The sequence below is a fragment of the Nannobrachium achirus genome (assembly GCF_963921795.1).
Source record: "Nannobrachium achirus genome assembly, chromosome: 13".
Taxonomy (NCBI): Eukaryota; Metazoa; Chordata; class Actinopteri; order Myctophiformes; family Myctophidae; genus Nannobrachium; species Nannobrachium achirus.
In genome coordinates this window covers 46932054-47004142 of record NC_137833.1, presented here as the reverse complement: position 1 = coordinate 47004142, position 72089 = coordinate 46932054, and the positions used below count along the sequence as shown (strand labels likewise).

Below are 72089 nucleotides of genomic sequence, written 5' to 3'. Positions count from 1 at the left end.
TTGGGCACAAAAGATTTTGTGATGGGGGTCTGTGGCCAAATACAGATTCATTTGGGGCGTCCTTGACATCAAAAAGGTTTGAGAACCATTGCCATAACACTTCAAGCACCTTGAAAAAACATTTCTTTGCTCCACACATTAATTCTTAAATTCTCATTTGCAACTATAGGTTAATCCACACAGTTTACAGTATAATATATATATATTTTATATAGATTTGTTAAATAATACAAAACGATCATTTCAGTCAGTAAATGGCCTGTACGGGAGAACCCCCGACAATACAGCTCTAAAATATCACACTTTAAGGAGTAAAAATAATTAGGGTCTTTTTGTATTCATGTAACAAACAACTTAAGAAAAATAGATTTACTTGTATCGTGACCCATAAAAATTGGTCCGCGACCCACAAATGGGTCCCGACCTGGTGTTTGGGTCGGGAGTAAGTGGTTCATAATCATAAAAAACTCATAAAATAATCATGGAAAAGTAGGTTGTGTTCTTCAGTGGAATTCGTGAGACCACGGGCCAACTCGGGTATATGTCTCCTGGCCAGGGCCTTTGGTTGGTACAGTAGTTGGCAAGCCATAGTGAGCACATGTGTGGGTGTGCTGCACAGGTGCGTCACAAGGGGGGGAAAAGTGGGACTGAGTTACCAGGGCCCAAGGTGGAGGGGCCATAATTATTTAGCTATTGAAAAATAGCAGATATACAAGCTCACAGCGTGGCACCGAGTGCCGCACTGCGAGCTTGTAGATCTGCTAATTTTGAAAAGTCGTGAAAATGTGTGCAAATCTTTGAATATATGTATTTTTTAAGCAAACATGTTGCTTCTGGGGGGTCCCTGGAACTACATATTTTGAGATGGGAATGAAACATAGGTTTTTAAAAAAAAAACCTTAGAAGGATTTGAAATATTCAAAGACTTGCACACATTTTCACGACTTTTCAAAAATATATCTGTTATTCTTCAATAGTTAAAGCACATAATAATGCGTTATAATGTGAACTTCCCAGTCTAAATGGGTTAAACCCCCTCGCCCTATGAAGAACAATCATGGGGGGGGCCCGCAGTGAATCCTTGTGCCCGGGGCCCAGAATTTGGTGCGACACCCCTGTGTGCTGCGTCTCCCTGCTGGGGCCCATGTGTGTGTGTCCGTCAAGCAGCCATGCTGCCAGGGCCAGGCCAGGCCTGCACCCAACACACCCAGGGAACAAAGTGTCTGCTGCAGCAATCTCCATTTATAGCAGTGGGATGTGGGAAGGAGGTGGAGGAACTCCTCCCCTTCCTCTATACCTCATGGCCTTTTCTGCACACAGTTGTATACTGTAAAGCAAGGGTCTTCAGCAGGGGGTCCGGGACCCCTAGGGGGTCCTCAGAGTTACTATAGGGGGTCCTCCAAATCTTTGTGTGATAGAAACCATATTATATTAACCACTTGAATCCTAGTGTCCTTATTCTGAGAACTTTAGCCAAAAATAGCAGATCTACAAGCGCAAGGCGTTGTGAGCTTGTAGATCGGCTATATTCGGCAAAGAGGTTTGGTGTAGAGGGGGAAAAGAGCAGACTAAGTACAGAGTAAAAGGTCAAGTATTGACGGTTCAAGTGGTTAAATATCTGAAAACACAAATTGACACGAATCCAAAATACACTAATGATTGTGCTGTCAAACGATGAAACTATATGGAACAACCTTTTCATAGATATAATCTATGAAAAGGTTGTGGGGGTCCCTGCTTCATCTCTCTCTCAACTAAGGGGTCCTTGGCCTGAAAACATTGAAGACCCCTGCTGTAAAGCATTGGTTCCCAAACACTGGGTTGGGACCCATTTGTGGTCCACCGACACATTTTTTTGCCTTTATGCCTACATTTAGTTTTTAATTATTATTTAAAAACTTTAAAAAAAAAAACATTCACAAATTAAAAAACAAATTCAATGTTTTTTTCCCCAGTCATTTCATGAAGACATACATGAAAAATCTAAGAAATTCCATAAATTAGAAAACAAATGTTTAAGAAGTAGTGAAACTAGCCGATCTACAAGCTCAGAACGTGGCACGAAGCAACCCGTTGCGTTCTTGTAGATCGTCTATTTTCACTAGTTTGGATCGCGGACAAAACGTCTGATCTCTCTTTTGGGTCTCGACCTGACAAGTTTGGGAACCACTGAAGTAAAGTAACCATGGGGAGATAGTCAGACTTCTAATCTAGTGGTGGCTTCACACCTTCACCAGCCACAGTGAAAAGCATTGAAAAGAGACCCACAGGCAGTGTTGGTCCAGGGTTTTTTTTTTGTTGTTGTTTTCTTTGGGGGTTTGGGGGAGCAAGAGTTGTCACCAATAGACATATATTTAGATCCATGAAAATGTAGCACACAATTCTAAAATGTGTCACAATATTAAAAAAGGTAGCATTTTCACAAAGGGCATTAAAATGATAAGTATTACACTATATTGAAGTAAATATCTGGGAGGACTGAAACATATTGTACATCATTATGCTTATGTGTAGGCCTACTGTATTAGCCCCCCCCCACCAAACATAAAATAAAAATATACCTATCATCTTAGAGGGAGGGGGCCCTGTCCTGAACCAATCGCGTGGCATGGGTGGCCCTGGCCTAAACAAAATGTTAACTTTGGGTCGGGCCAGCCTTGCGTCCATGGTGTCCCAGGCCAGGACCCAGAGTATACCGTACGTCTGGGAATCAGAAGGTCCCCGGTTCACCCCCCATGCAGTTCGCCCAGCGCTGAGGTGTCCTTGAGAAAAGAAGACACTTATTGCTCCCTGCGGTGCTGTATTAATAGCGCCCACTGCTCCTAATAGTTAGGAAGGGGTAAATGCAGTGGATACACATTTCATGTACAGTCGCGACCTCCTAAAATGAGTCATATTTGAACTGGGGACCCCCTCCAGCCTGACAAGCATTTAGAATTGTAGTTGAGGCATGCAATTTTGTCTGTGGAACTCGGGATACATATTAGAAAATAGTCGATTTTCAAGCTCACAATGCCTAGCAACGCGAGGCGCTGAGAGCTTGCAGATCTATAGTCTATTTTCCTTAAATTGTCAATTAAATATCATCTGCCCAATCATGTGGGGACCCCCCTGGGGGTCCCGACCCGCAGGTTGAGAACCACTGCAGTAGGTGCCAAGTGTACAGTGACAAAAGAAACACCCCAAAGGAGTATAATGGACTCAATTACATTTGGTATCTGGTGCGGTACATTATGAAAATGAATGACACAGTGGTCTATAAGTGCTCAAATGCTGTCCATCTTGCGTCATCTTAAGATGAGTCCAGATGGGCCTTAATTATGACTTAAGAGCCACTTGTTAACGCTCCGTGTTAGCCTACTTGTCAGATCTGTTAAATGAGGAGGTGTCTGTTCAGCGTGAGGCAACGGGGCTATTTATGTCTCCTTGACAGCTCTGCCTCATTCTAAAACCCCCACACCCACTATAAACCCGGCCCTGAGAAAATACATCTTTTCTCTCAGGAGGAAATCATCTAACTTCCTCAGATAGATTCACACTATCTCCACCAGTTGCTGGCAGTCAAACTGTAGCTTTAGCTGCTAATGGTCAACCATGTTAGCTGTCCGGATTTATAAATAGTGGAGAGAGAGGGCTGTTTGTTTCATCTGCCTGACATTCGACACCGAGGGATCTGTCAGACCCTGCGTGTAGGGCTCTGAGGCTTCATACTGGCCCCAGTGGTGGATACTTTCTCTGGGACAACTCCTCTATTCCTGTCCGGTCTCCAGCCCCGCGTCCCCTTCGGACCATAGGCTATGACCTCAGAGGCCTGTGCGTGTGGACATACCGTGCTTTTGCTTTTGATTCTTCACGGCGACAGGAGGGAGGCAGGACCGGTACCAGGCCGGGCAGAGACCTCATAAGACTTTATCTTATCTCTACACACTACAGCGTTTTGTGTTCACCAAGCTGCCTCTTGGCACCGTAGGGGTGGGGGGCAGTGGCGGGGGAGGGGGGATGGACCCTTTGTGAGGATTTACAACAAAAAAAAACACTACGTAATATGGACTATAAGACTGAAAGGTAAGGCAAACTCTAAACAAGATAAACCTACACTCTCTAGTAGAATGTTATAGGCTAAACAATGGGCATGCATGTTTATATCTACCTTTCTGTGCTTTACCTGTATATGGTGCAATCCTGTTTGCTTTAGCACAATCTTAATGTAATATTAATAAATCACTTTTTTTTACAGATATTGTTGTGGTATTAAGTTCCATTAACCAATAAATACGAGTTATTAGTGACAAGTAAATATTTTCTCTGCATACAAAGATTTTAATATCCTTCCTGCTGTTAGAATTAATGGCTTAGTCACTGTACTCTACAGTACCTTTGGACCTACTGCACCTTAACTACAAGTGTAGCTGGTATTTTGACCACTTTAGACCTTTTCTCCCCCCTTCTCTTTGCACCTTGGAAGTAGGTGAGGTGAAGTTGTGCCACAAACCCCATACTCTGACCTTAGGCCCCTTGAAACGAAGTCCCCTTGGTGTCAGGTTTTGGAAGTTGGAAGTCCTTCATTGGACAAAAATAAACCTGCCACATGCACGGATGAACGCTATGACATATCATTGTTGGAACAGAAAACGGACTCAAGACTATGGACAATGACTGTCCGTGCATGTTGAGGGCAGCATGCAGACTTCAGTGTTTTGGAGGTAGATTATTATGTCACGTTTGACAATATTTATCTTTCGGAGATAGTATGCATTCTGCATTTTATTTAAATAAAAATGTTAAGGTTTTAATATGATGATGGCTTTTCATGCCACTTAAACCCTATTTACTGTAGCTATTTGATCAGCTGTATCCTTGCCCCCCTCTTTTTCACACCTCTACACCGAATCTCTTTGCCAAAATAGTTGCTATTATGACAGGGATGAGGTCAAGTGGTGGACAAGCAAAGTCTCAATATATAGGGTTCAAAAATTGTGAAAAAGTGGATTTATTTTTAAAATATAACATCAATATCAGTATTACAGTAGTTTGCTCTAAAGTTGAGCTAGCCTGTGTGGTGTGTAGTTGTGTAGATAGATGTCTAGGGCATGGATGGCTCTCAGGTCAGTAGGTATTAATGGACCACTAGATATTCTGGGCATGGAGAGAAGGCTGCCTGGCAGCTGCAGTAAATTTAACTAGCACTGTAGCACCGTTACTCTCACTTACTGTATGCTAGCTCGCTATCAGAGTGCAAACTTTGATTTGAAACAACACCTATGTTAGTATAGCGGCAAATACATATTACATACTATGTGCAACGGCAGGTGGGTCAGTATAATGTATATAATATATATACAAGACACAGACACTCAAAACTTTTTTGGTTGTTTTTTTTATTGGTTTCCAAAACATCACTGTAGCCATCACAGTAACCTTATCTTGCAATCATACTGTCACTGTTAATATGACTCTATATTGAATCTGGAAGTATTTCAAAAGATCATGCACCCTTTTATTATACTGTAGTTATTAACACTTATATAGTACATCATATCGTCACTGTCCAGCAGAAACCTTGTATCTCCAAGTTTCAAATGTGTACGTTTCTTTGTAAAGTAAAGCCCTGCTTCATCATACAAGACTGTCGCACAAAACTAGTGAAAATAGCAGATCTAGATTGGCTATTTTCACTATTTTAGATCATTTTTAAAATGATAAAAACAAAACAAACTGTTTTGGACATTCAAGGTTTCCACCCGACAACAACGATATAATGTAGGCCTGCTGCGTCGTATGACAAACAGTGAAAACGGCCAATCTACAAGCTCACAACACTCCGCAATGAACTTGTACTGTTAGATCTGCAATTTTCACGATTTGACCATTTATGACACAGTTTGTAGTCACAGTTTTTGACATTATAATGACACACCCAAAATAGAGACACCGGGTTGAATATGGTAAACACTGCTGTAAGTCATATTCTTGGGCTAAAACAAAAGCTTGTTAATCAGTTAAAGCTAATGTTCTGATACTGTTCTGTAACAGGGGTCTCTTTCCAGCTCTTTAGTAAACAGAAAAATACATTCTCACACTTTTCTCAGGTTGGGATACCAATTTGATCCAATTGGGAGAGATCATGCTTCCAGTTCCAATTTTGTCTGCTCCTTTATTTGTGTAATCGCTTCCACTTTCACTTGTTGATCCTGTATCACGTATGAGTATCAAGTAATCGCTCAAGATTGAATGAAAATGGTATTCCGACCGGAAAATGTATTTTCGGGAGCGCTGGAGAGACTGGTAGACCCCTGTAACTGAACAAACACTGTCTAGCAATGATTACTATACCGGAATATAACTGTAGATCAATTTAACACTTATTTAAACAAAAGAATATCACTTTAACTAATGATGATCTGCCAATTTGAGACAATAATGAATCACAGTTATGTGTGTCCGTGTGATCACCAGAGTTTGCATGGGAACTTGTCTTCCTCTCCTAAAAATAACTCACGTGAGACTGAGGCCTGTCTGCTGTGCATAGCAACAGGATAGCTCAGTTCACCACATGTCTCCGAAGGTCAGTGCAATTCACGGCGAGGATTTACAAGGCTGTTTTCAGCCGCACATACGTAGCGTGGCTGCTTAATTCACAGAAAGTAGATTCCTATAAAGGCCAGAGGCAGGCTATCATCTCTAAAGTTAAAAACAGAAGCTGTCACCTGATATACAGCGTCGATTTGGACGAGACCCAGCATAATGAGATTCGGTTGTAAAGGCTTTATATAACTCGATTCAATTCGACTCCACTCAATTCTCCCTCTAGATACACCAAATCTCTTCGCATCAATTATATTCTTTGATTTTGGTTCCTCAACAATGTTGCCGCATTAACATTAACGATAAAAGCATCAAATAAATAATTAAGAATAGCAACAGTAAGTAGAAGGTAAAGTAAAATAGTATGTTACATACATTGGTCATAACACACTCCTACTTAGACATATTATCCATAGTTGTATGTGTGTGTGTGTGTGTGTGTGTGTGTGTGTGTGTGTGTGTGTGTGTGTGTGTGTGTGCTCAGTATGTAATATGAAGCGAGTGTGTGTGTGTGTGTGTGTGTGTGTGTGTGTGTGTGTGTGTGTGTGTGTGTGTGTGTGTGTGCGCGCGTGCGTCAATTCACATACAGTAAAATGTGTACATTTATGTGTGCATACTATTTGTGCGTGCATGTCTAATTCACAACGTGTCACAGTGTTTGGACTAATTCTCTGGTCTCTTCTGCAGGGAAGCAAGGAACTCCAGGAATTATTTGGACACAGAACAACTGAAAAGCGACGACTGCTGTCTTAGGAGTTCTGTGTGCGTGAGCCGACATCATGACGTCAGTGGAGAAGCGCCACTCCGGGCACCGCAAGCACCGCAAGCACAGCGACGGCGCGCACAGCGACACTTCCAGCGGCGGCGGCTCCTTCCTGGACGAGACGGACCGCGAGGTCAGCAGCCTGACCGACCGGGCCTTCAGGAGCCTCTGCATCGGAGACGAGGCAGTTTATAATGACTCAGACCTCGGCGGCGGCGCCGAGGCCTTCGGCCAGAGCGGCCACGGCTGGGACACGGAGGCCCTCAAGAGGGCCGCCCACGAGCGCCTCAGCCTCAGGGTGCAGCAGTACGGAGAGGAGCCGACGCAGGGAGCACCGTATGGCGCGCAGACCCTGCAGGGGGACCCCCGCTGGGAGGGCAACGGCGAGAGGACAGAGAGGGGGGTTTCTGCCACATTCCAGCGCTCCTTTGTGGACATGTCTCGGCAGGAGGAGCCTCAGGGGGACGAACAGCTGGCCCTCCTCAACGGGCCCATGGAGCTGGGGTCGCAGAACCGCAGGAGCCGCTCCAGGCAGTCCAGGGTCTCGTCTCTTGTCAAGGCGTTTAGCTCCGACGGGTACAGAGACACTAATCTCAGGGAGTGGAGTACTAATGAGGCGAGCTGGGACAAATCGGCTCTCATGAGCATCCAGAGGGAGCTGTACGAGTTCTCGGACGCCTGCCACCAGAACTTCAATAGCGGTCCTTTCTCGCCGCCCGGCCCTTTTTCCTCCCGAGACAACAACTTCTACTCCTCTGAGATGGCCACCGCGGTGGCCCACATGGACTCGACCTCCTCCTTCGCGAGGACGTCCCACAGCGCGCACAGCGCGTTCAACAACGCCAACTCCAGCTTCTTCATACACAGCGAGTTTAGCCCGTTCAAGCTGTGGAGGGATCACAACAGGTTCCCCTTTCAGCAGGGAGAAGTCACAGGATTTATGCCCCGCTCAGAGTTCCCTAGATGGTATGAGACGCCTATGTACAAGGAGCTCTCCCTGGGGGCTCAGCCGCCAGGCCCTGGCACGTATACAGAGAGAGGGGCCAGGCCTCAGAGAAAGCCTGTGGCTCCTCCGCCTCCCCCTCGCTCCACCTCCACCTCCTCTGTGCTGCAGAAAGCCTCCGCCCTGGAGAAGCGCTCTGAGTCGGAGTTGGCGGGCCAGTATCCTCCCTGGAAGCAGACGCAGGGCGGCCAGGCGGCGAACAGGCTCCCGTCCCAGCGCCCGTCGACGGTCTCGCCGACCGGAGACTTGTCCCGCCACGTCCGAGACACTCTCAGCTCCGTGAGCAGGCTCCAGCAGAAGATCACGATGATGACATCGGAGCAAAGCTCCGTCGCGGTGGAGATGGCGGCTAAGCAGCAGGGATTGTTCAACAGTTATGACAATTTAATCCCATTTAGCAACGCCAGCGCTGTCACAGTCGAGCAAAACGTGGCCGGTAACACGGCCAGCAGCACAACTCCCTTCAATATAAGCCAGCTGCTGACACCGGTGATACCCCCTGCGTATCAGGACACAGAGACATTGGATGCCATGCCACCTCCCGGGGTGGAGCATCCCGCGGTGCGGGCCGAGAGCAGGGGAGCCACTCCCGACGTCAGGTCCAGTTACAAATCCAGAGGCGCGAGCCTCCTCTTCAACCTCAAAGACAACCGGAAAAGAGTGAAGAGCACATACAGCCCACCCAAATTCAAAGGCCCAGAGAGGGCCGACAGAAGCAAACAGCAGATCAGCCAAAACGCCAATGAGCCCAGAGACACGATAATAGACATGCCTGATTTCCCCGATCCTTATGTCCAAATCCCCCAGGTGTTTGTACAGGAGGAATCCGGTATGACGGATGCTGCGTTGCATCAAGCTTTACAAGAGCAATGCAGCCGCGTACAGCCACCTGCAGCTTACACCTCCCTACCATATTCAGGCCTAAACGCAGAGTACAATGCACGTGAATATTTGGTTGCTCAGATGAAAGGTGATATGGTTCCCCATGGTGGTGTCAGTGGATTCCCACAGGGAAACTGCAATAGCAACCAGCTTAATGGACTGAATCGCCAAGAAGACCTATCGCCATTTTCTCCCTTTAAGATGGGCCAGATTGATAAGAGAGAACCCCGGGCAGGCGATGTATATGGGCAAGCGAGTTCTGAAAGACTAGGCGTTTATAACACACTGCCCATAGCTACTTCACCTCTCACTAAACATAATATAAGCCCTAAGCCATTCTATTCTACCACAGACACAGCCAGATCCAATATTGATTCTAACAGTCAAAACAGAGGATATCTAATAGCCAAAACAAGTACTGAGCAAAACGCTAGTAAATCAATACCGGTATTCACAAATGTAGATGGATATGAGCAAGTGAAAGAAAACAGATATGGTTACAATGCTGTATCCTACCAGGACAGCAGCAGACAACAGGCCTATGGCAGTACAGCAAGCGGCCAATCGGCAGAGAAGCTGGGTGTGGAAGACAAACCACGGCCTGCATGGAAGGGAGAGATAGCAGCGTATATGTCCGAGAAGGACAAACAAGCTCAGTCCTCCCAGAGTGCACAGGAGCAGAGCTGGAACGATGGAACCTCATATCATCCGCACAAGGCTACGTTCCATGCTCCTTATCAACCGTTGGCCAGTAATAACATTTCAAACCAACTGAAGCAATATGCTAACGAGCCTGTACCCAAAGACCAGTCTGAACCCTATTCAAATCAGGATCCTGGGACGGCAAAGGCCAAATATGAACCTCATCGTGCAGAACAAAACGAGGTACATGAAACCAAAGACAATTATCCCACACAGAATTATTATCCATATGGAAAGATGGAGCAGGAGTACAGAAAACAACAGATGTTTTACTCCGAAGACACAAAAAACACGGTGCTGCAGGAGACTGCACAGACAAAACGACACGTGCCAAAACTTGAGGAGAATGAAGCTCCGAGATTACAACAAAATGACTTTAAACAACAGGGCAACGAGCGTGACAAACAGAGACAGTTGCCTTCTAGTGCTGAAGGTAAACAGCGCAGTGAAATTGTCCTCACAAACCAGATCACAGCTGAAAACCCCAAAGCAGAACAGATCCAAGTGGATCATGTCGAAACTGAGCCACCTAAAACCCCGCAGGCAGAGGGCACAGGAGGGGTTCAGGTGGGACAACCCAGCGCAGGGTTGTCTGGAGCGGAGCTAATTATAGAAGCACAGCCCGGCGGAGAACGCCACAAGGCTGAGGATATGAAAGCAGAGCGGGCCATGGGAGGACCAGCACAGCAGGTCAAAGCACAGGACTATAATTTAGAACATGTTGCAGAAAAGCAGGCCGAAGAGGGGGCCAGCGAGGGACAGACTGAGCATGTTAAAGACAAACTGGGAAAAGCAGCACCAGATGAGACAGAGAACAATAAGCAAGAACAGGCTGAAGCAGACAACGGAGCGATACAACAGCAGACACAGCAGTCTGGAGTGAAACAAGTTGAAGACAGACAGTCTGATAGGGAGTGGAGAGTAGCGGAAAACAGCTATGAAGTAAAGGAAATAAAGAAAAGTGAGGCAGAACAGGTCGAAATAAGTCAAGTTACAGTAGAACAGGCCAAAGTGGAACAGAAAAAGGAAGAATTGCGTGGAAAGATCAAAACAGAACATGTGGAGCAAGCTAAAGAAGACAAAACAAGGGGTGAGCTAATTGAGGCAGGAGAGCTCACCACTAATACAGAACAAACTCAAACGGAACAAGCCAAAGCGCAGCTAGCTAGAGCAGAGCAGGCCAAAGCAGAGCTTTCCAAAATAGAGAAAATGAAATCAGAGTCTGCTAAATCCAAAGCAAAACAAGCAGACACAGAGCAGGTCAAGCTCGAGCCTTCTAAAGTGGAGCTCGCTAAAACAGAGTTAGCCAAAGCCAGAGCCGAGTTGGCCAAAATAAAGATGAGAGGAGAGCAGAAGGGTCAAGTTGGTAGTGTTTCCATTGAAGAGGGCAACGTAGTAAATAAAAGCAATCCAGAGAAGTTAGAAGCGGCAGAAAATCTAAAATATCAACACAATGAAGACGTCATTGTCAGTCGTTCTGATCCAGTTAAAGCAGACCGAGGCGGAGATGATTATGAGCACATCAGGGAGAAATATGGTTTGAACAATACAGATGAAAGTCAAAAAACACCATTAGTTGATGATAAGGTTGTAGAGGCAATGAACAACAAGGAATCAAAAGATGAAACCAACCCTGAAAGAATCCCCATGGATGAAATAGGACAGGAGCAAAGCCTGCGTTCTACTGAATATGGGGAGGTTAGAGAAAACCAATATGTTTATAGTGAGTCATCCAAAGAATTTAAATTATCCAGTGCAAATGATTTACTCACTGATGGGAATAGAAGAAGCAACAATGATACATTTAATGATAAAGCAAAGGATGACCAGGCAACGAATGACAATTCAGAAAAACGTGAGCATCCTGATCATAACATTTCACTGTCAAGAAAACCAGATTCTGCTAAACCTCTGGAAAGAAAGCCCAAAGACACACATTCAACACCTTACAAAGCACTGTCTTATAAAGAGAGAGCACAAGCCCGGCAGGAGATACTGACATCCAAAATAAAAGCTCATGCCGAAAAGGAAATTTCAGCGATTAAAGAAAAGGGTCTTTCCAAAAATCCCCCGAAGCATTTAGTGAGTGGCCAGGGTAGTCACGTGCGCCAGAAGCCACCACCACTGGAAACCGCCAAAGCCCATGACTCTACAGACTCAAATAACATTGCACCCAAGCAACAGACAGGGGCTTCAGAGACAAGAACAGTGCCCCTGAAGAGCGAAGACACTGTGGTAATGAGGGAAGAAGGCTGCATACTTGAAACTCAAACTACGAACAAATCAGAGTGTGAAAGTGAAGCAATACCGGAAGATTCAGCCCCTTCGCTAAAATTGGTCTTAGGGCAGAGCGAGATCACAACAGCTGGTGACGACTTGCAGATCATGGGCATAAGGGTAACTGTAAGAGAGAGAAAACCCTCTGTAAGCGATGACCAGGTGGATGAAGATGCTGATGAAGCTGCTAAAAGTAAGATTTCGCCTGAAACTCAACCCCTCCTCTTTAAACAGGAGATAATAACAAGGAAGGCTATAGACTACACCAATAAAAACCCAAGCGAGAGCTCAGCAAAAAGCTATGTTCAAGACGCAAAAGAGTCACAACAACTCACCATTGAAAGGACATCAGTGAACCAAGATGAGGCAAAATCTGACATGACATCATCCAAATGTGAACAAATGGATCTTGATGGCACATCCCTGCCGGTGGAAACAAGACAAGACTCTGCACCATCTGAGGAGACCCTTCACGATGAAAACAACAGTATGTTGTTTATATCGATGGGGAAGCAGGACACAAGGACACATAGTGGAGAGCAGAGCCAAGGTGACGAAGAACTGCACATAGACGGCATTGCCATCCGAGTTGTGCCAAGGGTAATTGAGAAAGAGAGACAGGAAATGACAGAAAATCATCCTGCCATTAAAATTCCTCCTAGCAGCGTGGGTGCAGTAAACGAAAATAAACCGGCTACATTGCCAAGCCCTGGTACAAAAACGAACACATCAAAAGATGAGGACCGAGCTAAAATCTTCACACCAGGAAGCAATGAGTTAAAACCAATTAAAGCCCGTTTGGAAGCACGGCACACATCACCCAGTGAGAGACAGGAGACTCATTCATTGAGATTCGGTGATGAACACAACGCTGAGGAGAATAAGCAAGTCAAAAGTGGAACGTCTGAAAAACCCATGACAGTTGAAGCCACAACACATGCAAGGATGGATGAGGATTATTTTCAGTTTCAAGGGGCAACAGAAACAAACCAAAAAGAAGCTCATCTCGGTTCGAATGTTGGAAACATGTCAAATGCAGTTCCACAGAGAAACGAAGAACCAGGAGCAAAGGGAAGTGGGGAAATTGCCAGCTTACATCCAGAAAACAAACACAGAGCCTACACACCTACACAGAGAAAAAGCAAGTTCAGTGCAAGGACAAAGACAGATGAAGATGTTCATGCCAGGAAACATGACACGGAGAGTCAGCCCTCTTCATCGGCAACAGAAAGACAGCCTGCAAATAGCATCCATTCCACGAGGGATGATAGCAAGCAGGAAAATGTCAATTACAAACAGAAAGCTACACCTGACATATCAGCCATTGCAGACTACGCCAGATTAAAAGTGATCGCTGCAGAGGGTAGTCCAGACACAAAGCAGGACTTCCATCCCGGCAAGAAGGAAGGATTTTTCCCACTAATTCAGACTCGTCCTAGTAGACGGCCAGTGTTCACTAGTGAGTCCCCTCTCTCTGCAAAAGAAAATGCTTTGCCCAAAGAGCCAGAGGTCAGCGCCAAAGTGAGCAAGGAGCCCAAAGCTGTGGTATTTTCTACCATGGAACAAGAACACAAAAGAACAGGTATGTTCAGGCTGGGAGACAAAGAGAATACTCAAGGAGGGCAAAGCATTCAGCAGTCACACAGTCATCCCATGCCGGCGTCGACCTCGGCTTCTCATCCACGTCCCACTCAAGAGCAAACACACAACTTTGGGTCGAGTGGCGGAGCTCAAAGAGACGAGACCAGAATTAAGCAGAAAGAGGAGGAACGCGCCGCCAAGGCGGAGGAGAGGAGGAGAGAAGCACTGAGACAAGAAAGACTGGCAGTGCAGCGTGAGGAGGAGATGAAAGAAGCCAAGCAGCGAGAGGCCGTGAGGAAAGCAGAGGAGGAGAGAGCAGCAAAGCAGAGAGAGGAGGATCTGAGGATGAAACGGATGATGGAGGAGAAGAAAGCTGCCGAGGTTGAGGAGGCGAGGAAAGCTGCTCAGAGGGAGGAGGAGAGAAGAGCAAAGGAGAGACAGGCCATCACTGCAAGGCTTGAAGAGGAGAGGAGAGCTAAACAGAGAGAGATGGAGAGAAAGGCGGAGGAGGAGAGGAGAGCGAAACAGAGAGAGATGGAGAGAAAGGCGGAAGAGGAGAGAAAAGCAAAACAAAAGGAGATGGAGAGAAAGGTGGAGGAGGAGAGAAAACAAAAACAAAAAGAGATGGAGAGAAAGGTGGAGGAGGAGAGAAAACAAAAACAAAAAGAGATGGAGAGAAAGGTGGAGGAGGAGAGAAAACAAAAACAAAAAGAGATGGAGAGAAAGGTGGAGGAGGAGAGAAAACAAAAACAAAAAGAGATGGAGAGAAAGGTGGAGGAGGAGAGAAAACAAAAACAAAAAGAGATGGAGAGAAAGGCGGAGGAGGAGAAGAGAGCGAAACAGAGAGAGATGGAGAGAAAGGCGGAAGAGGAGAGAAAAGCAAAACAAAAGGAGATGGAGAGAAAGGTGGAGGAGGAGAGAAAAGCTAAACAGAGAGAGATGGAGAGAAAGGCGGAGGAGGAGAGAAAACAAAAACAAAAAGAGATGGAGAGAAAAGCAGAGGAGGAGAGGAGAGCAAAGCAAAGAGAGATGGAGAGAAAGGCAGAGGAGGAGAGGAAAGCAAAACAGAGAGAGATGGAAAGAAAGGCGGAAGAGGAGAGAAAAGCAAAACAAAAAGAGATAGAGAGAAAGGTGGAGGAGGAGAGAAAACAAAAACAAAAAGAGATGGAGAGAAAGGCGGAGGAGGAGAGAAAAGCAAAACAAAAAGAGATAGAGAGAAAGGCGGAAGAGGAGAGAAAAGCAAAACAAAAAGAGATGGAGAGAAAGGCGGAGGAGGAGAGAAAAGCAAAACAAAAAGAGATGGAGAGAAAGGTGGAGGAGGAGAGAAAAGCTAAACAAAAAGAGATGGAAATAAGGGCGGAAGAGGAGAGAAAAGCAAAACAAAAAGAGATGGAGAGAAGAGCTGCTGAGATTGAGGAACAGCGGATAGATGAGGAGAGGAGAGCAAAGGAGAGAGAGGCCATGGCTGCTCAGAGAGAGCAGGAGAGGAGAGCTAAACAGAGGGAGTTGGAGAGGAGAGAAGAGGAGGAGAGGAGAGCTAAACAGAGGGAGCAGGAGAGGAGAGAAGAGGAGGAGAGGAGGGCCAAACAGGCGGTGGAGGAGATGAGAAGAAAGCAGATAGAGGACGAGAGGAGAGTGGCTCAGAGAGAAGAGGAGAGGAGGGCAAAGGAGAGGGAGGCCGTGGCCGCCAAGCTGGAGGAGGAGAGGAGAGAAAGACAGAGACAGGCGGAGAGGAGAGCGGAGGAGGAGAAGAGGGCAAAGGAGATCGAGGTGCAAAAGAGGGCCAAGCAAAGAGAGGAGGAGGAGGAGAGGAGAGCAGCTCAACTTGAAGAGGAGAGGAGAATCAAACGGATGGAGGAAGAGAGAATAGCCGCTCTAATGGAAGAGGAGAGAAAGGAGAGACAGAGACAGGAGGAGAGGAGAGCCGCTCAGCTGGCAGAGGAGAGGAGGATCAAACAGATGGAGGAGGAGAGACGAGAGAGACAGAGGAAGGAGGAGATGATCATAGCTCAGAGAGAGGAGGAGGAGGAGGAGAGGAGAGCTGCCCAGCTCGCAGAGGAGAGGAGGATCAAAAAGATGGAGGAGATGATCATAGCTCAGAGAGAGGAGGAGGAGAGGAGAGCTGCCCAGCTCGCAGAGGAGAGGAGGATCAAACAGATGGAGGAGATGATCATAGCTCAAAGAGAGGAGGAGGAGAGGAGGAGGAGAGCTGCTCAAATAGAGGAGGAGAGGAGAGCTGCCCAGCTCGCAGAGGAGAGGAGGATCAAACTGATGGAGGAGGAGAGACGAGCCGCTGAAATAGAAGAGGAGAGAAAAGAGAGACAGAGGAAGGCTCAGAGAGAGGAGGAGGAGGAGAGGAGGAGGGCTGCTCAACAAGAAGAAGAGGAGAGGAGTAGAGCTTCTCAACTGGAAGAGGAGAGAAAGGAGAGGCAGAGGATGGCCGCTCCTCGGAGGGAGGACGGGGAGAGGAGGAGAACGTCTCAACTGGAAGACGACAGGAAGGAGAGACAGCGGAAGGAGGAGAGGATGGTGGCGCAGATCCAGGAGGAGAGGAGGAGATGCGCCAAAATGGAAGAGGAGGAGAGCAACGCCAAAGAGAGTGAGGAACGCAGAGCCAAGGAGGCTGAGGAGGAGCGCCACGCGACGCAGGAGAAGGAGAGGAGAGCGGAGCAGCGGGAGGAGAGGAGAGATAAACGACACGCGGCGCAGAGGACGGACACCCTCCAGTACTACGACATCAACACGGCAGAGGCACACATCAGACCTCCACGCTCGCCTCTACCCTCCAGGAGACGAGCGGAGCCGCCCGGGGTAGAGCCCGCCGACGACCCGGGGTCCTACGGCAGGCCTCACGCCACTCCATCTCCAGCTCCATCAGCCTCGCGTTCCAACGCCTCCTCCCCCGCCGTGGGAGCCAAGCCCACCATGTTCAAGGTCAAGGACAACAGCTCCAGGGGCCCCTCCTTCACCAGGTCGGTCAAGCCGCGCTTCCACAAGAACCTCGGCGAAGACTTCAGGGTGGGCTCGCCTCTGGACGGCTGGCGGGGGTCCCAGGTGGCAGAGGATGAGCAGGACAAAGCGAGACGCAGCGCCGGAACTCCCGTCCAGCACGACGGCTTCACCGGGTCGAGCAGGTTCTCCCACGCCAGGGAAACGTCTTTGACACAAGATCACCCGGCGCCTCTCCTAGAACACCGTCCCTACGCCAGGAGGAGCATCGCTCTCGATGAAGACGACTCTCGCTCTATCCTCAGCAACATGTCGGAAGACATGGAGAGTTTCGCCACCAGTGCAGCCGACCTGGCAGAGCTACGGGGCATTTATGACTATGACAGACCGGAGTCGGCCTGCAGTTTCAGCAGCGACGTGGCCCGCGCTCTGGGGAAGCCCCCGAGCGTGCCCGCAAAGAGTGAGAAAGCCTTACGGAGGGCAAAGAGGCTGACACAGCGGAGGATAAAGAAGGAGTCGAGTAAAACCGACGTGGAGTCCCCTGCGCCAGAGGAGAAACCCCTCCATACCAACCCTGGCGTTCCTTCAAGCTTCACTGAGCTGCACTCCTCCTCCGACAACTTCCCCGTCCAGTCCTCTCCCCATTTCTCTGCTCCCATCTCCCTCGCCCATGCCCCAACACAAGACTCTTCTCCATCTTCCTCCCACGCAAGGGAACGCTCGCGTTCTTTCCACGCCTCCCCTCACCACTCGCCCCCTATCTCCCTTCCCCTCGCCTCTCCCCATCACTCACCCCCCGTCTCTCTCCCCGCTGCTCCACTAAAGGTTCCAAGTGTCCCCCGCTCTCCCACTCTCAGCCGGCGTCCCGCCCCGGTCACGCAGTACCAGGTAGAGCCTGGCTATTCCCAGAACTTCCCCGTGACCCAGCGCAAGGTGCTGCAGGATCCCGGGTCCGGTCAGTACTTCGTAGTGGACATGCCCGTGCAAGTGAAGGCCAAGACTTTCTTCGATCCAGAGACGGGCAAGTACGTCCAGCTAAATGTGCGCCAGACGGCCCAGGGTGGCTCTCCGCCCCAGCCCCGAGCCAGGCAGCAGGCCCAGCCCCAGCAGCCGGCCAGGCCCCAAGCTGCTCCCACCGGAAAGCCCCATGCGCTCTCTCAAGGTTACCCGGGTTATCCCCAACACCACCCGTCCTCCTTGCCGACCCACAGGTCTTCCTCGGGAATGTCTGCCGCCTCCACCCTTCCCGAGGACTCGTACCCCGCCAGACAGAGCCAGATTGATGGACACCGGGAGATCGAACGGGGACAGGACTCGCACGAGCACAACAACTGCAGCCCGGAGCAGACTCGCTACATGGACACTGCCTGTGAGCCGGGCAAGACGCGCACCACAGCCTACAACACACACAACACAGAGCAGGCCGCGCGCAGCCATCAGCCACAAACAAACAATACCGCTGGCCCTCCTAATATTATAACTATGAGTGAACTAGAGGACTTTATGGATGATTGGTGACGTGACGCACTGAACGTTTTGAGTGGAAATCATTTGAGGGCCTAAAAAGGACTGAATGTATAGCACATTTGCTGTACCTCAGATAAACACCCAGAGGCACGTCATACACTGTATTGTTCATTATAATAAGTGAAATGGATGTATATGTGAAGTTTTCTTTTGAAGTGCAAAACGATTGTATTTTGGTTATCAGATGCTTTCGATGAAAAGTCCCTGAGACCTGTTGTTCAATTGCTGCTGTTATATTTTGCTTTAGTTCTAGTTATCAATGCTAAAGCTACTTGTGTTACAGACATGTTTACCATTCCATTTGATAGTTCTGAACCAGATGCTGAGACTTTTTTTTTCTGGTGCAAGTGATCAACAATCTGATTGCAATCTAGAAAAGAATATAATCACAAACAAGAAAAAACATTACAGAATCGTGCAATAGCTTGAAGGAATAACATGCGTTTCACTGAAATGTGCACAGACTCACTCAAGTTTCCGTTGGTCCCAGTTGTTTTGGGAGAAATAATGCATTTTGCATTTTGTGGTGCATCGTGCATGAAATAATGTTAAATCCATAGTGTCAATCTAACGTCTGCAATTATTTATTTGCAGAATAAATTGATTGATTGATTGATTGATTGACTGTTTAAGCACAGAAAACAAAAATAAGTGGAATTAATATGACGTGAATATTGCCATTTCATGGGTTTCATTTCATAAAAGTAGAACATTTCTAAAGTTGAAGATTTGCGTTTCTGTCTTGCTGTGAACCAGAATAGTGTGACATGGATTACTGTGGGTAATAAAAGCACATTCATTCAGTGACATCTATGGCTTTCAGAAGCTTGTTATAAAGGTAAAATAAGATTTCAATTTGTTCAGAAGACACCGGAACAACGGTGTCACCATAACATAGTTTTGGCAAGAAACCACTTCCTGCTTTGGCCTTCACACATTGTTTCTGGTTGTGACAATAGAAAATGTAGAGTTTCTTCAATTTGTGCATAAAACTTTGTACAAAAAACGAGAGCAAAAGAGTGTGGTGATATTTGTATTGAGAAGGGTTCATAAACAGAAAATGAGTGCACAAGGTGTGGTATCGTTCTGTGGTACTGTTTTTATTTATTGATTATTTTATGTCTAAAGGGCCATTCACACTGGGTGCGTTTATATGCACAGATGTATTCCACTTATATTCGGAATGACTGCTCATTCAGAATAGAAATGCTCATATAAATGTTTAGGAATGGCCATTCCGGTCTGACCCGAATGAATTTTCATTCTGGTCTGAAGAGGTGGTTTATGCTGTTTCAATCGGGATACATTTGTCATATAAACGCTCCATTCGGAATGAACTGCTGTCTGAACTGCCCCCCCCCTTCTCCGACCTGAAGTAGGCCTACTTTGCGCATGCCCAAAGTTCTATTCCGAATTAATCCTTTGGTCATGTAAACGACAGTGGAATGAGGGATACTTGTATTCAGGTCCCATGTAAACATTTGGGTATGAAGCTCTATTCGGAATAAGTTCATTCTGAATGCCATTCTGAATGTGCATATAAACGCACCCACTGAGCACTATAACTATAAAAATCGTCAAGTCAAGTGGATGGCAGAGTTCAGGCCAATTATATAAAAAAAAAAAAAGTACATATGGAATGATACAGTTACAGTAAAGTTATCGTGCCTGGTGGAAATGGTGCTTTATCTTTATCTAAAGGTGGTGTAAGTGATTTGTTTTTGGTTAAAATAAGTGTCAAATATCTCTATATTTTTTATAGTAGGCCTAATCGTTGATCGTAACGGAGGTGATCCGAACCTCCCCACCCGTTTTCGAACCCGGGTCTCCCGCATGAAAGTCCAATATCTTAACCATCACTCCAAAGGGATATCCCTATGGAACAAGAGCAGATACTAGACTTTTGAGGCTTCAGGCTGGGGCTGCGACTCTCTCCGCCACACTCACCCCCCTTTGACCTCCTCCTACGGGGAAGCCCGGATCCGGGTCACGGCACCAACGTAACGGAGGTGATCCGAACCTCCCCACCCGGTTTCGAACCCGGGTCTCCCGCATGAAAGTCCAATATCTTAACCATCACCCCAAAGGGATATCCCTATGGAACGAGAGCAGATACTAGACTTTTAGAGTGAGTCTCTCCAGCTCAGAAAATACATTTTCAGGTGGGTTGCCAATTTCCTCCAATTAGGAAACAGTAACTGTATCAGCTTCAGTTTTATAATTTTCATCACACCCAATTCCAGTTTATCCAGTATCCTGCATGAGCTCTCTCTCCTGATAGGATGAAATTGGCATCCCAACCTGACATTTAATTTTATTTTCTGTTCCTACTATTAGCAGAAGATAGTTATATAGGCCTACCCAAAACTTAAAGTTTTAACCAAAGAATATGTCTCATTTTCCATGGTGCCCAGCTTATAAGCAAATCAAATGATCATACAAATTATAATATAAAATAATAGGGGTAATAATAATAGCCTAATAATAATACCACACAGCAATAGCCAGGCCTACATAGCCTACAACAATTAGCAATTATGCCAACATTACTTACACAGGCCTTGCGACTTCAAATGTCCAACTTCAAACACTTCCACCAATCCTGAGCCTTCTGATTCTCTGCTGGATGAATGAAACAACAGTATTGTAATATTCCTGAGGAACTTCATATCAGGTAATTCTTATATTATAGTTCTGGCAATAGTGCCATCAAAGTGTCACCTTTTTATCTCACTCTATTCATGAAGTCAGTTTAAGTGCAGGTACATTTGTGTGAATGCTGCATGTGCTGTGCCTGTCATTGCGTCATGCATTGGTATTAGTATAATCATTCACACCAGCTGTGTCATTGATTGCAGGCATTGTAGTTGATCCCTGAGTGGCAGTAATATGTTTTGACCACTGCGGGGCAGAGGCGAGTGAAGCACTCGTAGTCGCTTGCTAGGCTGAACTTCGCTGAAAACCACAAGAAACTTCACACACAAGAGAAAGAGCAACATGTCACAATGGGTAGGCTACTTAATCATAGTTTCTTGACAGTTGACACCAATAACCTGATGCTTAAAAAGCAACTGTCGTGCAGGGATTAGTTTTATAATGCAATAACAAACAAAAAAAACTAATTTGGGCATTTTGGGCTGAACAAAAAAGATGAAATCTGTTCGTAGTAGGTAGGCCTACATACGTGGACTCTTTACGCCCTATCCTTCTTTCCTTCTTTCTTCCCCCCCGAGAGAGAGAATCCTACGTGTATATAAGGCGTGAAGAAAGGGTTAAATGTGTTGTGTAATTTCATTTGGCTCTTGGCAGAGCGCTGCTCGGCTCGCCTGCAGAAAGAAGCCCTGCCTCAGCAGTTTGTGCTGCCCAATAAAGCAGCAGGCCAGGCTTCATTCCACTGGGACGCTCTGACAACCACAGCCAAAGAGACAAGCCCATGATGCCGCTCTAGTCTGCTCTGCTCTGTCCAGCGCCACACAGCAGCTAGGCAAGGGTGAGGTACAAACGCATGCATGTATACAGTGTATGTACATACATAATGTACAGTGCTAGTCTGCACTGGTTCTCAAACTTTCACATTTCAAGGTCTCCCTTAACTCTGACTCTGACACAAGTGGCGGGTTCATTTGGTTCCATTTGAACACTGTCAGACTCAGAGTTGACTTGTATGAGTCAATTTAGACCCCTCAAGGAACCCAGACCCCAGACAGAGTCCCTGGGATCCACTTTGAGCAGGTTCTCAAACTTGCCGGGTTCATTTGGTTCCATTTGTACACTGTCAGAGTTACAGACTTGTATGAGTCAATTTAGACCCCCCTAAGGAACCCAGAGTCCCTGGGATCCACTTTGAGCTGGTTCTCAAACCTTTTCATGTCAAAAGGGCCCCCAAATTGACATTTATTAGCCTGCGGACCCCCATTTGAAAACATATGTCATATAAGACATGATTTCTACAGCTCTCAGGTTCAAGGACCTCCCCCAGTTTGACATGCATTAGGCTACGGACCCCCATTTAAAGGCATTTCTATCTCTGGGACCCACATTGTTATTGTGAAATCAATGTTAGAGTTTGTAACTCTCTGAGTTACAGACCCATAAGGGTCCATTTGGTTCCTAACTATCATTTAGCTGGGGACCCCCTGGAACTCCCCAAAGGAGTCAGTCACCACTTTGACACACATGCACGCACGCACGCACACACACACACACACACACACACACACACACACACACACACACACACACACACACACACACACACACACTAGAGGAGTTGGGGGATAAAGTGCCCTGCTCAAGCATACATCACAGTAACCACACAAGAGTAAACAAATTACTCTACAAATTATCACCTAGTAGGTGAGTCGTCTAGAAGAGTGTGTGTGTGTGTGTGTGTGTGTGTGTGTGTGTGTGTGTGTGTGTGTGTGTGTGTGTGTGTGTGTGTGTGTGTGTGTGTGTGTGTGTGTGTGTGTGTGTGTGTGTGTGTGTGTGTGTGTGTGTGAAAAGATCTACAAGAGTTGCGGGGTTGGAGGGCTTGCTATTTCTTGAGCTTGTAGATCTGAAACGCAAGACATCAGTGAGAGACACATTATCAGACATAATCAGTTTGCCGAGAGACCCCTCTGTGTGTGTGTGTGTGTGTGTGTGTGTGTGTGTGTGTGTGTGTGTGTGTGTGTGTGTGTGTGTGTGTGTGTGTGTGTGTGTGTGTGTGTGTGTGTGTGTGTGTGTGTGTGTGTGTGTGTGTGTGTGTGTGTGCGCGTGTGTGCGCGTGCGTGCGTGCGTGCGTGCGTGCTCTTGCTTTCACATACACAATGACATGCTGTCTTCGTCTTGTGTTCAGTCAGTCCTGTCTGTGTGGCAAGGACAGGCAGCGAGTGCAGACAAAGATACACAATGTGACACAGGGACACGCACACTACACACACCCACAAAAAACCCTTCTGCAACTTTGACCAGCGCTTTGGAGACACGACTCCTGGGCCGGCGTCCAACACTCTTCACATGAAACACAGGAAATGACATTTCCTACGTTTTGCAGGAGAGAGAGAGGGAGAGAGAGAGAGAGAGAGAGAGAGAGAGAGAGAGAGAGAGAGAGAGAGAGAGAGAGAGAGAGAGAGAGAGAGAGAGAGAGAGAGAGAGAGAGAGAGAGAGAGAGAGAGAGAGAGAGAGAGAGAGAGAGAGAGAGAGAGAGAGATAGAGAGAGTAGTGGGAGAGGGAGAGTGGAGTGGGAGTTTTCTAAGTGGGAACAGAGCATTTACTGTTTCGTATTACACAGAAAGAGAAGAAAGAGAGAGAGAGAGAGCAGCCGAGTTAATGGTGGTGGCTGTTTGTCTTTGTGCATGTCTGTGTGTTTGGATGTAGCTGCCTGTGCAAGTGCTGTTGTGGATGTGTTTATGGATTCGCTGACTGAAGAAAATGTATTTCTCTATAGTGATCCTAGTCCTGACTAAAGCTCTGTTCACCGGTAAGTCCACCTTGTTTATTATCACTTGCACGGTTAGGGTTAGGGTTAGGGTTAGGGTTAGGGTTAGGGTTAGGGTTAGGGTTAGGGTTAACAATGCAAGAAGTAGGGGTGAAGAAGTGAGGGGGGGGGGGGTGCAAACTGCAAAGAAAGAAACAAAGTTAAAGAAGTGAAAGAACACCAAAATTATTACTTCATCACTGTACGTGTACACAAATAAATAAATAAAACAGCCGGGACTTTCTGCATGAGGGTAATTCTCTACTGCTGCTTTAGTTTGTTGGACACAGTGTACAGTTGATGCAATCAAATCCTCCATGAGAATGCAGATGATTTCTGTACGTATAGGTATGCATTATTGCACTGTACGCTCTCTTCAGCCGTACCTACCTGCTGCACGAGACCTGCCCCTGCAGCAGCTGTCTCTCCATCAAATGATAGACCGCTGCTGGTTCTCAACATCAGGCCCGGGGACCACCCGGCGGTCCACATAAACCCTCACAGGTCAGAGTTACAGACCCCACGAGGAGGCTCCATTTCGACCCCTTGGCGGGCCCCATACCAGACGTTGAGAAACGGCGAGACAAGACACCCGTATATATAGTTTACCGCTCCACACCACAGGGACACGGGTTTGAGTCCCCCGTCGCTTTGGCGCGGATACATCATGTCACACGAAATTGCATGGGACAAACCCCGAGGGGGACTCAACCAATGAACACAAACAAGAGCCAAGAAGGCGGTGCCGCCGCCTGGCCCGCCTGGCCGGGGGGGGGGGGGGATCCATCCCAGATGGTCCCTGTTATCTTGTCGTGTTTCTTCTCCTGGCCTGTTCCAGTTGGTACGGTGCTGGAGATAAATGTCTCCCACCTGTGGAGCCTCTTTCAGCCGCATTGCTCCCAGACTTGCTGTCTCCGTGGAGGAGCCCCGAGCCCAGCTGGCTAGAAAACAGATTAAACACACTAGTACCTCTAAACAGCTGTCTTTCCCCCCCACCTTGCAAGTACAAGTGAACACGCCACGGTTACTGTATTATCGTAGCTGATTGGAAACATTGGACCAAACGAACTCGATCTTGACTTATTTGGCTTTCTAGTTGATTACAGGATACATTCCAAGCTGGTGATTTCACAAAAATCTACGGAGCTACCACAGTATAGAGCTAGATGTGCATTTCATTAGAGCTCCAAAAGACTCCAAAATGCAACTCTGGCGAATCCGAATCCACTGTCTAAATGCTATGATTTGAAATAATGTCTTGCACATAATGCATTTTCTTTTTAATTGGCCAACACACTGAATATACACTATTTTATCATGCAGAAGTAGAAGATAGGAAATGTTTTCGTTTTTGTTATCCTGCCCAAAGCAGTGGGTGGCATGCTGATGCTATTGTAATTGGTCCTGTCTGTTAGTTTGTTGTTTGTGTATTTGAGTACTGTATGTGTTTGTTTCTTTTTTGCTTGTTTGCAAGATAACTTGAGGAGGGCGGATTTTCATGAAACTGGGTGGGCTGCCCTGAAGAGATGATTAACCTAAATCCTAAACAAAGGGTCAAAGGTCAACCCTAATTAGGTGTCACGTATGTGTTCTTGTAAATCCTGTGAATTTAACTCAGAAGAATAGCATAGTAAAATCATCACTAAAGGTCGTCAAGGTCCAGGTTTTGTTAGCGTGCCCCAAACTGGGCAATTTATGTTACAGCAGATGATAAAATTCTAAAACACAGTAAACATACATAAACAAGAACATAGACAAGACATAGACATGGTCACAGTATCCAGTTAATAGAAAAGACCAGTATAGTGTACCAACAACCATCCTCCCACCTCCATAATTATGGACAGCAGGCCACCTCCTCCTGCCTTTAATTTATGGCACGAATGGAAGCAGGTGTAAATGAGAATTTGTACCATTTGTACCATTGCTTTTAGTTGCAGGGGCCACTAACCGTTGGAGGCAAGGCAAGAATTCATATACAGGATTTAGGGGATGAGAGCTGTCTGCGCTAATAGATGACGCTTTTCTTCAGCACCTGCTTGTCATATATATGACTCAGACAGCTGAATTTTGCCCCCACAATCGTGCTAGCCCTCTTCACCACCCCGGTAAGGCAAGTTTTCCATACCAACAAATGACAGGAAAGGAAATAACAGACTCTATGAAAGCCTTGTAGAACAAAATCATCAATGACGTCTTATCCACCTGCAATGTGGATAGCTTCCTTAAACAGAAGATGCTCTGCAAGACTTGACATAGATCAGTGGTTATCAAACCCAAGGGTGTCCCCGGATCATTAACCTAATGTGTAACATTGTGTTTTCTCACTCAACAGTAAACAAACCAACATAAAGTTTAAGTGTATAGATAGTATCTGCACAATTCTATAACGTGACAATTTAAGGACTTTTTAATACCTCTAAAATGACAAATTAAACATAGGCCAAATTATCAAATATTAGAGGCAGAAATTGTGAAAATAGCAGATCTATATTTGCGAGGCGTTGTGAGCATGTAGATTGGCTATTTCCACAATAGAACCGTGTTATACAAAATGTAATGTCTCAACTCTTACAATTCCAAGTGCTCATCAGGGTGGGGCTGGGTCCCCAGTTCAACTATGATTATTTTAGGGGTCGCGGCCAGAAAAGGTTGAGAAACACTGACATACATGATATATGTGTGTGTGTGTGTGTGTGTGTGTGTGTGTGTGTGTGTGTGTGTGTGTGTGTGTGTGTGTGTGTGTGTGCGTGTGTGTGTGTGTGTGTGTGTGTGTGTGTGTGTGTGTGTGTGTACTTTCGTCAAACAGAGATATGCGATGCCCTGAATGTGACGGTCACCCCCGGCCCCCTCGTGTCGGCGCCGGCCAGTGACAACGTCACGCTGTCATGCCTGGTGTCGCAGAGGAAGAGGAGCAGCAGCTTCCTGGTCCTGCGCTGGTTCTTCGCTCCTCCGTCGGCTCCCACGCTCTCGCCGCCTCCTCCCTCCCCTCCTCCCCCCCCCTCCTCCTCCTCGCCCCCCCTCGGTGGCACCGCCATCCCTCCGTCCCTCGGAGCTGCTCATCGTCAAGATGGGGATGAAGAAGATGAAGTTCTACGGGAACTACACGCGCCACTTCCCGCAGCAGCCCAACAAGTTCCGCCTGTTCGAGGACAGCGAGGGCGAGGTGTACCGGCTGCTGATCGCCAACGTCAGCCTGAGGGACCAGGGCTGGTACACCTGCAGGGTCCAGGAGATCCGCCGGCACCGCAACACCTGGAAGGCGGCGTCCAACGGTACCGGCGCCACACACCTCACAGGTAAAACCATGGGGGTTTCAGCTATTCAGTGTGGTGTTGCTATAGGCCAGTGTTTCTCAAAATGCCAAATTTCAAGGTCTCCCCTTAACTCTGACAGTGTACAAATGGAACCAAATGGACCCTTCAGGGTTCATTTGGTTCCATTTGTACACTGTTAGAGTTAAAGACTTGTATGGGTCAATTTAGACTCCCTCTAAAGGAACCCACAGAGTCCCTGGAATCCACTTTGAGAACCACTGCTATAGAGATTTTCCTTTGCCAGCAAAGTGAACCTGTGTTTGTTTTGTAAACCTTTTGAGTGATGTTATCCGGGTTGTAAGGCTGAAATATCATGTCCCATTAGACGGGAGTGACATCACAAATGGTAAGACGGAATTCACTTCCCAGCGAGTCCTCGCGACTCGCGTCACTGCAACCACACTTGCAATGTCCCAGAAAGAATTCCATCTTTCTATTACTTGCGCAAGCAGAGCTGTTTTCCCAAGGAAATGTTTTGGTGAGCACTCTGGTTTCTGGTTCACACGCTATATCCTGCATATCGTCTCTGTCGGGTGGAAACCTCATATGTCCAAAAACGTTTACTTTTCAGAATTCAAATAAAAAAATTGCAAAAGAAGCAGATCTACAAGCTCAGAACGTTTTGATGCTTTAGTGTGCCTCTGTCTGTAGTATGATCGAGTAAGGTGTTAATTTACGAAAATACACAAAAGATAAGATATGGAGATAAGAGGTTTCTGCACGACAACAATGTTATTTGCAAGGTTTTACAACAAATGCATGGTTTTTTAAATCATGTGAGATATGAGAACAAGGCTGGTTCGCCGACATCGAGGCCATTGAGGCTCATGAGACGAGGCCAACGGAGTCGCTAGGTGAGCAGGCAGGGACATGCTGGGCCCCTGATTCAGCCCGGGAAAAAGAGTTGTAGAGGCCCTCATTGCGTGAAAATAGCCGATCTACAGTACATGTTCACAACGCCTCGCAATGAGCATGTAGATCGGCTATTTTCACAATTTCTGCCTCTAATATTTGACAATTTTGCCAATGTTTAACATTTTAGAGGTATTAAAAAGTCCTTAAATTGTCACCTTAGAAATGTGCATATACCCTCTATACACTTCAACTGTATGTTGTTTTGTTTACTGTTGAGAGAGAAAACAATGTTGCGCATTAAGTTAACCAGTAAGACTCCCTAATCGGGAGATAAGCGACCGTTGGTCGCTTATCTCCACAAATATCACAACCTCCACCTCTCACGTCATACGGGTAGCCATAGTTACACCTGGAATGTTGAATCTCCATATATGGAGATAACCTACGCATCACACAAAGACTGACCTCACCAGCCCATACTTGGGCATGGACGACTTATATCTCCATATACGGAGATGGCCATATATGGAGATACGATGACATCACAGAGTCCACAGCTGATGATGTGGCGTGATGTCATACAATACACAAACAAGCCCTATATAAAGGGGCAATTCTCACCAGGGAAGAGAGCATTGCCTGGAATGTTGAATCTCCATATATGGAGGTAACCTACGCATCACACAAAGTCTGACCTCACCAGCCCATACTTGGGCATGGACGACTTATATCTCCATATACGGAGATGGCCATATATGGAGATACGATGACATCACAGAGTCCACAGCTGATGATGTGGCGTGATGTCATACAATAAACAAACAAGCCCTATATACTGATGCGATACGATGACATCACAGAGTCCACAGCTGATGATGTGGCGTGATGTCATACAATAAACAAACAAGCCCTATATACTGATGCGGAGATATGAGCAGGGCAAAGGTGTGACGTGTGACGTGTGACCGACCGACGGACGGACGGCCGGTGGAGGTTTTCATAGTAAACTGCTCCCTGACGGTCGCAATCATATGGGGACGCCCCAAAAAAATGTGGGGACCCCAAGGGGGTCCCGACCCACAGGTTGAGAACCACTGACTTGTAGGATTTGTGGCACATTTCGCCTCCAGTGGCTCCAACGGGGATGGCGTATCCTTTAGTATTTGAATATCTTTGGTCTCAATCACAGCGATTGGGGTGGGGGAACGTCCTTGGGAATTAGCATACATTTCTTGCCATTGGTTTGCACTGCTGATAGTTGAGTGTTGGAGACTGGGGTCACGGGGTCACCCACCCAGCTGTTTCCTGTACACACTACCCAACATCCAGCAGTCACATACCTCTTTCTGTTTGTAGGCTTTTGTCAGGTGATAGATAGCGTCACTTGTTTTGATTTATTTAACCACTTGGGTACTCATTATTGTGTATTATTATTTTATGCTTTAACTATTAAAAAATAGCAGATATACAAGCTCACAGCGCGGCACCGAGTGCCGCGCTGCGAGCTTGTAGATCTGCTATTTTTGAAAGATTGTGAAAATTTGAATTTTGACCCGATTCTATAAGTGTCTTTTGAATCCTTCTAAGGTTTTTTGGAAAAAACCTATGTTTCTATGTCAGCAATCTGGCCAGCCATCGTCAAAGAAAAGGTCCTTTTCGCTCAGTTAGTCTGTTCTTGAGAGACTACTATGTCAATGATTTTCATGTGAAGGACCCCCAAAATGATATGAATTTGTCCACGGACCCCCATCTCAAAATATTTAGTTCCAAGGACCCCCCCAGAAGCAAAATTTGAGTTACAAACGTTTGCTTTAAAAAATACATATTTTCAAAGATTTGCACACATTTTCACGACTTTTTCAAAAAATAGCAGATCTACAAGCTCGCAGCGCGGCACTTGGTACCGCGCTGTGAACTTGTATATCTGCTATTTTTCAATAGTTAACGCGTTCAATAATTCTAGGCCTAAATGGGTTAAGCCCCAAATACTTTGTCATACTACGAATAGAGGAAATATCAACAAGCTCACAACGCATTGTATTGTGGCGCTTTGTGAGCTTGTAGACCCGCTATTTTTGAAAACATTTGTAGCAACTTGTACGTAACTTCTTTGTATGTTTTTACGTAAAGGGTAGTACTAGACGCCTCAGGGCGACATGCGACCTTGAGGTCGCGCCAATTCTTGGCCATCTGGCCGGTGATGTATATCGGACCAGTTACCCATATACTGTATGGAGACCCCTAGTACCAATATATGGAGATCCATGTACTGTATATGGAGATATGCTGTGAGAGCCCAAACATTCTTACTCAGTTATTCGTTATGTGAAAGTCCTATGATGTCTATGACATCTGACATCCCTTTATGCCCATACATGGAAATCCCTGTCTGTAGAACCATCTTTTTATTTATTAGGAATGCAACACTTCGGTCGAAGACCTTCTTCAGGCCTGAAGAAGGTCTTTGACTGAAACGTTGCATTCCTAATAAATAAAAATAGTTTTTTTGGCAAGTTGAAGATGGTGTGCGGGTCCTATCTATGTACATTTTGTGCATGTTTGAAATTATGTTGACCCATGCCTACGCACCCATCGCTAAGCTTTAATCAGGTGTGCATAATTGCCAGTTATTTCTGTATACAATTATCTTTTCTAAGGTTTTGACCAACTTGACAAATTTGCCCAAAATATATATGGACTCCAGGATAAATGTGGTTAACATACTGTACATTTTTGATTAAATTGTTAAGTTGTGTCGTTATCAAACAATACATGTTAAAAACATTTCCCGAAAGGTAAGGCATGTATTTAATTCATTCTGACCAAAAGTAGGGACAAAACAAACATATTCCCCAATGGCCATAAAAAGCAATTATCAGCCAGAATATCAAAAGCAGAAACATAGAGCTAAACTAACTGAACACACGTAAAGCTTCTTCTTTGATAGAATCTGGTGGCAATGCAGCCTTGAGACCTCTACCGCCTACTCCAAAAACATGATGTTAATCAACCTCGCCGACCACATAACACAGGAACGTAGAAAAGCAGTGTTCGAGGGGAAAATTACATTACTAAGTATTTGCCGTAAATCTCCTAGCCACCAGAGTAACGGTTGTGTTGTTGTGCTGCCGTTGGTTCCCTGCTGAAACCGGGGGAACGAACCAAATAAGTTCCAGTGCAATTTAATTCACAAGTAAATCTTTTATCCTGAGGGTCGCATAAAAACAAAGCTAAGCGTGCTGATGTCATGCACTTCGGAGTTTTCTGAGCGGAGCTAGCTCAGCACCCAGTGCACCTTCTTCCTCGCTGCTCGCACACAGGGTGATATTGTGGAGTGTGGTTTGGCTGTGTGAGCTCATTGTTTTGAGATGGAAATACCAGAGGATTGGGGTCAGACTCAGACACAGACAGACCCTCTGCTCGCAAGCAGAAAAACCGACCAGGTTGGGGAAAGCGCGAGGGGAACACTGTGCCCCCGCGCGCTGCGTGTTTCTGTCAGCGTTTTGGTCTGTCCGTCTGCTAAACCACTTCTGTTGTTTCCAGAGACGTGCTGGGCCCCTGATTCAGCCCGGGAAAAAGAGTTGGAGAGGACTCTCATTGCGCGCTATAGAGAGAGATCTCTCTCTATAGCGCTGCTGCTACTCAAAGATTTGCCATTTCAGATCATGACAAGTGACAAGCCAGTGGGCCAATTACCGTACATGAGTTATATTTCGTCGCTGTCTGGTGGAAACCTTGTATGTCCAAAACCGTTTGTTTTGTATTAATCATTTTAAAAATGATTTAAACTAGTGAAAACAGCCGATCTACAAGCACACAACGCCTCGCACCGCGAGGCGTTGTGTGCTTGTAGATCTGCTGTTTTCACTACTTTTGTGCAACGGCCTTATATGATGAAGCAGGGCTTTGCTTTGCGAAAAAATGTATACATTTGAAACTTGGAGATACAAGGTTTCTGCCCGACAGTGACGATTTACTTTGTTGGCCGCCCAGCCCCCAAAATGGAACGAAGGCCGACATTTTATTTAATTTTTTTTCCTAATGGCCGGCCGGGAATGAACCGGCTGTTCGGGTGTTGTCCCGCTTTTCCCAATGGCCAGCACGTCCCTGGTTGTTTCAATCAGTGTTTCCATTGCGAGACGTAGACAGCAAACGTACAAGCGTGTAATATTCTGTGTGTGTGTGCTGCGGACGCCTATGTGTGCTGCTCAGTGAGGGGATTCCTAGGAAATGCACGGCGAATGCCAGGACAAATGTTTTTTCTGGGAATAGGCACCAGAAGTTCCTCCGTTTTTCTTTGGGTGTCGACTGTTGCGGTTCCCAAAAAGGCCACCGCAGTCACAAATGTTTACTGGACGTCAAACTGTCTCCTGTCAGAGCATAATGGTGGCATTAGAGTCCCTCTTCTTTGCAAACATTTGGCAAAAATAGCCGATGAACAAGCTCACAAGACACACAAGGAGCTCCGGTCAACAAAGTATAAAGGGTTTAAATCCTTTTTTGACACTTAATTGTAGTCAGTTTTCCATGTCAACATTACACTTATACTTGGCATCACATCAAAATAAAATATCAGATTTAGATTTTCCATAATACAACTTTTTTCCCTTCTTTTCTCGAAATAATTATGTTCTGTCAGGACATTGTAATGATCAATAACCCACCTATCTCCCAGGACCCCTCCCCCAGTCAGAGTTCAGAGTTTGAATGTTAATGCATAATTATGTGCAGGACCTATTTGAGTTGAGTGCATTTTTCTCCCTTTCTCTCACACTTATGCCGCCGGTGTGCCAGTGATCACCCTCTCCCCTGTGCCAATGTTGGCACCCGTGCCTAAGGTTTGGTTGCCTACCCCTGGTTTAAATTGTAAAATTCCCCACTATTGTCTTTTTACACATTGAACCCTGCCTGTAACCAGGGGTGTCAATTGGGTGGCAGGGGTATGCAGCTGCCATACCCTGGGTCCAGGGGGAAAATAAAAGTTACTTTTAAATATAAATCCATGAATCTCTTTGTCTATCTGTGCTGGTTATTATGTTGTTAAATTACAGTAAAATAACTGCAAATGCAAAATTTAACAAAAAGGTCACTTTAACAAGATATTATAATTATATTCTCCACACTTTTATTCTCCCCATCTTGACAAGATGGTATATTCCCAGGTTCCGCAGGTCAGCTGCACAGGTGCAATGCATTATTGTTAATTGTGGCACGTTTACTAACATTCCAAGTTTAGCTGCACTTGAACAACTGTTCCAGGCTGCCATCCAGCCCAAGAAACCGTAGAAACCCGAGTAAAAAACTGAAAAAAAACTCTTTTTTTCAGACATTGTGAAAAGAGACGATGCGAGGCGTTGTGAGCGTGTATTGGCTCTTTTCACAATAGAACCGTGTTATACAAAATGTAATGCTTGTTTTCCATGAGGACTCCCATCTTTGCCATACCCTAGCTTTGTCTGAACTGACGCCACTGCCTGTAACAGGGCTTTTTTTTCCTCTTCTTCATTTGACTGGATGTATTTCCACAGAACCAAATGGGCTCAAGTCAAAAAGCTATATGACAACGCCCTGCCCTGCACGCAGGGCAACGTCCCGCTTTACTAAAAAGCCACACGACCTCAGGCATCTCCGACATGCGTGGACCACAGGAACACAAACACCCAGAGCTCAGCAGACGAGGGCAAACAAAAGAGGGGGGGGGGGGGGGGGGGGGAAACAAAGTCAGTAAATGTAAATCCGGCCTGGAACCCCTCTGTCTGGTGGGAACCCCACAACAAAGGCTGAAGGCCCGCTGAGAAGGCCCACTCTCCCAGCGAGAGCGAGTGGGACATCAAGAGATGAGAAAGCCCACTCTCTGTTCGTCAAGAGAGAGTAAAGACAATCCGCTCTCACCCACTCGCTCGTCTCAGACCTTTCTTGATTTTGAAATTACAACCACAACTTAAAGCTATACTGTGTAAGTTGCTAAACTAGTGGTCAGTCGCGGTATTGCTTTTTTCGTCTGTTTTTCGCCCGTTTTTTCGCCCGGAGTCACCGCGGACCACCGCCGCGGACCACCGGAGCGGCGCCGCAAACCACCGCAACCGATACGAATCCATGGAGTGGTAGAACGTAATTTTCTGAGCAGGATTTGGGGAATAAGAGGTTAAGAATCCTTCACCATCGTAAACACTGGTTGCTGAGGGAAGCTACTTCCTGAAGAGTCGGTTATTGGCCGGTAGTGTATCATGTGTGTATGATCTGCGAAGTGATTGGCCAACGTATACACAACGTATACAGATGATGCAGATTACGTCATTTTGCCGGGAAATCCCACCCCTGTCATTGCTAAGAAGAAAACATATAAAGAGAAGGCTTCAGAAGCTGAAAATAACGGAGTGGGTGTTCTAAAACTTTAGCGATTTAACAGTTAGGACAATTTTAAGATTTGTTTTATAAAAAAAGTTACATGGTATAACTTTAAAAAGTCCTCTGTTACAAGTAAAAGGCCTGATCTACAAGCTCACAACGCGCAAGCTCACAGAGCATAAAGTAAGGCTTGGTTAATGCATGTTATAATAATCCAAATGAGCAAAGTAGCTAGCAACTAAAGAAGTCAAATAATTGTAGTGAATTCAAAAATATACAATATTTGCCTCAGAGATGCTGTGGAGCAGGAACATGCAGAGAATGTTAGAGAGGCAGGGGCTGACATTTCTAAAAGGGCCTTTTGGTGAAAATATCGAAAATAGCAGACCTCCAAGCTCACAACGCGTCGCGCTGCGACGCGTTGTGAGCTCGGAGGTCGGCTATTTTGATGATTTGATTTTTACACAGACAGGGCAATTCTTTCAACATAAGATGCTGCATTCAGGTTCAGGAGAGTTTGGACAAGGCAATTGGCATGGAATGATAGTAAAAACTGCATTCATGGTCTGGAGAGGGCACTTTTTTACAAATGGATAAAAGGGCAGGGGCTCAAGCCCCCTTTGACGTCTATGTGTGCACGTGCCTGCTGTGGAGTGGAAGTGGAACACTGTAGTACACCCTCTCGAAAACGAGACGATGCAACTCAAGATAAAAATCAAGTAGAGTACTTTAGTAAACGTACTTATGTACTTATGTAGTTGCCTTCCCCCACTCGACATCGTAGGGAGGAGGGGGAGTCAACCCGCCCTCACCCACTCGTCCGTCTCAGATGACCGACATCCGACCAACTCTCACTCCAGAGCCAAATGCAGGCTGCTTAGCCGCGCGTTTCTAAAAGCAGGCCACGGAGCGCATGCACACGCACAGCTCTCTTTAAAAAGATCTGACGTCAGCCCCTCTCTTACATCAGATCTCAGAAGAGCAAAGGATGGAGCCGGCCTCCTTAGAGACCACTGCTTCAGAGTTAGTTTTATGTATTCCTGCCAAGAGAATGTTTTTTTTTTTTTTTCTTTTTTTTTTTACAGAGGGGGGTTATGTTGTCTAAATAAAGACAGCTGGATCCGGGGGTTAAAAGACCATTGTGCCTAATAATTCATTCTTAAAAAGGGGATGATCGTTGCTGTATTGTACATACATGTGATTTCATTCAGGGGCATGCAGAGAATGTTAGAGAGGCTGGGGCTGACATTTCATGGTGGATTTCTACACAGAGAGGGCAATTCTTTCAACATAAGATGCTGCATTCAAGTTCATGAGAGTTTGGACTAATGCTGCCTTCAGGTATGGCATGGAAAGAGGGCATTTGCATTTCTTTCACCATAGTAAAAACAGCATTCATGGTCTAGAGATGGCACTTTTTACAGACAGATATAAGGGCAGGGGCTCAAGCCCCCTTTGATGTCTATGTGTGCACGTGCCTGCCCTGCTCCGTTTGCTAAGCACCTGGCAGCACAGGCACATCTGTACCATAAATAATATTATATATCTGCTGTCTGACAGAACATCTGTAGAATACAGTATATCATCGCTGTTGGACGGAATCCTTCTATCTCCATAACATTTCATGTTTTTTCTTTTCTTTCTTTAATGCTGTACTTCACCGCACAAGAGTGTCGCGCTGTTCGCGCAGTAGCACTGAAAACAGATGATCTACAACAGGGATCTTCAACGTTTTCAGGCCAAGGACCCCTTAGCTGAGAGAGAGAGATGAAGCAGGGACCCCCACTACATATTGCGTGATGAAGATTTTCATCGATTTCATAGACAGATTCATGTCATCAGTCTATTTTGGATTCATGTTGTGTATTTTCAGACATTTAACACAATTAAATAGTTGATATTTGGTAAACTTACTTACTTACGTACTTTTTTACCTCTACACCAAACCTATTTGCCTAAAATAGCCGATCTACAAGCTCTCAACGCCTCGTGTGTAGATCTGCTATTTTTGGCTAAAGTTCTCCTCGGAATAGGGATGCGAGGATTCAAGTTGTTCATTTAAAAAGATTATCCTATCACAAGGATTTTGACCCCCTGTTGAAGACCCCTGATCTGCAAGGTGGTCCACTGGTTTCGCACAGTAGGCCTGCAAATTCTCTTATGTTTTGAAAGTGAAAGTGGTTAAGTCCAACTACATAGGACCCTTTTAGGAACACGGTCTCTTTTTTAGTACATTTCTCCCGACGGCAACGATTATTATATGGTCACTGAAAATCTTGTATCTCCAAGTTTCAAACGTGCATGTTTTTTTGGTCAATTAAAGCCCTGCTTCATCATACAAAAGTGTTGCACAAAAGTAGTAAAAATGGCAGATCTGCAAGCACTCGCGATGCGAGACATTGTGTGCTTTCTTATCGTTTTTAAAATAATAACAAAAAAAAAAGGAAGGTTTTGGACATACAAGGTTTCCACCCGACAACAACGATATAGCATAACTGCTGTCTGACAGGCTTCAGAGCCAACGTTAACATCAAACAGAGCCTTTGATCTGATGAAGACTTGAGCAGGTGCTTCAAGGTCACACATATCGTCAATGTCGGGCAGAAACCTTGTTTCTCTAAGTTTCAAATGTGTATGCCCTGCTTCATCATACAAGGCGGTCGCACAAAAGTAGTGAACGGACGGACAGACAGACTGACTGACAGCCGGTGGAGGTTTTGATAGTAACTGCGACCTGACGGTCGCAAAAAGTAGCAGATCCACAATCGATCAGCTACTTTTGATACTTCTTGAATTTAAATCCTGAAAAGTAACAGTTTTGGATTAGATATATTTTGGGAAATCCAAAAGGATTCAGGAAAATACCAAAAATATGGATGCCAGGTTGAAACAGTTAAAAGAAATCAACTCATTTTGGGTCACGCACGCATAGAGGAGGCTCTGTTCATCTCACTGCTATTGATGCGTATACACATACACACACAGTGCTCAATGGTCCCTCTTTAGCACACGCATGGCATTCTGACAAATATTCCTATTCATTCTATTCGCATTCAAATGTCGTGTAACAATTATGAAGTGACCGACAAAATGCAACTTGCAAAAAATGTGTGTGTGTGTGTGTGTGTGTGTGTGTGTGTGTGTGTGTGTGTGTGTGTGTGTGTGTGTGTGTGTGTGTGTGTGTGTGTTAGGGATGTGACGATAATTGTTATTATAGTTTATCGTGTTGAAAATCCCTCACAATAATCGTATTGTGGAGATTTACATTTATTTGTGGAATTATCCTCCGTCACGCACTGGGATCAATTCACCTTTCAGTTACCGAGCTGCATATCCGGTACCATTTAAACCTAAAACCCTTAAAACGGACCTGGAAATAACGTCTTTTTTTTCACTCTACCACATCTCTTTGCCAAAAAATAGCAGATAGATCTGCTATTTTTTGGCAAATGTTCCGCCCCAGGATAATGGATGTTGAGGATATTTTGATCATCGCGATAATATCGTAAATCTTTTTTTGGTCAATTGTGACATGATGAGATTTTCATATCGTCCCATCCCTAGTGTGTGTGTGTGCGTGCGTGCGTGCGTGCGTGCGTGCGTGTGGTGCATTTGGCTGATGGTGCAGTAGGCTTTCCTCTCTCTCTGCATGTCAGTGGTACTGGTTTGGATATTTCAGGAAACCGCGGAGGGTGACTGTCTGCTGTGTTGTTGGGTCACTGCCCTCAGACAGCAGCCATGTACAAAGATACACTCAGCCTGCGGTTCCAGTCTGTGTCCTCGGCGAGGAGCATTACTGTGCTCGCATAGATGATGACATCATCTCCTGATCGTAAATATTGGAGCTGATCGCAAATATTTTTTTCACGAAATTGTTTGAAATCGCTGTTGTCGGGGCCGAAACCTCCTATCTCCAAGTTTCAAATGTGTATGTTTTTTTTGCGAAGTAAAGCCCTGCTTCATTATACAAGGCCGTCGCACAAAAGTAGTGAAAACAGCAGATCTACAAGCACACAACGCCTCGCGGTGCGAGGCGTTGTGTGCTCGTAGATCGGCTGTTTTCACTAGTTTAGTTAGTTTTTCTAAATGATAAATACAAAACAAACGGTTTTGGACATACAAGGTTTCCACCCGACAAGGACGATATGGAGATCAACTTTTCACGAAATTGTTTGAAATCGCTGCTGTCGGGGCCGAAACCTCCTATCTCCATATTCTAACTTTATTTTATTTCCCCTCTTAGATTAACGCCCCCTACGTGATCACACAAAAATTGCAGATCCACAAGCTCGAGCTTGTAGATCTGCTATTTTTGATGCTTTTGAATTTTGAATCCTGAAAAGTAACGGTTTTGGACATAATGAGGTTTCCACCCGACAGAGACAAAAAAGTTCTATTCATGATCTGTATATACAAAGTCATATTTGTATTTTGGGCATGTACTGTATGTAGGGTAATTATAAAGGTTGAACAGGTTTCATATCTTAAAAAATAACAATACCCAAAATATCAAATCTGCAAGCTCAGTCACAAGTTCCACAACACATGGTGATGTGATGCGTTGTGGGATTTTAGATGAGGATATAAGCAATAAGTACTGTATATGGGTCTGTTTTGGACGTAGCAAAACTGTATTTTGATTATTGGTACAGTACCACGATATTGTCAGTATTTTGTTTGTATATAATTATCTATAAATTAGGGAAATCTGACGTCTGCGCTGACGTCATCCAATGGGAAAACCCTTGAAAGACACAGAGTGACGTCATCATCACCATCAATAAGTACGACGTGATATGAACTTAAAGGATAATGTCATAATATTGAGGCATACAGTATATAAGGGCCATGTCCGATAAGTTTGAGGATTGATGGATTCATGAGCTTCACATGACACTTTGACCAGACTATAAGTGGGCCAGTTTCCATGATTGGTCAGGTTTCTCTAGTTTGTGTAAGTGTGACATAAAACAGACACGATGCCGAAACACTACGAGGATAAGGAGCAGGATAAAAGAGCTTGTGCTGGAATTCGGGAGGATTTGAAGGAATGTTTGCGTCATCACGACTGCGTCTTAAAGGAGGGCAAGCTGCCCAGTGAGTGCTTGAAGGAGGGCCACTGCAAGGCCCTGCTCACCACCTTCTTTGAGTGCAAGAGGTCCATGCTGGACGCAAGGTCAAGGTTCCGTGGAAGGAAAGGATATTGATAGGCACCCATATATGGAGTTCCAACTAAGTGATTCTCAATGTCTGAGCGGTGCAAACCGCTCCTGCATTTCACTTTGTGTGTATTGGTATGGATCTCTGGATAGCCAAAATATATTAGTCAAAATGTCCAAGTATGGAGATCCGTGGTCACACACATACATTAAAGGTGATACGCCATGCATTTAAAAAGTATTTATGTCATATTGTTTATGTCCCAAAAACGTTTTTCAAAAGGTTTGAGGCTAAATTACCACTCCTGAATAGAGAGCCTCTCTCAGAGCATTTTCAGCTGCAGTACCACCTCCCCCCAAAAAAAAAATATTTTCTTCAAAAACGGCCGTCGCTGACGTCAGCGACGGCAGCAAATCTGGACAGCCCGTGGGATGCTTTTAACCTCCGCCTTCCCAAAACCAGAGAGAGACACAACGGTCAGAAATGGGACTTTGTGAGGATAGAAGGTGCTAGTGGGACCCCAAAAAAAGGTTCTAAAATAGGAAAAGTGAAATTTCATGGTGTATCACCTTTAATTGACGTCACAGATAGAACGGCCTATACAAAGACACATGCACGTGTGTCGACTTTGCACCGCTCACTTCGCACTGCTGCGATTTTTATTTATTTGTTTCTTTTCAAGGACGCCCAGTTTGATATATAGGCCTCGTTCTCCCAAATGGACCTTCACGGGTCAATTTGGTTCCATATATACGCAATTTCCGTACACAGTTACAAACATCAAAGGGTTACTTTTGATCTTAACCGTCAATCATTAAGCTGTGGACTCCCTGGAACCCCTCAGAGAGGGGCAAAGGGTGACATCATAATATTGAGGCATATACCGGTATAAGAGCCACGAGAGGGACTGTCTATGCCCGTAGCATAGCATATGCCACTACAAGCTCACAACGTTTGCATCTGCGACGTGACGTGAGCTTGTATGTCATCTGTTCTCAGCTGTTTTCTTACCGGATGTGTCCCACATAATTCTACAGTAAATTCCCGCGGATTTCCATGATTGGTCAAGTTTCACTTACTATAAAACAGGCGATGCAGACGTCGCAAACCTCTAGTAATAATTGCGACCATAGGTCGCAGTTTACTATCCGAACTGTCACTGCTTGGACGGGTAACGCCTGACGCTGTGGTTCCCCTGACACATCACTGTGACATCACAGGTGACATCACAGTGATGTCAGATGCTCAGAGCAGGGATCTCCGTATATGGGCATAAACAGGTGACATCACAGTGATGCCAGATACTCAGAGCAGGGATCTCCATATATGGGCTTAAAGGGGATTCTGTTAGGGATCTCCATATATGGGCATAAAAGGGATTGTATCCCAGATGATGCCCTGTTAGGAGAACCACACTAACAGAATCCATATATGGCCAGGACAGATGGCCAATACAGATTTTGCCCTTAGGTGTCTTACTGGTAATAATACTAATAATACATTTTATTTATAATGCACTTTACATTTGAAACAAATCTCAAAGTGTTACAATCAAGGTAAAAAAATGTCTGAAAAAAAATGTTTTTGTTTGCAAAGTGTAAAAATGTTTCAATGGTCAAAACCACAGAATTACATCACAATTATCAATTGTCAACTAAAGCTTCATGATAGTGACAGCCCTGGTGTTGTATGTATTCCTGTGCTGACCCTTTGAGTACTTGTCCTTCCAGTACACTTTACCCTCGAGGACAGCAGCAGTGAAGGAGTGTGGCGCCTATTTGCAGGTACTGTCATATTCCTGTTGCTTTAAAACCCTCCTATTATGCTCATTTTCATGGTCCTTAACACTGCCATTATTTTTTGTAATTATTTGGCTACTGAGTGCCGCCATTCATTGCGCTTTATTTTGAAGAGCCCCGGAAGCCAGGATCATGTCCATGTTGTGGAAATTCACGATGTTGTTATGGCGTTCAGTATGTTTACTTTCATACAGAAATGAAAAATTTGGCCTAGTGTCACCGTGCAAAAAAGCGTTTCTCTGCGATCAAAGCGTTTTTGGAAGTAGATTCCAAAATAAAACCGTTTCTTTGCAGCAGCAATGAATGGAGAGTACACCCTTCCTGATGATGGCGGCCGAGTTGCATCATATTTTTGAAAAATCGTGAATCGCCTTTGAATATTTTTGACCCGATTCTATAAATGTCTTCTAAATCCTTCTTGTAAATCAGTGGTTCTCAAACTTTTTCATGTCAAGGACCCCCACAATTACATTTTGCCGCAGACCCCTATCTCAAAATGTGTTGTTCCAGGGACCCCCCCCCCCCCCCCCCCCGAAGCAAGCATTTGAGTTACAAATGTTCGCTTTTAAAAAGATGTATTCAAATCACGATTTTTCTAAAATAGCAGATATACTGTACAAGCTCTCTGTGCCGCGCTGTGAGCTTGTATATCTGCTATTTTTCAATGGCTAAAGCATAAAATAATTCTAGGCCTAAATGGGTTAAACCCAGGGACATGCTGGCCATTAGGAAAAGCGGGGCAACTCCCGAACGGCCGGTTCATTCCCGGCCAGTCCAGGCCGGCCATTAGGAAAAAAATGTAAATAAAATGTCGGCCTTCGTTCCATTTTGGGGGCTGGGCGGCCAACAAAGTAAATCGTCACTGTCGGGCAGAAACCTCATATCTCCAAGTTTCAAATTTGTTCATTTTTTCGCAAAGCAAAGCCCTGCTTCATCAAAAGTAGTGAAAACAGCAGATCTACAAGCACACAACACCTCGCGATGTGAGGCGTTGTGTGCTTGTAGATCGGCTGTTTTCACTAGTTTAAATCATTTTTAAAATGATAAATACAAAACAAACGGTTTTGGACATACAAGGTTTCCACCCGACAACGACGAAATATAACTCATGTAATTGGCCCACTCTCTATAGCGCGCAAAGAGGGCCTCTCCAACTCTTTTTCCCGGGCTGAATGCAGGGGCCCAGCATGTCCCTGCATGACAGCGTTGTGTGTGTGTGTCTCTCTTGCAGACGTGTATCTGTGTGCTGTGCTCATCTGCTCCCTCGGCCTCCTGTCCATCTTCCTGTTCACCCTGGTCCTGACGGGCCAGTACCTCCATAACAGACACAGGCTCAAAGGTGAGAGACACCGTCCGTCACTCGGGAAGAGCTGACCGCGCCGCAGTCTGCGGATTTCCAACCTGAAAACATGTTATTTTATTATTATCGAGGTCACGTGATGAAGTATAATCCGCCCTAAAAGCATAACCCATCACACATCCAGCCATGTCCAGTGTTGCCATGTCCGCTAGCTTATTATAAGCGAGTTTGGGCTTGTTTTTCTGTAAGAGTTGCTTGTAAATGTTGGTAGTTACGGCTTGTGGTTTTTTGTACTTGTTTTTAAAGTGTATTTATTTGGACTGTAGCTATTTGGACTTAAAGTGTAATTATTTGGATATTCTTCCCTTTTTCTTTTCAAGAGCTTTTTGAAAATATTTTCAAATAGCCAATGTGAAATGTGAACGTATACAGTACAGTATAGGTATAAAGTGCTCATGTTGGGCATATTTTCATAGACCTGTCTACTTATTTCTGGCAACAGTGGCCATGTCTGTTCAGATCAACATGAGTCCAGTTCTAATCTTTATCTTGTCTTCTCCACAGCTAGTTATCTGCTGGTCAAATGTCCAGAAAGCAGGTAAGTCCTTATCTTATAAAGCTATGTGCAAACCGGCTGTCCAAATCAGATTTGTGGCCTGTCCACAATGGAATCACATTGTTTTTTTGATCAAGTCTGAACAGAAAAAAAACGAAAAACAAACAGATTTTCGTGAATCAAAATTGAACAACATTCCTAGGTGGTTTGAAATACCGTTCAAATCCGATTTCTAAAGATGTCTCAGTCTGGACATTCAAACACTGAAGCCTGATGTATGGTTCCTTGTGCTGAGAGCTTGTAGATCTGCTATTTTCAGTTAACATATTCCCCAGAATGCGAATTATGCTGGGGTTTAATGGGTAATTGGGGTGCTCTGTTATACTTAGTGTTATTCAGTATATTTTATTGGTTGAGAATAGAAGCGTGGAGCCGAGACTGACCACACCACCACCACCAGAGTTTTCCCACTGCTCTTGCTCTGTGTGAAACTCATTCACAGTACAGCAGGGTTCCCCAATTAGTTTTCCCCAAGGGCCGAATTATGTCTAGGGTACCAAGCCGAGGGCCACAACATTGCAGGGGGCGACGGTGGTGTTCCCGCTACTCCAGCGCCAGTTCAGATATCGTCGTTGTCGGGTGAAAATCTTGTATGTCCAAAACCGTTCGTTTTGCATTTATCATTTTAAAAACGATTTAAACTAGTGAAAACAGCCGATCTACAAGCACACAACGCCTCGCACCGCGAGGCGTTGTGTGCTTGTAGATCTGCTGTTTTCACTACTTTTGTGCGACAGCCTCGTATGATGAAGCAGGGCTTTACTTTGTGAAAGAACGTACACATTTTGAGATACGAGGTTTCCACCCAACAACGACGATATACTAGTGTTGTTGCTGCTCTTATACCACCATTATTACTGGAGTTGGTGGGGGCCAGACAGTAGCCCCCCGCGGGCCGCAAATGGCCCGCGGGCCGCCTATTGGGGAACCCTGCAGTACAGTATGTCACTACCAGATAGGGCTGTCACAATTATGAACTTTTATGTGACAATTCATTGTCATACAAATAATTGTGATCAACAATTTAATTGTGCTGCCTTTAGGCCTTGTAAACAAAAGTTGCACGGTGGCAAAAACTTAAAGGAATAGTTATATATTTCCTTGTTTTTCCCTATGGAGACACAAAGAGTCTCCTTTGTGTCTCCATAGGGAACCACTGCTGGTCTGGTCATCAAATTATTGGCTTAGTAATGCGTCAAAAACTAACAAAAAACAAACTATCCCTTTCAATACTGACAATGACTGACAAAAAAAAAGTATTATGGTCAAAATACGACATATTTAATATTTTATTCTCAAAATGTGTTACAAAACAGTGGAAATAGCCAATCTACAAGCTCACAAGGCATCGCCGCCTTGTTAGCTCAATAAAGGCATGGGGGAGGTCAATAAAAGGGTGTCTCTCATTTCTCTTCAGCTCAGGAGAGACGGTGACGAGCTCTGTCAGCTCGTCCGGCTCGTCTCCCCGGGCACACAGGAAAGACACCAGACATACGTCTCACATGAAGGCATCGTCCCCCATGTTACTGCAACTGCCAGAGGAGCCGCCACCACACATACCAGCTAAAGGTAACCTGTCTAAGTAGCAAGTACAGTAGGAACATTATATCGTCGTTGCCGGGTGGAAACCTTGTATGTCCAAAACCGTTTGTTGTGTATTTATCATTTTTAAAATGATTCAAAGTAGTGAAAACAGCCGATCTACAGGTGCGAGGCGTTGCGTGCTTGTAGATCAGCTGTTTTCACTACTTTTGTGCGACGGCCTTGTGTGATGAAGCAGGGCTTTACTTTGCGAAAAAATGTATACATTTGAAACTTGGAGATACGAGGTTTCTGTCCGACAGTGAAGATATGTGGCATTATGGCTTAACCGGTTTGAAACGTTTCAAAGAACTGTCGGAGCAGAAACCTCTTTATCTCCTTATTCTAGCTTTTTGTGGTGGGTTTTTTACACAAATGAATGCCCTACTACTTGACCTAACTAAAGTTTCACTCAAAAGTAGCAGATCTGCAAGCTCGAAACCGCATTTAGAGATTGTCGATCTGCTACTTTTGCTGTTTTTGAATTTGAATCCTGAAAAGTAACAGTTTTGGACATATGAGGTTTCCACCCGACAGAGACAATATATATTGAATATATTGAAAAACTAAATTTTAAAAATGCAACCGTTATACAGTACAAGCTCAGCTATAGCTATTCAATATTTTTCAAAAAAACTTTGAAAGTATAAAATAGGACTTTAAGTGCTTAATTGAGCGACCCTTGGCAGTCAGAATGGGATTTTATTTTTATTTTTTTATATTAGCCAAGAGGGAATATGACTTTTGCTTAAATCGTCCATTAGCCTGTTATGTCAATTAGGGAAACGCAATGCCCTTACCTTGTGCTCTGTATGTTCAAGTCCATTTACATTGTTTAGATTCTAGTGCACCCAGGAGAGGCTAAAAGAGAGAAAATAACGGTTGTATTTATACGATTATTACACTTTAGTTCTAATATTGGAAACTATGTCTAGTGAGGGTTGTGATGTGGATAGAGCAGAGATTGGCAGGGAGTTTGTGCAGAGCTTGAAATCCATCTGTGGATTAAAACCTGACAGTGATTTGGATGAAGTCCTGCTGTCTGTATTGGCTGGCTGCCGAAAATGCTGTGGTGGAAAAAGTACTCCCAATTTTTAAAGTAAAAGTATCAATACCGCAAAGTAGAAACACTCTGTTATAAGTGAAAGTCCCGGTATTGAAAATGTTCTTGAATAAACTTACAAATGTCATGGCATCGAAATATACCAACAGTAAAAGTACTGAAATGCTAAATGTCCTAAGTTTTCAAATGTCTAAAATGTAAGAAAAATAATAATAAAATGTTTTGCACCGCGACGCGTTGTTTGTGAGATACAGTCGTATATACAGTGATACGGTATCTTGTACTGCAATACAGGGGCCTGCAAAACAACCACCAATTTGATGGCAAATCAAGTCACTGACCCCCTGAAAAAGGAGCCAAAACCCATGCAAGAAACACCCCCAAGTCTTGTTTGGTTGCACTTCAAAGATGTCAACTCCCTTCCCCTAATTCACATGTCCTGGTGCTTAACGTCACTGTAGCTGAAAATCATTAAGTTTCCGTTCCATTGAGTGTAGCCGAGTCAGTAAGCCAACACGCATAATAGCAGCACCTTGACTCTTGTTTGATGTCGATGGCACACACACAACTTTATAGTCTCATTGCTAGCACCTGTATTTACCCCACTCTTTGGTGTCAGAATGGCTACTGTGGAGGAGAAAAAAAGGCCATTGCTGAATACTTGAATACATTATGCTAATTCCAACCCATTGAGGGTCAAGTTCAATGACTTGGCTTCGGCCTCCAGTGTACCAGGCTTTTATTCTGATAGTTCTCTTCCTGGCTGGTATTCTTTCATCTGAGGAGGCTTTGTTCGTTGTGCTTGTTGTGTTCCAGTTCCCATCGCTGCACCAAGACCACGGAAGCCCAGACGCTTAAAGAACCAGTCCAAGAGATCTGTTCCTGTAAGATTTATATTATTATTATTATTACAGTATTCCGTTGTTGTCGGGTGGAAACCTTGTCCAAAACCATTCGTTTTGTATTCATCATTAAAAAAATATATATTTAAAATAGCCGATCTACAAGCACACAACGCCTGGCAGAAATCTCTTATCTCCATATTCAAACGTTTTGTGTTTTTTTCATAAATGAATGCCTTAGCCCAGCCCTACCTTTCCCTGACCCCTCTTTGTATATACTGTTTTTTTGTTTATTCTTTCTTTTTCTTTTTTTCTGACTATATCTACTGTATAGTACTGTGTTCTATCCGTCTGTCATTCAATGTTATATGAGATACTTTAATGGTTTCCTGTGGAAATAAGCTTAGTCTTTTCTAGGATCTCCTTTTAGTAGACCTTGTACCAGTGAACTGTACCGTCATGAAACTGTACCTTTTTCTATGCAAACTTCTAATAAAGTCTTCAATCAATCAATCAATCAATCAATCAATAGTTGCTACTTGATCATACTACAGCGTCACACAAAAGCATCAAAAGTATCAGATCAAGCTTGTGGATCTGCTAATTTAGCTATTTTTTTATTTGAATCCCGAAAAGTAAAAGGTTATGTACATATGAGGTTTCCACCCGGCAGAGACGATTATGTACACTCTCAGGCCTCGGACACACATAAAAAGCACGTTACCTGTGCAAGTTGCTTCTTCAAAACCATGTGACTTCCATAGGGAATGAATTGGCTGCTTTACCCCCCCCCCGTCGCCCCCCAGGTAAAGCATAGGCAAGGTGCTTTTTAATGTGTCTGAGGCCTCAGAGTTACAAATGGATACATTGACATTGCGTATTTTTGCCGTGTGAGATTCTGTGCCGAATCTTTTTAGTTTGTGTTTTCGTCATGTTTTGAGTTGGGTTACGGAGTTGCGTGCGATGGGGAATTCATTACAGTAGCACTCACAACCGTCGTTGATTGTCAACAGAAGTTTATTGCTGTCTCTTTGTACAGTTACGACACTGATAATTATCTTAAGGTGTATTGCTTCTCAAACACAACCCTTTATTGTATCTATATTCATTCATATATTTACAGTAACAGTGTAAATACATCTTATAATCAATCATATTTCTAGTGCATTTGCAAGTGAAATGAATCAATTTAATTGGCCGGTAACTCGACATGGCTGATTCTGATTGGCTAGAGTGGGAGTCTTTGCACGGGACCATATTGATTGGATTAGCACAGCTCTGAGGATTTGAAGGATATTGGATAGGGCTTCTATTGTACACTGTTTTTTCTTCTAAACAGAATGTTCCAAATGTTCGTGCGAGGCCTGGCTGTAAACACATACTTTCTGCAAATGAAAACCACTCGGCGACATAAGAACCCATCTACTTGTATTATAGAGAGAGGAATACTATTGATGCATTAGAATTCTAGAATGTTTTATGTCTGCTGGTTCTCATTAAACACTTTTATGTCAAGGACCCAGAAAATTGATAGGTACTGTAGTTGGCCCCAGCATAAAAATAAAAGATTTATGTTGTCAAACTGTTTAATACTTTTTCAAAATTTTTCCAAAAATACCAGTTCTACAAGCTTTCAATGCATTCTGAGCTTGCAGATAACCAAAAGTATAAAACAGGGTTAAATTGGCTTAAACTGATCCTCATTTTGCTGGAGACTAACAAAAAAGACACAACCGCAACATTCCAATCCATATTTACATTTCTATCCGAAGGAAAATCTGAAATGTTTACGCTCTTACACAATGTCATTCTCTCTCGTCGTATCTCCTGGCTGTATTCTCTCTCATCTCTGTTGTTTCTCGTCTCTCGTCTCTTGTCTCTCTCTCTCTTTTTCTCTTTCTCCCCTCTCCCTCTCCCTCTCCCTCTCCCTCTCCCTCTCCCTCTCCCCCCTTTCCCCGTCCTCGCTTCTCCAGCCAAGAGTCTCGACAGAGGACAGTCTGACCTACGCGGAGCTGGAGCTGGTCAGACCCCGGCCCACCACCACCACCACAGCCGCCACCTCCTCCTCCTCCTCCGATCCCCCCGCTGACCCCTGCTCCTCCGGGCCCGACGACCCCGCCTCCCCCCCACCCTCCTCCTCCGGCTCGGACACGGTGTACGCTCAGATCCTCTTCCAGGAGAGGCAGCTGTAAGGACGGCTGGATGTTCAGAACGAACCCTCCTGGGGAGGGGAGCAAGACATCCACATCACAGTCACATTATAACAAACAACAACAAGAAAAAGACTCTATTTATGAACGTATAGCATTTATTAAGTGTTTTCTTTGGTAAGTAATAATATACCAGTGGTGGACAAAGTACTCAGTAACCAGTAAAGCTACTTGAGTCGAAGTATAGATATTAATAGATAAAATACTGGAGTATTCAAAAGTACAAATTACAAAGTACTTTTTCTTTTTAATTACATTATTTCATAATTTGGGCCAGAATTTCCACTATTTAGCATTTTCTTCAAAACAGTTTTGCTACGACTCCTACACGTTTTGTCCAAGAACCACATAAATCGGTAAACATTATCTCTGGTGTATTGTGATCAAGATGTATCAGCCAGATGTGTCTATCCCAAGCATGCTGTCCAAAGTGAAGGGCCCTGCGTAGGCAACCCAGCCTGGCGGAGACCTGTTTTCGGGTTTACTGTACTTTAAAAGCTCCTGGAAGTGGCTTTTACCAAGTTCAGTGAACCAGCCACATTCCATTCTCACCATTTTTCCCCAGTAATTTAAGGAATATAATGCAAAAAGAGAAAATAGCTGATATTAAAGCTCACAATATGTCGCAAAATGCAACGTGTTGTGAGCTTGTAGTCCATCTGTTTTCGGTATTTTTCAACTGAAGGCTCTGGGGTTTACTCTGCTAATTCATGATGTATTCATGATGTATTTTTGTACATTTCCTAGGAATGTAGTGGAGTCAAAGGTACAATGTTTGCCTTTAGCATATAGAGGAGAGTGAAAGTCATAGAGCAGAGCTTCGACAAAAATAAATACTAAACTAGACATACTCTAAATGTACAGTACAACTATGTGCTTGGCCTTGAGTCTGCCGGCTCCCCTCCATCACTGTTTTGTTTTTACAAAGCGTCTCTGTGGTGTGGAAACCTCGTAATTGTCCCAGACTGTTACTTTTCAGCTTTCGAATTCAGAAGCATCAAAAGAAACAGATCGACGTGCCACGTTTCGAGCTTGCAGATCTACTACTTTTGATGCTTTTGTGTGACGCCGTAGCATGAATAGGGATGGGACGTTATGAAAAGTCATATCACGATTATTGTGACAAAAGAAATCGCGATTTACGATATTATCGTGATAATCAAAATCCATTATCCTGGGGTGGGAACATTTGCCAAAAAATAGCAGATCTACAAGCTCACAACGCGTTGCAACGCGACGAGTTGTGAGCTTGTAGATCGGCTATTTTTTTTGCAAAGACATTTGATAGAGAGTGAAAAAAAGACTGTATCAAGTACGTATATTATAAGTACCTTTTACACAGTTTTAGAGGGTTTATGTGCTACCGGATATGCAGCTCGGCAAATAAAAGGTGAATTGATCCCAGTGCATGACGGAGGCTGATATCACGATATATCAAATCTCCACGATACGATTATCGCGAGTGTTTTTTTATCGCGATAAACGATAATAGCGCTTATCGTCCCATCCCTAAGCATGAATAAGAAGAAGAATAGGGCGTTAATTTACGGAAAAAACCCCCCACAAAAGTTAGAATATGGATATAAGAGGTTTCTGCACCCGACAGCGACGAAAGGTTTTAGTTTTGTTGTTTCTCATTGGCATGGTTAGTCTGCATGCCAGATGTTGTTGTTCAGGAATGTTTAGTACATGTAGCTACTGTTAACTGTTGCCTTACGGAGCCAGAAAACATCCCAAACTGTGTCGCAAGACGTTGGTCCCAGCTCTCTCACTGTTGCACCATAAGACTGTTGCAGTGCAATACTCGGCTTTTGAAATGTTTGCTATAAATACCGTACTAATAAACAAAACTGAATAAAGAAATATACAAGGCTCTAATCATTAAGTGTCGGCTAATATTTGTAGCTTCATGTTAACGATCTATATAAACCATTTAACTACACGAGCCCTTACCCTAATGTCCCTATTTTGGGCGTGGCATAAGTGAACATTCTGTGAATATAGCAGATCTGCAAGATCAACAATGCGTTGCAATGCGATCTCTCCAGGCGAGTGTGGACCGAAATGGTTTAAGTCAGGGGTCTCCAACCCTTTTCAGGCCAAGGTCAAGATGAAACAGGGACTCCCACTACAAGATACTGTATGAAATTGTGTTGCAGATAACGCTTTTTCATAGATTTCATTGATAGCGACACATTGTCTTTTATATTAATCAGTTGAGTTCAGGCTAATGTGTATTTCCAGACCTTTTGAACCCTCGATATTTAGTCAACTTGACCACTGGATCTGTACTTGGTCTGCTCTTTTTCCTTCAACCAACCCTCAGAAAACAGACGATCTACAATCTTGACTTCTAGATATGCGATTTTCGGCTAACATTTTTGGCAGATCCCTGTAGTAACTCTGAGGACCCCCCAGGGGTCCAGACAGACAGAGATAAGAGATCTACATATATGGGCATCTTTCGGGATTTACTGTGCTGTTCGCAAGTCAGCACCAAGTAGGGCTGTCACGATTATGACATTTTACATGACGATGAATTTTCTCTCAAATAATTGCGATTAACGATTTAATTGTGTTTTTGTCGTTGACAATTACATTTCTGTTTGGCTTGTAGGCTTTGAAGTTGCACATGGCAGATATGACACATAACCTTAAATATACAATGAAATTACCGACATATTTGACAACTTTATACTTACAAAATAACATTGATAGTGGAAATAGCCGATCTACAAGCTCACAACGCGTCGCGATGCGACGCGTTGTGAGCTTGTAGATCTGCTATTTCCACTATTTTTGACTTTCTTAAAAATATATGAACATTTTTCAACATGGAAACGATTATGACGATTATGAAAAATAATCACGATTATGTCAAATAATCACGATTAGACGATTATTATGTAATAATTGAGACAGCCCTAGCACCAAGACGCACAATAGGGCTTCTCATTTGGGAGTCTGGACAACACGCCGCACAGACGTAAACACCGCATGTGAATTCTGGAGGCAGCAGGTACTGTGTCACGCTCGGCTGCCCAGGGAAGGTTAAGGGTGTCGGCCATTTTGTGAAGGTCAGTTTGTGAAAAATGGAAGACGAAGACGGAGGTTGCGGAGGAAGAGAATGATGTTCTCTCCACATTACTTCTTTCCACGTGAGACGAGAAGGAGAGAGAGAGACCAAACCCCCCCCTCACAGCTTAGACTCAGCGACTAGGATGAACCCGCTAATGACTACATTTATTCAAATTAGACTAATTGTAATCATGGTTAATAATTAGCTTTACAGTGCATTATAATTGGGTTAGGCTACAAGATGGTTCTGCCTAGGTGCAATAATTTATTTGATTTAATTATTCTGAGCAGCCCAACGGCTTGACATTTCATATCATAAAACCAGTGGTCTAGAGAGAATGGAGATGGCCGTTGTCTTTAGAGAAGGTCATTGCTCGCTCTCTGGGAAAATTATGAGGGCTATTTTCCACTCTATTAAGCTACTCCACTTAGCACAATTATCCACACACACAAAGGTTAAAGAGAGAGCCCTCCCCCCTTCAAGAGAGGAGTGGTGAGAGACTGGGGAGAGGATATCTCTTTTATACCTCGACAGCTCAACTCTGGAGGAGTGTGAGGACTTTGGCGCAAGACTCTGAATACTCTATATTTCCTTTGAATGCTTAACCATTCAGATAACCATGATACCGATGATGTCAGTATCATGGTAGTATCATGGTCAGTATCATGGTAATATCATGATCAGTATTCATGTCAGTATCATGATTAGTGTCATGTCAGCATCATGTCAGTATTATGGTAAATATCTAGCCTTACATTAATCCTCTCCTGTAGTAGCTTCTGCTTTGATGACGTCTATGGCTACAGGAGAGTCTTAACGCTTTGACAGACAGGTCGGGAGTATGGTCTGCAAAACTGCTACTGCGGCTCTACACATGCATACATGCGAGACATATCTTCCGTACAAGTTCTGCAAGGTGTATGCGACTTGTAAGGTAGCCTTGTTTAATGTATAAGTCCGTATTGTTAAATAAAATGAGTTTTTACCAAGTGTGTGTCTTTTCCTCGTTTGCTACAATGTTAGCTGCAACAGCGCCCGTTGGTGGCTGGAAGCATTATTCCGTATACACATACGTCATGTCCTTGTATGAACGAATGGGGGAATGGATGAACGTCACGTGATAAGTGCAGCCATCTTTAACTAGACCAGAGCTGCTCGATTTGGAAAAGACACACACTTGGTAAAAACTCATTTTATTTAACAATACGGACTTATACATTAAACAAGGCTACCTTACAAGTCGCATACACCTTGCAGAACTTGTACGGAAGATATGTCTCGCATGTATGCATGTGTAGAGCCGCAGTAGCAGTTTTGCAGACCATACTCCCGACCTGTCTGTCAAAGCGTTAAGACTCTCCTGTAGCCATAGACATCATCAAAGCAGAAGCTACTACAGGAGAGGATTAATGTAAGGCTAGTAAATATCATAGCATCATGGCCAGTATCATGTCAGTATCATACTTAGTATCATGGCCATCATGGTCAATATCATGATCAGTATCATGTCAGTATCATGGTTAGTATCATGGTCAGTATCATGTCAGTAACTCAGTATCATGGTTAGTATCATGGTCAGTATCATGTCAGTATCATGGTCAGTATCATGGTTAGTATCATGGTCAGTATCATGGTCAGTATCATGGTTATTATCATGGTCAGTATCATGGTCAGTATCATGGTCAGTATCATGGTTAGTATCATGGTCAGTATCATGGTCAGTATCATGGTTAGTATCATGGTCAGTATCATGTCAGTATTATGGTCAGTATCATAGTATCATGGTCAGTATCATAGTATCATGGTCAGTATCATAGTATCATGGTCAGTATCATGTCAGTATCATGGTCAGTATCATAGTATCATGGTCAGTATCATGTCAGTATCATGGTCAGTATCATAGTATCATGGTCAGTATCATAGTATCATGGTCAGTATCATAGTATCATGGTCAGTATCATGGTTAGTATCATGGTCAGTATCATGTCAGTATTATGGTCAGTATCATAGTATCATGGTCAGTATAGTATCATGGTCAGTATCATAGTATCATGGTCAGTATCATAGTATCATGGTCAGTATCATAGTATCATGGTCAGTATCATGTCAGTATCATGGTCAGTATCATAGTATCATGGTCAGTATCATAGTATCATGGTCAGTATCATGTCAGTATCATGGTCAGTATCATAGTATCATGGTCAGTATCATAGTATCATGGTCAGTATCATAGTATCATGGTCAGTATCATGTCAGTATCATAGTATCATGGTCAGTATCATGGCATGATCAATATCATGTCAGTATCAGGTCAGTATCATGATACTCAGTGAAATGTATGAGTTAATTTAATTAAAGGTCCAGCGAAGCTTAGCCAATGAGCCAAGTGTGGGACTTGCATACATAAACAGACAAAGCTAGATTTAGGAGCGGTTATCACCGCTTAAAAATACAGATCATAGTAAAAATCACACCCAGTGTGAAAGTGAGCGATGGCTTATATGAGTTAATATCACGAAACGTCCCGCGAACCTTGGACAATGCCCAGCTTTGCGGGACAGACATACAAACATACATACACACAAAACCAGATGTAGGAGCGGTTATCACCGCTCAACAACGTACAAGATAGGAAGATATGAAATAGAAGATATTACAAATATAAGACAGAAGGGTCTAAGAGCGGCATTGGCTTCTGTCAGGGAATTCTGGATCAATCAGTATTTGTGGAAGGAAACGGAATTAGAGACACATCACATTATAAGTCTGAGGTAGTGTAGAGCTCATGGGAGAAGTACATTAAACACTCAAGAACGGTTGTCAAATAGATCTCCATTGAAAGCAGGGAGAGAGCATATCTATATTATAAAGATAAGTGGGGAGCGTGTTCTCAAAACAAATTCTAGGCCTGTGCCTAGGCGTGATGACTATATTCAGAATTTCAGAACATATTGCAAGGTCAAAGGATTGCGCCACTCTTCCCTGTGGATCTCGCACGTCATGTTAACCACTTAAACCTCCTCATTGTGGGGAAGGCTTTCGCAGAAAATGGCAGATCGGCTATTTTCAGCGACAATTAGATAATATATAGTTCTTAGGGACTCCGCTTAACCATATGGGGTTGAGTGACCGAATATAATAATAATAATAAAACTTTATTTGTATAGTACCTTTCATGACATGAAATGCAGCTCAAAGCGCTTTACAGAGCAGAAAATGAAGCACAAGTGCTAAACAGAAAGAATTACACATGAATATATGGAGGGATGGCAGGATTATGTGGGTCTGAGATTATGAATTGACAAAATGTAAAAAATGTTCACCCAAAAAATATTCACAATAATGTGAAAAAATATTCAAGTAGGTACTTCCTTGGTTCTACTGGCAGCTCAAGAGCTTTGAGGCTGATCGGTCAAGTGGTTTGCGAGGTCAGCCATGGACACCCGGACACAGAGCAGGAAACACTAAGGTGGTGTGGTGGTTTTCTGTTCAAATCTGCTGCCGAGCCAATCAAATGTATGCATGGGGAAAAGGAACAGGAAATGGGGTATGTATGCCACCTTCTGGAAACCAGGGGTTACAGTTCAGTCGGATAACTCAAGAATAGACAGCTGAGAATGTCAATGTCTTGACAACAGAAGATCTAGTTCTGGTCCAAAACTGTACCTTTTCAGTTTGGGAGCAGTCACACCATGTCCTGTCATCAAACTGTGATGACAGAATGTATTTTGTCCAAAAAGCTTTTAGAATGTAAGTGACAATTCTGATCTCTTCTACTGCTCACTTTAAATATTGCCTCAAACGTGACAAAATCAACAACAACACACAAAAAAAACATACGCAAAGGTCTCCACCTTTGCAGTCATTTCCCTCTTCTATTCTCAGTTCTTTAAAAGCTGTTTCCTGAAATCCTCGTCTTTCTATAACAGTCTGTTTCTTTGCCCAGAGCATCTCTTTGTTTCTATACATTCATTCCTATTAGAGATCAACCAGACATGTCTGCAGTTCAGTTGATAATAGAGTTCTGTTCTCCTTTATGATGCTGGTGCTGCTTAGTACCTGCTGGGTATCATTGAGCACATCCCTGTGAGAGCACAATAATACACTTACGTCGCATTGAAGGGAACCTTTTTACAGGTAACAATCTCCTCGATTTTCCCTTTGTTCTGTTCCGTTGCCTGGAACTTGTTCCCTGCCGTTGTTTTTTCCAAAATCTCATTATTTCTTTTATCATACAGTATATGGCACATTTTTGATAAAGCAAGTGTGAATGTATGTCATTAGATTTCGTGTTACTTTCTCCTCAGCGTTCTCGTTGACGTCACCACCTCAGCAAGGCTAGTCCACAAGGCGCAAGCTATAAAAGGACTGTGTCATTTCTTGTTCTTGTGTGGGCTTGGTGGCATAGTAGTTTTCCGTTTGTTTCCAACCATAGTTGCCAGTTCCCATCTGATGTCGTGTGGAAGCCCGGACTCCTCCAGACTATGCAGAATAACTACTAGCTTGCATAACGTCTTCAGACTCGGACTTAAGTCTAAGATGTACAGATTATCAGGTGTGTCTCCTCCATAGAGGATGATACGCTCTCCCACCATGCAACAGCACATCCAATACATCCGGCCTGTTAGGCGTTTACCCTTGGGCACAACCCTCTTCCACTTGAAGGTACCTGGATTGAATTTCCACAGATCAACACAGTTGCGGCCACCAAATATGTACAGCTCCCCATTGTAGGCAAAGGCAGAATGACCCCAGTGCCCTTCTTCAAGAAGCTGTGCAGAAGGTTCTGTGCTTAGCCAGCGGTTGGTCTCTGTGTCAAACACAGTAAATTTGTTGTACCATTGGCCCTTAAATACAAACATCTTTGTCCCAATGATAGTGGAAGAGTGACATTGTAAAGAAGGCGGCGGAGTGCCACTGGTGTTAATCAAAGACCAGACCATTGTGTCGGTGTCCAGTTTGTAGATGGCATTAATGTATCCAGACAGCTTGGTGTACCCTCCATAGATATACATGACCTCTCCCAAGACACAGGCTGAATGGTTGTACCTCGCTCCCGGAACAGTCCCCGAAACCTTGGGCTTGGACCACTCGTGGGTGTAGACATCAAATGCATAAAGAAAGTCGTAATGCTCCCATTTGTTGGTCCACCCCCCGCAGATGTAGACAATGCGGTCAATCAGCACAACGCTGTGGCCCCAGCGAATGGAGGGGACCTCTCCAGTTATCATTGGGGGCAACTTTGTCCAACGCAAAGACACTGTGTTGAAGATGTGCACCTCAATGTGAACCTTGTTCTCCCAGTACCCTCCGAAGGAATACACCTTGTCCCCCATCGCCACAGCAGCATGATCGTCTCTGTTCGGTCCTCCTTTCAGGTGTACTGTCAAGCACAACATATCCTACACCAGGGCCAACATTAGTGAAAGAGGAGAATCTCAAATGACGTTCTGTAAAATGATTTAGTCTCGATTGTGCACGCTACCACTTATAAGTACTGTGGCACAAATGTCACGCACAGACATTTTGAAACCGACACACTGTTTTTGAAATATTTAACTTTAAGGGCCCAGTGCATTGTCAATTTAAAAGCAAGTAAACCTCTGGGAATTGGTGGTGTCAGGATTCCATTCCATGACCTCATGGTTCAAAGGCATGAGCTCTTCAAACTGAGCTACCCAGTCACAAGAACCACATTGTCATTTCATGAATGAGAAGTACTATGTTCGGTGTGTAGGTAGATAAGGCTTATTTCCAAATTCCAGGCCAAAATTTTATTGCCAGAGTATTTTGACAATGTCAAGCCTTAAATACAAAAGAAGTACTCAATAGCACCAGTAAAACTGGCAGTGAGATGGTGTAGTGGTCTCATGATCAAACTCTCAGTTCAATGCTCCCCTGTTCAAATCCCAGGCCTCCTGCAGATCATTGCTGTTGCACTTTGACCTTTTCAAGGTTAAAAGACAAAAGCATACTCAAAAGCGTAAAAAAAGATCTGATTGTAGATGGTCTTATGGTTTAATGATTGGACTCTCAGTTTAGAGGTTCCAAGTTAAAATCCCAGTCCACCCAGAGTTCTTTGCTGGAGATCTTTGACCTTTTCAAGGCTAAAATACTCAAGAGAACAACTCAAAAGAACCAGGAGATACTTTTTGAGGGCCCCGAAGGTGCCATGGCTCAATGGTGTGGTATGCTTGATCGTTGCCTCAGCTATAGGCAAATCGCAGGTTATGGCGTCAAGGTACACAGAAGACCATTGGTGAAATTCAACTGGCTTTTTTTCAGGTGACTGTCAACTGTTGGAATGTAGAAAAAAGTCAGTTGAATTTCAGAGTTCTTTCAGACATAACCCTACACCTTTACTTCTCAGGAAACAGGGGGAGGGACACCCCTCCCGATCGTCCTCTGTGTACCTTGGGCATGGGACTTGAATGTGTCTGAAACCGCAGGGCTGGACAACTGATCAAGTGGGACTGATGATTGGTCTCTCAGTTCAGAGGTGCCACGTTCAAATCCCAGTACTCCCACAGATCATTGCTCTATCACTTGGACCTTTTCAAGGTTAAAATTCAAAAGAATTAATCAAAAGAACCAGAAAGTATTTCCAGTTAGGGATAGGGTAGTGGTCTAATGATCAGACTCTCAGTTCAGAGGTTCCATGGTCAAAACCCTGTCCTCCTGCTGGAATATTTTGACCTTTTCAAAGCTAAAATTCTGAACACAATAAAGTCAGTTGAATTTCACCATTTTGTAGTTCTTCCTGTAAAAGGATGGCTGGACAGCATTCTTTCAGAGATAACCCTACACCTTTACTTCTCAGGAAACAGGGGGAGGGACACCCCTCCCGATGGTCCTCTGTGTACCTTGGGCATGAGAGTTGAATGTGTCTGAAACCGCAGGGCAGAACAACTGATCAAGTGGTGTAGCGGGTTGATGATTGGTCTCTCAGTTCAGAGGTGCCATGTTCAAATCCCAGTTCTCCCACAGATCATTGCTCTATTACTTGGACCTTTTCAAGGTTAAAATTCAAAAAAATTAGTCTAAAGAACCAGAAAGTATCTACAGTGAGAGATGGGGTAGTGGTCTAATGATCAGACTCTCATTTCAGAGGTTCTATGTTCAAAACCCAGTCCTCTTGCTGGAGTATTTTGACCTTTTCAAAGGTAATTTTTTTTTTTTTTTTAAATGTCAATTGAATTTCACCATTTCGTAGTTCTTCCTGTAAAAGGATGGCTGGACAGTGTTCTTTCAGACATAACCCTACACCTTTACTTCTCAGGAAACAGGGGGAGGGACACACCTCCCGATGGTCCTCCGTGTACCTTGGGCATGGGACTTGAACCTGTCTGAAACCGAGGACCGGGACAACCGATCAAGCGCACCACACCATTGAGCCAAGGCACCTTTGGGCCCTCAACAGGTATCTCCTGGTGCTTTTGAATTGTTCTCTGGTATTTTCACTTTGAAAATGTTTAGGCACTCTAGAAATGAACTGTAGGTGGACTGGACTTGAACATGTGACCTCTGAGCTGAGAGTCTACTCTTTAAACCACTACACCATCTCTCACAGCAGATACATATTATATTTTCTGGTGATTTGACTACTTCTTTTGTATTTTAACCTTGAAAAGGCCTATGTAACACAGCAATGATCTGCACGAGAACCAGGATTTGAGGATGAGACCTCTGAACTGAGAGTCTGAACTTTAAACCACTATACCATCTCTAATTTGGAGCATCTCCTAGTGCTTTTGACTGCACCTCTGAGATTATGTTAATTATGTTAAGATTAAGTTCTCTAGTTGGGAGTTCCCCCCCCACCCCCCTTACAAAAAATAGAAATGTGGTAGATTCTGACTTTTAGTGATCTGAACTCTGCCTATGGTGTAGGGTACTGATGATTGGTCTCCCAGTTCAGAGGTGCCATGTTCAAGTCCCAGTCCTCCCACAGATCATTGTTCTATTATTTGGACCTTTTCAAGGTTAAAATTCAAAAGAATTAGTCAAAAGAACGAGAAATTGTCTCTTGTGAGAGATAGTGGTCTAATGAACACATTCTCGTTTCGGAGGTTCCATGTTCAAAGCCCAGTCCTCCTACAGTTCATTGCTGTAGTATATTGACCTTTTTAAGGCTAAAATTCTGAACTGAATAAAGCATACCTGCCAACCCTCCTGTTTTAGGAAGAAGTCTCCTGTTATTTGACCATGTTTCCTGTTCCAGAATGTACCCCAAAACAGGAGATTTTCACCCTTTTTCATATTTGTAAGTAGCCTTAGTAGTAGTTTTTTCTTTTTCTTTTCTTTTTCTTTTACCATTTCTCATTTCACACTGTGTGATAAGTAGGCTAATGTGTCAAAGACCCACTGATATTCAGCCACGGCCATTATACTGTAGTTCCTTGGCTATTTGATATGGGGGGGGGGGGTGTATTTAATTGTTCTTTTTGTTGAAAGGTGTGAGATCTAGCTCTCTCTCTCTAAAATCAAGGCGAAACACCTGAAAAAAGTGAGTCCCATCAAGGCGAAACCTCATGCAAATGAGGTCCAAGTCAGCCTAGAATCTCTCGATTACAGACAGATTGGCCTTCTAGAGGTCTGACTTGGACCTCATTTGCATGAGTTTTTTTTTCCTCCGGGTGTTTCGCCTTGATTGAACTCACTTTTCTCCGGGTGTTTCGCCTTGATGGGACTCACTTTTCTCCGGGTGTTTCGCCTTGATGGGACTCACTTTTCTCCGGGTGTTTCGTCTTGATGGGACTCACCTTTTTCCAGGTGTTTCGCCTTGATTTTGGGACTCACTTTTTGCTGGATTTTGGGACTCACTTTTCTCCGGGTGTTTCGCCTTGATGGGACTCACTTTTTTCCAGGTGTTTCGCCTTGATTTTGGGACTCACTTTTTGGGGGATTTTTGGGGATTTTGGGACTCACTTTTCTCCGGGTGTTTCGCCTTGATGGGACTCACTTTTTTCCAGGTGTTTCGCCTTGATTTTGGGACTCACTTTTTGGGGGATTTTTGGGGATTTTGGGACTCACTTTTCTCCGGGTGTTTCCGCCTTGATGGGACTCACTTTTTTCCAGGTGTTTCGCCTTGATTTTGGGACTCACTTTTTGGGGGATTTTTGGGGATTTTGGGACTCACTTTTCTCCGGGTGTTTCGCCTTGATGGGACTCACTTTTTTCCAGGTGTTTCGCCTTGATTTTGGGACTCACTTTTTGGGGGATTTTTGGGGATTTTGGGACTCACTTTTCTCCGGGTGTTTCGCCTTGATGGGACTCACTTTTTTCCAGGTGTTTCGCCTTGATTTTGGGACTCACTTTTTGGGGGATTTTTGGGGATTTTGGGACTCACTTTTCTCTGGGTGTTTCGCCTTGATGGGGACTCACTTTTCTCCGGGTGTTTCGTCTTGATGGGACACACCTTTTTCCAGGTGTTTCGCCTTGATTTTGGGACTCACTTTTCTCCGGGTGTTCGCCTTGATGGGACTCACTTTTTTCCAGGTGTTTCGCCTTGATTTTGGGACTCACTTTTTGGGGGATTTTTGGGGATTTTGGGACTCACTTTTCTCCGGGTGTTTCACTTTGATAGGACTCACTTTTCTCTGGGTGTTTCGCCTTGATGGGACTCACTTTTTTCCAGTTTTTTCGCCTTGATTTTGGGACATACTTTTTTGGGTCGGTGGGGGTGCACGGAACTCCACAACGAGGGTCTGGGTTTCCCCCCAAAACTTCTTAACAGAAATATAATATTTCCCCGTGTTCTGTTACATTTTTTTACATGTTTGATATTTCAGCCTTAAAATGCCAAATGGTGTACAGATTTGATGCAAACTAAGACATCTTGACATCACTGGTTTTGAAGTTATTCTGCTGGAAATCAGTCTTTAAAGTAAGATCTTCAGTGGGGCTTGAACCAACAGTCTCTGTATCATTAGCTCAGTATCCTAACTCATTAAGCTACTTGCTGCTTGAAACATAGTTGTCTTTTTTCTTATTAGACGAACAAGAAACAAATTGTGGGAATTTCTCCTGGAGGTGTCAAACTCTCAAAATTCACCAGAACACTGGACATTACATCTACTATGTTATTTTTTTTTTTACTTTATTTAGTTCAGAATTTTAGCCTTGGAAAAGGTCAAAATACTCCAGCAATGAACTGTAGGACGGGGATTTAAACATGGAACCTCTGGTCTGAGAGTCTACTTGTGAGACCACTACACCACCTCTCACTGGAAGTATTTCATCTTCTGGTGCTTTTCATAAATTCTTTTGTATTTTAACCTTGAAAAGGTCAAAATACTCCAGCTATGATCCACAGGAGGGCTGGGATTTGAACATGGGACCTCTGGGCTTAGAGTCTGATTGTGAGACCAGTACACCATTTCTTATCAAGAATAGCACATGACATCATCTGGTCCTTTTGATACATTTTTTTGTATTTTAACCTTGAAAAGGTCCAAGTAATACAGCAATGATGTGTGGAAGGACTGGGATTTGAACATGGAACCGCTGTACTGAGAGAACAATCATCAATCCGCAACACCATATGCAGGGTTGCCAGGATTGGACTGTCAGTATCAAGTAGATTTACATCTTTTGTAAAGGGGGTGGGGGTGGGGGTTTCACGTCTAAATAAACCTCTGTACAAGAAAGAGAAAAATATTATCTTTAAAATAATCATTTAATTTGAATCAAATTGTGACTTTTTTATTGAAATGTTCACTGCCATGGTATTTCATTGGTTTCGTTTTGAATCAATGACCCATATGTTTGCATAGAAAATCCAAATCCCAGTCCTCCTACAGATCATGGGTGTATTATTTGGACCTTTTCAATTTAGAATACAAAAGAATTACTCAAAAGCACCAGGATTTACCTGCTGGTGTAGTGGTTTAGAGATCACACTCTCAGTGCAGAGGATCCATGTTCAAATCCTGTCCACCTAATAGTTCATTCCTGAAGTACTTTCACCTTTTCAAGGCTAAAATACAAGAGAACAACTCAAAAGCACCAGGAGATACCTGCTGAGGGCCCAAAGGTGCCTTGGCTCAATGGTGTGGTGCGCTTGATCGGTTGTCTGAAAATGTTCTTTGTGGCCCTTTAAGAGTTGTATTATAGATTATTATTGATTATAGTGCAGAATGTATATCTGATTAATTGCATTTTTATAGCGCTTTTCAAGTGCTCAAAGTGCTTTACAGTGGCCCATTCATTCATATTTGGGAGGTAAAGCAGATCTTTAACCTTTTTTTTTAAACAATAATATATAATTTATACTCCCCCTTAAAAAAAGAAAATCCAAACCATCCGACTTTTTATTGTTATTTTGGGACGGATTACAGTAACTGAAGTGGCGTGTATAGCCGTAATGGAACCTGGGGTGTGATGTCACTTGTCCTGACTTCCATGAAGGAATCCCAGTTGATAATTACACACAACAGAAGAATAAAACAATTATAATTTATTTAAATTCTATCAAATTATTTACACAATACGCATTATACATAATCACACAAGGCTGCCTTCCATTAGAATACAGTATATGCTGTACTGTAATCTTGAAATTACGTAAACATAATTCATATCATGTAAAATTCACGAGGATTTAAATTGTATTATTTTACACACTTAACAAATAAAATGTGAACAAATAAAAATGTGTTCAATATAATAAAATTGCCTTCCCTGAAAGCAAATACAAACAAATTCACTGAAATCCACACAGGAAAATCAGGAAACAGGAAAAAATCCTATGTGATTGACAGTTAAAGAAGGAACCATTGACCAAATGGACCCTTATGGGTCTGTAACTCTGAGAGTGTGCACACATGGAACCAAATGGACCCTTACAGAACTGTTAACTCTGAGACACAAAGAAAAGAGTTTGTTAAATAGAGTTAAATTAAAGGAGCTATAGTCAACTTTTTCATTGTAGGGCCGACACTTTGTTTACATTGTAGGGCCGACACTTTGTTTACATCCTAGTCTACAGACTAGGATGTAAACAAAGTGTCGGCCCTACAATGGCCAAAATTATTATTTTATTATTATTTCACGCTTTTTGTGGTCATCTTTTAATTTAAACACATATATGAAGCTTATTTTTTTATAAAATATTTTCGAAACATAATCTTTATTTTAGCATCCGTTTTTCAAGAAAAAGTTGACTATAGCTCCTTTAAGGCTCAGGGGTTTATAGTGCATGGCTGTGTGCAGTAATGCATTGTTTCTTGAAGTGGGGTCAGGGATCAGCAAAATGCACCAAAAAAATATTTTAACAACTTTTTCATATTTTATACAAAATAAAAGCAGATAGAAAAGCTCACAGACAAGCTTGTTCATCTCCTATTTTTTGAACAGTTCTGAAAAAAAAAAATCTTGTCTTCTGAAGGTGTCCGTGGCCAAATATATAGCAATTTGGGGGTCCTTTGGGGCACGATAAAGTTCACTCGCAGGTCCAGATGTAGACCCTGCCCCAGGCGTCACCAGCCAACAGAGTAGCATGGCTCCTGCAAACAGACACACGAGCACATGCGTATTTGTGAATAATTCATTACAATAAGTATTCTCTGTAGTGTGACGGTGTTGCTTGCCTGTTCTTCGACAACAACGTTCTCTCCATGTTTTAACTTTTAGTGTTTTTTTTCCGTAAATCAACGGCCTACTTGATCATGGGTCCGCATCAATACGACGGGCCGGTATGCCGACAAACTAACCCTAACCCTAAACCTAACCTCAGTGACCGTGACGAGTAACTAACCTGCCGACGCTACTCGGAACAACGGACCTGCGGAACAATGAGCGGACCCCCTTGATCATAATACTACAGCGTCACACAAAAGCATCAAAAGTAGCAGATCCTTGAAAAAAATCTCAAACAAGTGCTACAGTACAGAATACAAATCATTTGCATAAAAACAATCAACCAATCAACCAAGCTAGGACTAAGTAAGTATAGGCTTTAAAAGCACTATTTTATACTTGGACCATTCTTGAATAGCTGATCTTACGACCTCTAGTTTGATCTCTTGTAGCTTGTAGATTAGGTTTTGAAAACTCATGTCATTGTTGACGATGTTGGCCTAAAATGGTATAGGGAAGGGTGTGGTTAAGCTTTAATATCAGTTACCTGTTAAGTCCATGTATTCTGTAGAGAGCTATAATGTGTTCAATATGTATGTATGTATAAAGTATTGTAGTACGTGGAGAAAGATAACATTTTTTAAATACATTTGAATGGTTTGTAAGTGTATTTACAATTCAGTCAATTCTGAACGTGACAAAAGCACAAATTCAACTTGACTATTTTATTTATTCATTCTTTGATCACTTTAGCTTTAATGAAAAAAAATACAAATAGTATCTTTAGGGTGGAAACCTCAAAGAAAGAAGCAGATCTACAAGCTCGAGAAAGGTTTCTGACACGACAGCAACGATATGTGTGAAACTGTGCGTGTGTTTGTGTGTAGGTCTGTGTGTGTGTGTGTGTGTGTGTGTGTGTGTGTGTGTGTGTGTGTGTGTGTGTGTGTGCGCGCGCGCGCGCGCGCGCGCGCGCGTGCGTGCGTGCGTGCGTGCGTGCGTGCGTGCGTGCGTGCGTGCGTGTGTGTGTGTGTGTGTGTGTGTGTGCGCTCTACCTGGACACGGCCAGTGCAGTGATGGCCGGGTTGGTCTTATAGCGCCGTCCAGACGAGGACTGACTTCGGTTCAGCTCTCGACACAGCACCAGACGTCTATCCCAGCGCCCGCCCTCCACTGCAGAGAAACCACACCATCCACCTCCATTATAGCAGTGTTTCTCAAACGTTCACATTTCAAGGTCTCCCCCTTAACTCTGACAGTGTACAAACGGAACCAAATGGACCCGAACGGGTCCATTTGGTTCTGTTTGTACACTGTCAGAGTTACAGACTTGTATGGGTCAATTTAGACCCCCATAAAGGAACCCACAGAGTCTCTGGAATCAACTTTGAGGACCACTGCATTATATCATGCCAATATGAACATTCTGTTGAAGCCCATGACTATAATGCATTATGAACATACCGGTACTCGGAATGAACCATTATGGTGATGATCAATAAGACATTTTTATTTTACTACATTTACTAAATGCATCAATACTGCAATGCATCAATACTTGTAGATCGGCTATTTTCAGAGTGCAGCACCCGAGCGCAACCCAACATAAAATGGCTTAGTTCTACTGGATCTCTTCTCCACTTGTCCCTCCCTAACATTTTTTGTCTAGTTTTTATTTGTTGATGAAATTGTCAAAATGTTTAGTCTTAGTTTTAGTCATCGTAGCTTAGTTTCTCATTCGTTCTAATTTAGTTTTCTTCAGTGAAAAAACTATTTTCTGTCTGCGTGCGTGTCTGTATGTAATCCGTGTATTTCGAGAACCGTTCGTCCCACCGGCTTCAGATTCGGCACGCGCGTTCCCCGCCATGGCGCGGAGTGCAGTGCCGGGCCTCAACCCGACCCGATGTGCGGTTTTCCGAAACCGGCGCAAAACGTTTGGAATCTCCTTATGCGGAGCTGATTGTTGACATCAGGTGTTCCGGAGGAAATCAGCGCAAGCGCTGACTCATTGTGACATCACATCATAAAAGGCTCTGACATCATGTACGACACATGAGTCAACAAAAAATCTCTGAGATGTCCATATATGGGCATAAAATGGATGCAGACAGACAGATACATATATCTCCATACATGGGTATAAATGGACACAGGCAAACAGATGGTCAAAGATCTCCATATATGGGCATAAATGGACACAGGCAAACAGATGGTCAAAACGGGTCCTATGACAACAGGTATAATGGGGTTTGCAAATAAGGGGGAACCGGCACTGTGTCTGCAACACAGTCGGAGGCACAGACAGATACAGAGATCTCCATAATGGGCATAAAGGGACACAGACAAACAGATACAGAGATCTCCATATATGGGCATAAAATGGATGCAGACAGACAGATACAGATATCTCCATATATGAGCATAAATGGACACAGGCAAACAGATGGTCAATACAGGTCCTACAGAGATTTCCATGGGCATAAAATGGACGCAGACAGACAGATAACTCCATATATGGGCATAAATGGACACAGGCAAACAAATGGTCAATTAAAGGGCGTGGCATTTATTCCCTATTTACATTGTTCCCGAGTTGGCCAGGTCGCCGACTAGACGCTGGGCGGCCGAGCTTCTAGTAGTTTTAATTGACAAAATCAACACTGCATGTGACTCAACCACCCTGGGAGAGTATTTTTTGCAGGTCTTTCAGTCCGAGTGTATAAAAAATGCACCTCGGTTAAGGTGGAGACGACCTCCCGTTGGTTTGACCAGGTTAACATTCACCAGGTTTGCATTCACCAGCTTTGGCAGGTTAGCATTTCACCAGGTTAGCATTCACCAGCGTTAGTTTTACTGAGGTTAGGGTTAAGGTTAGGTTTAGTTGTATCTCTGTCCCCCCGACTTTCGGCACCTCCGCGCAGCCAATCACAAGCTTCCGCTGCCTTAACCCAGTTGCTTTTTTGATACACTCGGACTGAAAGACCTGCTAAAAACACTCTCCCCAACGACCCTAGCATCCGTATTGAGGGGAAAAGCGAAAGCCTTCCATTATAATATCAGAAAACAGAAAAGATGGCCCAGACCGCTGGCCTAGCGGTCCGAGCACATAGGCTCTAATCTAACCTGACAGCGAGTTGCGGGTTTGAGTAACATTCCTGACAATCTTTGCCGCATGTCTTTCCCCATCTCTCTCTCCCGGCTTCCTGTTGTCCATCTCCACTGTAAACTATCAATTAAAGGCAGCAAAGGCACCCAAAATATATTTAAGAAAAAAAGAAAGAAAACAGAAAAGACACTAGCACAGAGCCCTGAGGGACTCCGGTCGGTCAACCGTGGTTAAGCGGTGGTGTTTAATGTTTATCTGTGGTCAGCCCCCCTGTTTAAAAGGAGGAAAGAATCCCTCCAACATAATACATCCCCTCCGCATGCCTCAGTGTTACGCAAAGACTTGTTCCCAATGTAATTTGCCAAGTGTAATACTCCTGTGAGGTGTCGCGAGGCTGTAACCAACGTATGCCAAATTGGATCTGGGTATTATTGCTTTCTAAATTACACACACACGCATGCACACACACACACAGACAAGCACTCGCATGCTCACGCTCACGCATACACAAACACACACACACACCAAGCACGCGCACGCACGCACACACTCACACGTCAGCAGAATTACTCATCAGTGTTTACTGCCTCTATGTTTAATAACTTTATAACAACATCATTCCTGCTAGGTCTTAATGCTAGCGAGGGATGTGGGGCCAAGCATTATAAACTTTCATCTGGAAATATCTTCCTCCGCGCCTCGCACCTCCTGTATGAGATGAGCACTTTTACGAATAATCACCACACACACACACACACACACACACACACACACACACACACACACACACACACACACACACACACACACACACACACACACACACACACACACACACACACACACACACACACACTTTAGAAATTAGAGGTTCTTTATCTATCGAGTATCGTCTCAGTTCCGGATGGAACCTCGTTATGTCCAAACTTTTCAGGGTTCAAATTAAAAAAGCAGCTAAAGTATCACAATATCAAATATCAAAACTAAACTATTTTTATTTTTAGTGAAGCGGTAGTACTGTATGATCAACTAGGGCGGTAAGAAAAGACACAAAAAGTTAAAATATGGAGTTTTCTGCCCTGGCAGCGATGTTAAGTTTGGGTATAAATAGCCGACCTACAGTACAAGTTAGCTTACATCGAATCACCACACTTATAAATCTACAAAAATGGTGCTAGGCAAATATTACACAACGGTAAACATGATGTGTCTCTGTTTCTTCTTTTAGTCTTTTGTTTAACTTCTACACAAAACCAAAATTCAAAATCTACATGACACTGATTTTAACATGCTGCCATCTTTTTAAACGTTCCTTTCTATTCCCTTCCCTACTTTTCCTACTCTTTTAAACTGCAACAGCAGTTTTCACCTGAATTCCCTTTTTACCCTGTTGTAGTGTTTCGCAATAAAGTTGATTCATCAAAGCTGGATCTATACCGAGTTGTGTGCCGGCGCTGGGCATCGAAAATAGCCAATCTACAAGCTCACGGCGCGTTGTACCGTGAGCTTGTAGATCGGATTTATGTCCAAAACTGTTACTTCTCAGGATTCAAATTCAAAGACAGCTAAAGTAGCAGATCTACAATCTTGAAACGCGTCGCTTCACACAGCATTTCAAGCTTGTAGATCTGCTGCTTTTGGTACTTTTGTGTGATCTAGAGGCGATCATTCACGAAAAAACACAAAACGTTCCAATATGGAGCCTGCCCGACAGCGACGATTTGCATGTGCCGTTGCGGGCGGCGCTGCGCGGCACCTCTTGACGCATTAAAAAGGACGGCTGCATTACCACGTCTCTCTGTCGGCGCCGGATGATCTCGCCCTGGAGACGCGGGCTCCTCCGGAGGGCCGGGTAATTGTGTTCTGGTGTACTCCGTCCTCCATATCTGTGTGAGAGAGAGCGACACAGAACGAGTGGCAAAAATCACACATAATTCAACATAATAAACACACACACACGCACGCACACGCGCGCGGACCACCAACTCAAGGTAATAATAAGATAATAATGATCCTATTTGTGGACGGAGTGTGTGGATTTGGCGAGGACGCGATCGCTGCCACCTGAGGCCCAATTTAGAGTTCGCAGCTCTGATTGCGAGAGAGGCAGCATATGCTTATGTTAATAATAACCCCAAAAAGTGCACGCGCAAGCACGGACGCACGCACGCGCAGACGCACACACACACACGCACGCTATACCATATGCCGTTATTAATGCATTGGTTGACATCCAAAATATCTGCAGTGCTTACACACCAGTATAATGACTGCCATATTTTTGAAACAATACAGTGCGCTGTAGCTCTCATTCTGAGTCATTATTCATATGGATTCAATTTAAAAGACAGACATTCCCCTCTCATCACGCTCTGTACATTTTTCTACCATTTTACATTCATGGACCCCTGGTTTGATATACACGCAGCCACAGACACCCCCCCCCATTCAATTTGTACCCCTTGGACCCCAATCTACACTGTAAAATCTTCAGTGTTCATTTAATCCATTAAGACTCGAGGCCAATTATACAAATGCCTTCTAAATCAGTGATTCTCCAACTTTCAAGATTTTTCTGAAAAGTAAAAATAATTGCAGATTATGAGCTCGCAACGCGGAATGAAGTGACGCGCTGTGAGCTTGTATGTCTGCAATTGCCCTTTTCTGGTTTTATTGGGTTAAGGATGTTTCACTTTCAAACATGTTTGGGGTCATTTTAACGTCTACTCAGGCTTGTGTGTTTCAACACAGACAGTTTTTAAGAGGCTAGATTCAGTACTTAGACATTTGATATTCATTTTATCAGACACGTCGGCCCCATCCAATGTAACTTCAAACTCCATTTTAACCGCGATGGATTTACTAAGACAATAATTTGATTACAGTAAATTTACCCCCATTTAGACCCTCCAGAAAAACGCGGGCAAAAATCCTTGATTATGCGGGCTAAAATCCTTGATTTTGCGGGCAAAAATCCTTGATTATGCGGTGAATTATGCAGGGTTTTTGTGTGAATTTATGCGATGACAATGCGAAATATGCGGGAACTTGTGAAAGTTGCGATTAAATGCGAAATTATGCGAAATATGCGGGAACTTAAAAAACATATTTATAGCCTACAGTATATATACATATTATAATAAAAATTGATAACTATTAATTAAAACACTTTAATATACAGTACACTGGCTATTTGGAAACACAAGCTCACAACATCACTAAGTAGTCATCAAAGTAGTCAAAACACGAATTTAAGGGTCCTTGAGTGAATTGAGAAATGCAAAACAGACTTTTGACTGCCTTTCATTATTTTCAAGGCAAAAAAGCAAACCTCTGTCAAATATCTGCAATTTAATTACCTTAATGGGCTACATCAAGGCAAAAATAATTACCTTATGGCCTATGTGATTGCTAAGGATACAGCTCACTGCTAAAGCAAAACTCTGGTTTATTTATGTGGTTTTGCTCTCTCTAAAGGGATTTAAGGTATTAAAATGGTATGCATTCAATTGCTGTTCCTATCCATCCATGGAATACTGCGTGCTACTTTTTTTCGGAGAGGTGCTCGTTTGCTTTGAACGGCAACGTTTCAAACGGAGAACAATGGAGACCTCAACACAAGTAGGATAAACTTTAATTTGTCGTTTCTTGAAGTTTGAGGACCGAGGAAGAGTGTGTTATTCTAGCGTCACGTTGGCGAGGGCCAACGCTCATACCGTATAGCCTACATTATGCCTGCATCTCTCTCTCTGTCTGCCTGCAGTTCTCACGGTGCAGCGTGCACGCAATCGCACGGCACACACACACACACACACACACACACACACACACACACACACACAGAGAGGAGCCACAGGTTTCACAGCGCATCATTGTTTTGCTTCTGTTTTGTGTCTGAACGTGATTGAACGGTGAAGCGACGACTTTATACTTTTATGCGAAAAAGTGCGGGGATTGTGAAATCAAGCGATGCCCGCATATTTCGCATATTTTCCGCGGAAATATGCTAAATATGCGGTGAATATGCGGGGATTGTGAAATCATGCGAGCCCCCGCATAATCAGCGGCATTTATTGATTATTGCGGGAAATTCTGCGATCGCATAATCACGTTTTTCTGGAGGGTGTACCCATTGATGGGTCCCCATCCAGAATCAATGGGGGTAAATTTACTATAATACCTTTTTATCTTAGGAATGCGACAAATACAAAAAAATATTATTGAACTCAAGTCTCCATGGCATAAGTTATCAATAGAAAAAAAGTCATTTTGGGGGTGAACTACTCCTTTAAGAACTACTTCCCCATGCAGACATAACATAACCCAAAGTATCTTGGACACACAGAATCAAACGCACCCGTACGACCCCGTCCCGGCAGCCGGTGACGATGACGTTCCTGGCGTCCCACTCGTGTTTCTGCGTGAACGCCGCGCACAGGATGTCTCCCAGCGGACCCCCGCCACAGGAGGAGGTGTCCGTCCGGGCCAGCAGCTGACCCTTCATGGTCCA

The 72089-nt window shown here is 44.0% G+C and overlaps 3 protein-coding genes across 3 annotated transcripts in view; 2 read left to right on the top strand and 1 right to left on the bottom strand.

The window, feature by feature from the left end:
* Positions 1-23626: 23626 nt before the first annotated feature.
* Positions 23627-48800, top strand: vstm4a (V-set and transmembrane domain containing 4a; the record flags this gene model as incomplete). The annotated part of the gene is given in 9 exon segments (XM_080740792.1): positions 23627-23730; positions 26537-26769; positions 26771-27026; positions 41138-41191; positions 42438-42545; positions 43071-43104; positions 44540-44691; positions 46583-46650; positions 48582-48800. Coding segments are annotated over 9 exon segments (1173 nt in total). The 5' UTR covers positions 23627-23681.
* LOC308296582 (cytochrome c oxidase assembly factor 5-like) lies at positions 39227-39454 on the top strand (the record flags this gene model as incomplete). Its single annotated transcript, XM_080739895.1, has 1 exon — positions 39227-39454. One exon carries the CDS (start codon positions 39227-39229, stop codon positions 39452-39454), a length of 228 nt encoding a protein of 75 aa, XP_080596021.1.
* A 15350-nt stretch (positions 48801-64150) lies between the features above and the next one.
* wdfy4 (WDFY family member 4) overlaps positions 64151-72089 on the bottom strand; it is a gene marked incomplete at its 5' end in the record, with an annotated part of 162889 nt that continues 154950 nt past the window's right edge. Inside the window, 4 exons of the mRNA XM_080740791.1 lie at positions 64151-64403; positions 65529-65646; positions 69369-69465; positions 71937-72089. The exon at positions 71937-72089 is cut by the window's right edge and continues 39 nt beyond it. Of these exons, the coding sequence (XP_080596917.1) occupies positions 64340-64403; positions 65529-65646; positions 69369-69465; positions 71937-72089 (432 nt within the window). The 3' untranslated portion in view covers positions 64151-64339. The remainder of the gene's footprint in view (positions 64404-65528; positions 65647-69368; positions 69466-71936) is intronic.